Source organism: Rutidosis leptorrhynchoides, unplaced genomic scaffold (assembly GCF_046630445.1).
Source record: "Rutidosis leptorrhynchoides isolate AG116_Rl617_1_P2 unplaced genomic scaffold, CSIRO_AGI_Rlap_v1 contig78, whole genome shotgun sequence".
NCBI lineage: Eukaryota > Viridiplantae > Streptophyta > Magnoliopsida > Asterales > Asteraceae > Rutidosis > Rutidosis leptorrhynchoides.
In genome coordinates, this window is record NW_027266870.1 from 1 (window position 1) to 68,223 (window position 68,223).

The 68,223-nt window shown below is 34.5% G+C and overlaps 15 protein-coding genes and 3 pseudogenes across 15 annotated transcripts; 7 read left to right on the plus strand and 11 right to left on the minus strand.

Moving 5' to 3' along the window:
- Positions 1-272: 272 nt before the first annotated feature.
- LOC139885100 (sister chromatid cohesion protein PDS5 homolog A-like) lies at positions 273-2,209 on the minus strand (the record flags this gene model as incomplete). Its single annotated transcript, XM_071869050.1, has 6 exons — positions 2,117-2,209; positions 1,615-1,818; positions 1,322-1,502; positions 958-985; positions 626-752; positions 273-521 (listed from the first exon to the last, which is right to left on the minus strand). Coding segments are annotated over exons 1-6 (882 nt in total), but the record flags the coding sequence as incomplete, so codon positions are not given.
- A 738-nt stretch (positions 2,210-2,947) lies between these two features.
- LOC139885083 (nuclear transcription factor Y subunit B-6-like) lies at positions 2,948-3,442 on the minus strand. Its single transcript, XM_071869034.1, has one exon. The coding sequence runs from the start codon at positions 3,440-3,442 to the stop codon at positions 2,948-2,950; it is 495 nt and encodes a 164-aa protein (XP_071725135.1).
- Positions 3,443-6,166: 2,724 nt separating this feature from the next.
- LOC139885084 (nudix hydrolase 2-like) lies at positions 6,167-8,270 on the plus strand (annotated as a pseudogene).
- Positions 8,271-9,510: 1,240 nt separating this feature from the next.
- Positions 9,511-9,821, minus strand: LOC139885102 (histone H4-like; annotated as a pseudogene).
- A 1,347-nt stretch (positions 9,822-11,168) lies between these two features.
- On the minus strand, positions 11,169-11,725 carry LOC139885099 (nuclear transcription factor Y subunit B-3-like; annotated as a pseudogene).
- Positions 11,726-14,633: 2,908 nt separating this feature from the next.
- Positions 14,634-16,589, plus strand: LOC139885085 (uncharacterized). The gene is made up of 2 exons (XM_071869036.1): positions 14,634-14,787; positions 16,198-16,589. The coding sequence occupies exons 1-2, from the start codon at positions 14,634-14,636 to the stop codon at positions 16,587-16,589; spliced, it is 546 nt and encodes a 181-aa protein (XP_071725137.1).
- A 937-nt stretch (positions 16,590-17,526) lies between these two features.
- Positions 17,527-19,238, plus strand: LOC139885103 (SNF1-related protein kinase regulatory subunit beta-2-like). Its single transcript, XM_071869053.1, has 4 exons — positions 17,527-17,748; positions 18,385-18,563; positions 18,658-18,820; positions 18,912-19,238. Exons 1-4 carry the CDS (start codon positions 17,527-17,529, stop codon positions 19,236-19,238), a joined length of 891 nt encoding a protein of 296 aa, XP_071725154.1.
- Positions 19,239-20,481: 1,243 nt separating this feature from the next.
- On the minus strand, positions 20,482-23,685 carry LOC139885086 (oligopeptide transporter 3). The gene is made up of 6 exons (XM_071869037.1): positions 23,191-23,685; positions 22,752-22,849; positions 21,805-22,374; positions 21,466-21,721; positions 21,177-21,359; positions 20,482-21,096 (listed from the first exon to the last, which is right to left on the minus strand). The coding sequence occupies exons 1-6, from the start codon at positions 23,683-23,685 to the stop codon at positions 20,482-20,484; spliced, it is 2,217 nt and encodes a 738-aa protein (XP_071725138.1).
- Positions 23,686-30,682: 6,997 nt separating this feature from the next.
- On the minus strand, positions 30,683-32,486 carry LOC139885082 (heavy metal-associated isoprenylated plant protein 7-like). Its single transcript, XM_071869033.1, has 5 exons — positions 32,478-32,486; positions 32,265-32,400; positions 31,922-32,121; positions 31,316-31,406; positions 30,683-31,038 (listed from the first exon to the last, which is right to left on the minus strand). The coding sequence occupies exons 1-5, from the start codon at positions 32,484-32,486 to the stop codon at positions 30,683-30,685; spliced, it is 792 nt and encodes a 263-aa protein (XP_071725134.1).
- A 1,626-nt stretch (positions 32,487-34,112) lies between these two features.
- Positions 34,113-38,480, plus strand: LOC139885087 (uncharacterized). Its single transcript, XM_071869038.1, has 3 exons — positions 34,113-34,234; positions 37,526-37,598; positions 37,860-38,480. Exons 1-3 carry the CDS (start codon positions 34,113-34,115, stop codon positions 38,478-38,480), a joined length of 816 nt encoding a protein of 271 aa, XP_071725139.1.
- A 1,123-nt stretch (positions 38,481-39,603) lies between these two features.
- Positions 39,604-41,688, plus strand: LOC139885081 (pentatricopeptide repeat-containing protein At4g16390, chloroplastic). The gene has a single exon (XM_071869032.1). It carries the CDS (start codon positions 39,604-39,606, stop codon positions 41,686-41,688), a length of 2,085 nt encoding a protein of 694 aa, XP_071725133.1.
- A 198-nt stretch (positions 41,689-41,886) lies between these two features.
- On the minus strand, positions 41,887-44,601 carry LOC139885088 (microtubule-associated protein 70-5-like). Its single transcript, XM_071869039.1, has 11 exons — positions 44,520-44,601; positions 44,203-44,354; positions 43,946-44,116; positions 43,705-43,875; positions 43,465-43,620; positions 43,218-43,364; positions 43,040-43,111; positions 42,521-42,958; positions 42,383-42,448; positions 42,156-42,169; positions 41,887-42,070 (listed from the first exon to the last, which is right to left on the minus strand). Exons 1-11 carry the CDS (start codon positions 44,599-44,601, stop codon positions 41,887-41,889), a joined length of 1,653 nt encoding a protein of 550 aa, XP_071725140.1.
- A 1,982-nt stretch (positions 44,602-46,583) lies between these two features.
- On the plus strand, positions 46,584-47,381 carry LOC139885089 (RNA polymerase II C-terminal domain phosphatase-like 4). The gene has a single exon (XM_071869040.1). The coding sequence runs from the start codon at positions 46,584-46,586 to the stop codon at positions 47,379-47,381; it is 798 nt and encodes a 265-aa protein (XP_071725141.1).
- Positions 47,382-53,443: 6,062 nt separating this feature from the next.
- Positions 53,444-54,331, minus strand: LOC139885090 (F-box protein CPR1-like). Its single transcript, XM_071869041.1, has one exon. It carries the CDS (start codon positions 54,329-54,331, stop codon positions 53,444-53,446), a length of 888 nt encoding a protein of 295 aa, XP_071725142.1.
- A 589-nt stretch (positions 54,332-54,920) lies between these two features.
- On the minus strand, positions 54,921-56,043 carry LOC139885092 (putative F-box protein At3g10240). The gene is made up of 2 exons (XM_071869042.1): positions 55,957-56,043; positions 54,921-55,388 (listed from the first exon to the last, which is right to left on the minus strand). The coding sequence occupies exons 1-2, from the start codon at positions 56,041-56,043 to the stop codon at positions 54,921-54,923; spliced, it is 555 nt and encodes a 184-aa protein (XP_071725143.1).
- A 2,640-nt stretch (positions 56,044-58,683) lies between these two features.
- Positions 58,684-59,250, minus strand: LOC139885093 (uncharacterized). The gene has a single exon (XM_071869043.1). It carries the CDS (start codon positions 59,248-59,250, stop codon positions 58,684-58,686), a length of 567 nt encoding a protein of 188 aa, XP_071725144.1.
- Positions 59,251-60,807: 1,557 nt separating this feature from the next.
- LOC139885094 (uncharacterized) lies at positions 60,808-64,031 on the plus strand. The gene is made up of 6 exons (XM_071869044.1): positions 60,808-61,087; positions 62,032-62,090; positions 62,172-62,228; positions 62,373-63,155; positions 63,340-63,550; positions 63,646-64,031. Exons 1-6 carry the CDS (start codon positions 60,808-60,810, stop codon positions 64,029-64,031), a joined length of 1,776 nt encoding a protein of 591 aa, XP_071725145.1.
- Positions 64,032-64,931: 900 nt separating this feature from the next.
- Positions 64,932-68,111, minus strand: LOC139885095 (transcriptional adapter ADA2b). Its single transcript, XM_071869046.1, has 12 exons — positions 68,062-68,111; positions 67,674-67,729; positions 67,410-67,588; positions 67,184-67,249; positions 66,977-67,102; positions 66,817-66,892; positions 66,326-66,389; positions 66,192-66,250; positions 66,021-66,101; positions 65,723-65,945; positions 65,222-65,639; positions 64,932-65,126 (listed from the first exon to the last, which is right to left on the minus strand). Exons 1-12 carry the CDS (start codon positions 68,109-68,111, stop codon positions 64,932-64,934), a joined length of 1,593 nt encoding a protein of 530 aa, XP_071725147.1.
- Positions 68,112-68,223: the final 112 nt, after the last annotated feature.

A 68,223-nucleotide genomic window follows, 5' to 3' on the forward strand; every position in this document is an offset into this window, starting at 1 on the left:
TGATCAGACTGGAGAAGTTGAAATTCAAATGTTAGAACCATGCACAAAGTTCAAAGCATTCACAAACTCAAGTTATGGAATTTGCTAATAGATCTGCAGCGCATTTCGCAAACAACCATTCACCCGTAAACAATCAAGAAAGTCAGCAAGCAGAGCAGGTGGTATAGCTTCACAAAATGCATGAAATCAGGTCATATTATAAAGTAACGGAAAGGGTAATGAAATGCCTAAACCCAATATTAGAACAATCCTTCGATAAACAAAAAAGATACAGAAACATGAGCTATCAGATAAGAAAATACCGAAAGCTCTCCTGTGATGTATGGGACAACTCCTGTTAGGATATGAGGAGCACAACAATAAATATTGTAGATGACTTTGTGGTAATCGATGTCACTATTTGCCGACTTGCTCTCTCCTGACATCGATGTTATAAGGAACTGTTTTATTTCAGCTTTGAGGGTTTCAGCGCACTGCTCTATGACATTCATAGCAAGCTTCTCTGCGGCTTTGCTTAGATTCTGACCCATGAGTTATAAAAGTGAGTTATTTAATGAGATGATGAAGCTAATATATTCAATGAAATCCAGTAAATAATATACACCACGAACGAAGGAGCACTTACTGTTTTATCACGGCCTAGCATAGACAATATAATAAGCAAAAGATCCCCCTTAACTTCTTCACTCTCTTCCAAAAGAACCACCATGATTGTTTGCATTGATGATAGGACATTTTCTGGATGATCGTCGCTGCACGTGGAAGTTTCAGAGCAGTTTTGTCATGTCTGTTGCTAAGGTCCTTATTTAATGGGAAAATGGAATAACCATGCAAAAGAAAGTGCATAACTTAATGGTTTTCCATCAATGGAAGAGATTACAATAATACTAAGGGTTGAAAGTTCTCTAGCTCAACAAAAGAAGCTCATGTCAAAACCAACACCCATAACTACTCTACCTGATAACTACAAGTGAGCAGTACTCCCCTATTTTACATACACAGAACAAATAAGTAACTGATGTGAGGTAGCAACGAAAAAGGTTTGGTCAGTGGTCGGCTGGTCGCTGACTTTAGCATAGAAAGCATACAGAATAAGAATGCAAGAGTCTGACAGGAGTCTGCAAGTTCCACGTATATGTATTATTTATGCCAACGCAAACCATTAAAACATTCACAAATGCAACAGCCTACATATATTATTGAAGGGAAGAAACAAATAAAGAGAGCAAGTCGCCAACTCAAGGACTCAGTAAAGAACTATCTAGATACTTCTTTCGAACTTAAGTTAACATTGACCAAAAGATTGTCGAAAGAATCAAACCTGGCAACAGCAAAAATGAATGGAACATTTCATTCACCAAATCATCACATTCCAGATCCAACATAACAACGCATGACCTATATTTTGCAAGAGTGTCCAAAATGACAACTCTCCGGCCAAATGACGGATCATTGATGTCATTTAACCCACTAAAAGTGCTCACAATCAAGCAGAATATATCCTGGAAAAATATCACATATTTAGAAAAAAGTTGAGCTAAAATTGTACAAGAAAGAAACATGGACCAAGAAAACGAAATCACTATGGGGTTAAGCTTCACAAGAGAACCGTACCTTTAAAACTTCATCACTATAAGGAGCTTCAGGAGCCGTAATTCTGGTTATTTCACAAACACATCTTGCAACCAAAAGCTTAACATCCCCATCTTCATGCTTCAGCAACTCAGGCTTGACAATTGCTTCCATAAAAGGCTGCAATGACTCTAACAATGGAGCTGGAGGTGACTGGCCTACCTCAGCAAGAGAAGTTTCAGCTTGCTGCGTATTTAAAACATTATTGTCAGATGACTAAGCTTATTACACGACCACACCAAGAAATAGAGAATAAACTCACTATTCGTAATCAGCTCGGTGTTACGAGAATGACAAATTATACAATTTGAATTGAACGAGATTCAAATTTTTTAAAATTAAGACATAATATAGAAACAATAGAAAATAAATTCACAACTCGAAATCAGCTAGGTTCTACGATAATGACATATATTTTACAATTTGAATTGAACGAGATTGAAAAAAATTGAAAATTAGGACAAAATATAGAAACAATGCTTGCCTCCAAAAGCTGAAGGAGAGAATCTTTGGTTGAAGGAGGGTTCTGGAACTTGGATCCCACCTCTTTGAGCTGTTGACGAAGCATTTCCGCCATCAATTACTTCCTTTTTCTCTGTATGTAATTCAAATTCGACGTATAATAACTGAGAAAAAACAGCTCTTTTTCTAACCGTCGTCTGCGTTTGACATCTCACACACGCGACTCGACACTTTGAACAAACACTGATTAACTAAACAAATGAATTTCGAATTTGTCTTTTGAGTCTCTCACTCTCTCTCTCTCTCAAGTTAAGTATTTTGCTTCTTCGAAGAAGATGAGCTGCTGTTGAGTTGACTGTCGAGACTCGAGTCCAATTGATTTTGATTTCATACTGAAAATTAAAATTACGCTCACATCTTAAAAACCAGAAATTCTGTTCGTTTTTACCGTTTTACTTTTTACCCACCCCCGCGCCCTCACCTCAATTTTCCAGTTCAAATTTTTTTACCTTTCTCTTTCTTCGTAAAAGTGAATTTAAAAAGGTATAATCACACTATTCATCCTTCAACTATCCCACTTATCCCAGTTGGCCCCTATAACTACAGTAAGTCCTATCCGGATCCTTCAACTATGATTCTATGACAGCCGTCACTCCATACCGTTAGAAATTCATACGTGGCAGTTAACGGCCTGTTATCTCATTCATGGTTTACAAAGAGATTATAATTTGTAGTATAGGAAACATTATAGATTATATAAATTAAATAGCAAAAAAGTCTTTTACCATGCATATTATGAGTACATAAAAAGATAATTAATTAGACCAACGTCGAAAATTATATATATCTCCGATCATTTCGGCTGACCGGTGAACGATTGGTCACCATTGGCATGTGAAATGGACGGTCCAGATGCATTATTAATGTCGTTGTTGGACGATCCCGCAGCTCCCTTAAAATTATACCCTCCTCCTCCAAAGAATCCAGTTGGCACCGTATTGTGATAACCGGAGAAATTAGCCGACGATGACGACGTTGTTGCCCTGGGCCGCATGTCTCTGAGGTGGGACCCACCGGCACGGTCGCCTTCAAGTTCGCGGTAACGGTGTAAGTAGAGAGTGAGGGGCTCGACGTAGTCGTCGAAGCCTAACTTGCTCATGGCGTAGAGGACGTCTTCGGCTGTAATGGTCTTGCGCTGCTCGCGCTGGCAACGGTCGTTGGCTTCTCCGGTAATGAAGCTGATGTATTCGGAGACGCATTCTTGGATAGTTTCCTTAGCATCGTCTGATATCTTAGCGTGTGGTGGAAGTATCTTTCGCATGATCCTTATCACATTCGCAATTGGCATGAACCTGTCTTGTTCCCTGACCGTGCATTCGTTCTCGTTGTGGTTGTTGTTGTTGTTACCGTTATTATTATTAATACTATTGATATTGATGTTCGTCTGATCCATTTCAGGCAATCTCATGTTCATGTCTGACAGCTTCAGCCCTGAATCAGTGGAATTAATTAATTTCAAGAAACAAATGAACCACAACTCTAGTCGATAGATATTGTTTAAATTGACATTCTAGAACTACAAATATACTTATTAAATCGTTAGCTCCGCATAAAAACAATCGTACAAGAAGAATAACATAAATTTTGTTATAATTATATATACGTACATTCAATATACGAAGTGTTGGTGATAGTAAAATTAAAAATCGAAAGATTTTGTTAAAATTGTTCGATTGGAAATTTTCCGGAAAATTAATTATAGGTACTCTTCTTCTCTCACTCGGAATAATAGGGTAGGGTATAAAGATTAGTCTTAAAGGACTAATTAATGAAAATTTAGTTAATTTAATTAAAATTTATATGTAGGTGGGTGGGGTCCATGTGAAGTCAAAGCTAAGGTATGAAAGCACTTGTTTGTGTTGACGAGGGATTGAGTTGCATGCCTCATATTATCATACATGCCACTTGTGTAGACTATAGAATATCCAGTTTCTTTTACCAGTTTCAATCACTGTTTCATTCATCTGGTTAACTTTACTTTGACAACTGAGGAAAACTTATTCGACATAGCTAGATTGAAAAATCGACACAACCATATATATATTTATATATATAGAAGCAGAGATCATAAATAACATGTGTAATGCAGGTCAAGAACAGAGGAAAACAGAACTCTAAAGATTCTTACAGAAGAGTGAAAACTGAACATTGCAAGAGCATGCAAGAGAAAAACTCAAAAGAATTACTGTAGTCTAAAGTGAAAGTAATTATGAAAATACTTAGCAAGCTGTAAATATTATAATTTACCAGAGCCGCTGGTTGGGATCTTACGGTAGCCATGAAAGCCTCCTCCTCCTCCACCGTCCATTCTCTTTCTCTCTAAGAAGAAGAACTGTGTATCTCTCTTCTTTTTCTATCTTAACAAAATAGTCTAGCGCTATCTATGTATGCTTGTCGTCAATGCTTCATTAAAGGATAGAGAGAAACGATAAATGCAGTATACGGGGACAAGTGTCGAAATTCAAACTTTATATTCCACGTGGCAACCGGCGATCTCTACGAGAAGCAACAGAGATAAAGCCATTTCTTGATCAGACTGTACATGTCATCTATTTCCAAAACACCAATGGTTGGTTGGTTGCATATAAAGATTCATGAATCATGTTGACTAGACAGTAAATGCTACTCTTTAGAACATCTTCGATACAAGTTTATTATAAAATTTTATGTGACACGTAAGTTAATAAAAATAATTTATATATATTGGAGCAAGTTAGGGAAGGTTTTATAAAAATCTCACCTCTCTCATATTTATATATTATCTCTCATATTATTATTATTATTATTAATTTTTTTTATGATAAAATTTATATAATAAACTCTCTTGAATATTCATATATTAACATATATGATTTCTTAATTAATGAGTTATTTGATTATTTTCGTTAAACGAGAGATGATCGTGAAGAGACTCTGTACAAGAAACTTGCATCGTGTTAGTTCTCATATATAGAAGCAGAGGAAAATGTAAAATAAAAATTCCACCAATAGTAATTTTAGTCAAAAATATATTTTAATGTATATATGCTTATACTAATAGAATCAGGGAACATAGACAGTCTAGACTGAGCTTTTTAAATATTAAAGAAATTTAATATTTTATTGATAATTGTAAATGATGATTATGGTTTTGCTTTCAAATGATGATTATGTTTGAAGTCAAGATAATCTTTTTTTGAAAATTGCCGGGCCATGTTATATTAATTATGAGAAGTGTTAGGGATAGTGACTTAATGTATATATGCTTATATTAATAGAATCAGGGAACATAGACGGTCTAGACTGAGCTTTTTAAATATTAAAGAAATTTAATATTTTATTGATAATTGTAAATGATGATTATGGTTTTGCTTTCAAATGATGATTATGTTTGAAGTCAAGATAATCTTTTTTTTGAAAATTGCCGGGCCATGTTATATTAATTATGAGAAGTGTTAGGGATAGTGACTTAATGTAGTAATTAATGAGATGATGACACGTGTCACTAAATCTAATATTTTAATTATTTTTATTTTGAATTTAAAAAAATAAAATTACAATTCAAGACATTTTATGCTACATATCATCATCTTATTAATTTTTTATATTAATTATTACATTAAATCACTATTCCTAACATTATTGTCCGATTGTCGATGAAATATTACAAGGCAAAGAAACAAGAAAAACCACTACCACTTTACGAAACAACTAGCTAGGAAACAATTTACATTTGCATCCTCATACTTTTACTCTTTTTGAAATCATCACCACATCGGCACATCCACCTCCTTGCATTTCTTCTCAAATCCTTTCTCAGTCGTCAAATTGTACTAATGAGATTTAATTTGATGTAATCTGTGCAGTTTAAGAATCCACGTCATCATTTCTGTCACTCGAGTACAATTTTGAAGCTTTCGGCTTTTTTCTTCACAAGCAACTTTGCTGTTGACTTTCTTTTCATCTATGAAAAGGGTCGATTATGTATATTATTCTGAAGCAGATAACATTGATTTGAAATTTTTATACAAGTATGAATAAATCTCTGTATTTAACGAGCCGAAGATGCCTTTCGTGTTTATTTGCTTCTGCTAGCAGTACTCGTATTCTAAAGAGACCTCTTTTATTACCAGGTATGGAAAAGCTCACAATTTCAGGTTTATCATGTCCTGCAAGTTTTATTTTTGTTACAATGTTATTCATTGTATGTAAAAAGTTTGAGTCTTTATGTCATAAATGTTGTTGGGTACTGTATTTTGTAGGAATTGGTTTTAATGGTTTCAGAACAAGACCCTTGTTAGCTTCGTGGAACAATTCAAGGCCATCCTCGTCGCCACTAACACCTGTTACGAGGACTAAAGTAGAAGCAAATGATAATGAATTGCAACAAGTTAATAAAGTTAAACTGCTTTCTGGGAATGATGATGATTTTGGAGGTTTGACTGTTGAAATCAGTGAGCCCATGGATTCCATTGTATTTGCTTCTGCACTTGAAGCTTCGGTTCAGCAATGGAAGAAGCAGGTATTTATTAGGAATAACTTATTTTACGCCGTTCCAATTAGAAAAATGGTATGCTTCTGGTGTTTGTTTGAACTGATAGTTCAATTCTCAAATGTGCTTTGCAGGGAAAGAAGGGAGTGTGGATGAAGGTTCCTATCGAGCATTCTAATCTTGTTGACGCAGCTATAAAGGTGAGTTCTTTGTATCATCTTTCGGCACATTTTCCAGTGACTATGAACCAGTTTGTGAAAGAAAGTTGGGACTATACCAATAAGATTATTTAGGGTCCGTTCTTTTTTCGTTTCGTCCCAACTCGTCTCAATTGTGTTGAGTGTGTTTTTAGATGATTGAGTATGAGTTTGGTTGATTAGGCGAGTTAAGTGGTTGGTTGATGGTTAAATGTATATTATAATAATAATTATAATAAAGATTGTTGTGTAGTAGGCTAACAAATTTTGTTTTCTTTGTTATTTTTTGGGTAGCAAGGATTTTGGTATCATCATGCAGAACCAAAATATTTAATGCTAGTACACTGGCTTCCTGGAGGATCTCATACTCTTCCGGCAAATGCTTCACACATAGTGGGTATAGGAGCATTTGTCATGAATGAAAAAAGAGAGGTACCTTTTGTTTTCTTTCTTCTTTTTTCAATCTCTCACATTTTTGTCGATCCTTTTGCTATCCTACTTGTTCTTTTACCTCTCCACAGGGTCAGCATTTTCGTTATATATACGTCAACGTTATGGTTATGTTGTTATCAACATTGTGATTTGAAGTTTTTCAATGTCAGATCCTTGTAGTCCAGGAAAAAGTTGGAAAACTTAGGGGTATTTGGAAAATCCCAACTGGCGTTGTTGATGAGGTAAGTAAGTGTCTTATTCTAAGCTTTCTGGTTATAGATACAGAGATGGAAAGGATGCGAGTTTTCAACTTATCAGGATCTTTGCAGGGGGAAGATATCTGTAAAGCTGCTGTGAGAGAAGTTAAAGAAGAAACTGGAGTAAGTAGATATATTATATGTTCAATTGAAAATGTCATGTGAAATGTCAAGTCACTGAGAATAACTTGCTCATTTGGCTTATTTAGGTTGATGCAGAATTCGTCGAAGTATTAGCATTCAGGTATGAATTGCTTAAATCAAACGTAAAAACATAGATTTCATTTCACGCTTGATGGTTGAAACTAAGTTGCTCTTCTGGCATTTCAAAATTATTTCTTGATTTACAGACAAATCCACAATGCATTTTTGGGAAGTCAGATTTGTTCTTTCTATGCTTTTTGCGTCCCCTTTCATTTGATATACAGATACAAGAAACGGAGATAGAGGATGCCCAGGTATTTTTTTTTTCATAGTCTTCTCTTCTTCTTTTTTTTTTCTTTTTTTTTTTTCTTTTTTGTATCTTGATTCTTGAATAATACTAAATCACTAGATTATTTCTTGCAGTGGATGCCATGCGAAGAATATGCAGCCACACCTTTTGTCCAGAAACGCAAACTTTCAAAGTACATTGTTGAAATATCCTTGGCAAGGACACAAGGAAAGTATTCTGGGTTTTCTCCAATTCCCACCGCATCACCATTTGCAACTGAAGAGAGTTTCATGTACTTCAACAAGAATGCACTCAACAAGAAGTAACGACACTTGTGCTGCAAGCATCTCCAAAAAGAGTATCCACTTGAGTAAAGTTAAAAAGTGGAATTGTAAACTTGGAACAAGAGCTCCATTCATTCATCTCCGTTAGAACTGGAGTTCAAATACCAGTCGTCGCTAAGGATCTTGGGTTTTTGAACTTGAGGTTGTTGTGTTTATGATGTTAAATTCATATTGTATTTTTTAAAATTAAAGCATTATTTATTGAACAATTAGAGCTCAAGTTAATAAAAATTTATCCAAACTATGTACTCTGCAAAGATGCATGAATGATTCTGCAAGAAGTTCTAATGGATTTTTAGATACACAGGCTGATTTTTTATCATTACTACTATTTTCCAAATAAGTCCTTCGAAGATATACGGAAAAAATGCGTCCTTTAAGATAAACGGAAAAATAAAAAGGTAAATTCCAAACATCCCCTTAGTTTAAGCATATTCCACTTTACCCCCCTAAAATTTCAAAACTTATACAAAAAGACCCTTTACAAAAATTGAACATATTGAATGGCCGCGATCTTCGCGTGCACGGCGCTCTAACCAACTGAGCTTATAGGCCTTGATGATTGGTATAATCAAATAAACCTGATGATATAAAAAATTGGCAAAAATAACCATTTGGTCCCTATTTCAAATATTTTTGAATTATTTAGTCCCTCCAAACATAAATCGAATTCAATTGTCCCTCAAACGTTAATTTTTGAACTACTTAATCTCTCGTCCGTTAAATTTGGCTAAGGTGTCAATTTTAGCCAATCATAACTTGACACGTGTACATGATGTGTAAAAAAATTACAGCTAGACTTTGTTTTAAATCGAACCGGACCGAAATCGAACCGAAATTAAACCGAAATTGTAAAATCATTAGTCTTCTCTTCCAACAAGATCACAAGAGGTTGGGAGGTTGGTTACCGGAAGGACGCCATTTTCCGATGCCGCCCAGGCAGCTGGATGCATTGGGTGTACAGGAGGAAAGCTGGATGATGTTACTGTTATTGTATCAGTGCTTCACCGGAGAGAGTGAAGAAAGTCCGTTCATATATGCATTCTGGGAATTTTCTTTTGTGAATATTCAATCATTCGAGAATGTTGCATTTAGCCATATATTCCATAACAGAAAAATAACACCCATCAAGTTATAGATATAAATTATATATTCCATTCAAACTTTGAAATCGAATTACATTTCTTCAAAAACCCTAGATTACTTTACTTAGTAATTCTACTTAACCACCGAAGCCGTACAACGTCCTCCCCTGCCTCTTGAGAGCATAGACGACGTCCATGGCTGTGACAGTCTTGCGGCGGGCGTGCTCGGTGTAGGTGACGGCGTCGCGGATGACGTTCTCGAGGAAGATCTTGAGGACGCCGCGGGTCTCCTCGTAGATCAAGCCGCTGATCCTCTTGACGCCGCCTCTCCTGGCGAGACGGCGGATGGCAGGCTGGTGATTCCCTGGATGTTGTCGCGGAGGACCTTCCTGTGCCTCTTGGCTCCTCCCTTTCCCAATCCTTTGCCTCCCTTGCCACGTCCAGACATCTCTCGAACAAATCAAATCAAATTAGGGTTCTGAAATCTCGAAACAAGGCTGAGTATTTTATTTGGCCAAGTACAGAGAGCCTTTTATATGTAAGTGGTTGTGAATGGAGAATGACTGTGGATCGTTCGATTAGATTAAAATCGACGGTTTAATGTAAGTGGTTGCCAATAGTTTACAATTTCGGTTTAATTTCGGTTCGATTTCGGTCCGGTTCGATTTAAAACAAAGTCTAGCTGTAATTTTTTATACGTCATGTACACGTGTCAAGTTATGATTGGTTAAAATTGACATCTCGACCAAATTTAACGATCCTAACGGACGAGGGATTAAGTAGTTCAAAAATTAATGTTTGAGAAACAATTTAATTCGATTTATGTTTGGAATGACTAAATAGTTCAGAAATGTTTGAAACAGGGATCAAATAATTACTTTTTACCCTAAAAAATTGCAACTTCAAGCCTTGCTCTAATTATATGCATGGTTTGATTTGATATTAATTCTAGAGACTTTATCTCACAAACAAATTTTAGTCCCCTTGAGTTATATAGAACCAGAATTTCATTGGGCTTTTTTTAGTACATATTTGTCCAAAGACTAAAGACTGGATCGTGTAAAGTACATAAGAAAATGAGGCCAAGTTAGTAACTTGCTAGTTGCTTGCTATCACCAGAGCAGACGTAAAAAAAACATAATTTTTCAAGTCACCCAAAACCGGACTCATCTAACTCAAACCGTAAGCGATTCTAAGAAAACCGCTTACACTATGACAGGTTTTTCTTGATGAATGCGATGATTTCGATTTTGGGTGAATTCCTTTAGCAATTGATATCCAACATTACCATAAATCACCTAAAGGGAAATATAACAGAAATTGTCTGAGAAGAGAAAATAACAGAAAATAGTAAGAATATAACTGAAAGCCTTTGAGATTATGCAAGTACAACAAAATTTCCTGGAATAGGAAGTCTCTGCTGCTGAAACTGAATTTAAGCTTTCTATTTCTAGCTTAAATGACTGCACAAATTAACAAAAGTCAGTTTACACTTGTTTTGTTGGAGAAACATGTTGGAAGCCGGACAGAATAAAACTTGTAGGATGAAGTCTCGTAATGCATTGAGAATTGCAGACCATCTGTTTGTAAAATTTCCTCAATGAACACAATTTCTCAATGGACCATTGACTCTATGACCCCATCTGATAAGTTAGGTTAATCCTCAATTGACCTTAATAATCTGGTCTATGGCACCAATTTAGAAAATCTCCAGACCACAACAAAAGAAGATTGATCACCCAGACAATTACTAGTTAATTACAAATTGATCAAGTTTAGCATTAACTCGATCTGTTTACCTTGATCTCCCAGAAGACCCGCCGCCGGCGCCGCCACCAGATCCATACATATGATTCTGATGATGCCCCATCGACATCATAGTTGACCCAACTCCACCGTACATCCCAGCACCGCCGCTACCAAACCCAAACCACCCCCAGAATTGCCACTATTTTCAACACTGCCATCACCTTGTTGCGTTTTCCCTAAATTACCAGTCTTCTCTCCTTCCATCTCCCTAAACCTCTGCAAGTAAATCTTCAATGGCTCGACGTACTCCTCGAATCCCAAAGTCGTCATAGCCCACAACAGATCATCACCGTTGATTGTCTTTCTCTTCTCCCTCTGGCACTTATCGGACGCTTCTCCGGTGATAAAGCTTATGAACTCGGATACGCACTCTTGAACTGTCTCTTTGGCGTCTTTTGAGATCTTGGCGTTAGCTGGTAGAGCTTTTTTCATGATTCTGCTGACGTTAGCGATTGGTAAGAATCTGTCATGCTCTCTTGCTGATACCTCGCCGTTGTTGCCGTCGTTGTAATGTCCTCCTGAGTCGTTGTCCGAGTCCGCCATTGATACAGTTGTCAGCTCTCTACTCTTGTCTCAATTTAAAAAGTAAATAAAATGGTGGATTGAATTGTAAGATACAAAGTTGGAATCTCTGCAACTGTGTTTGGAATATGCTATGCTTTAACGCTAAACTTGCTTAAAGTAGTACTTTATCTTTTCTAAGTCTCCGATACTTTCAGCATACGAAACTCGAAACAATAAGCTTTACTACTATATCTTAATTGAATAAATAAATGTTAACTTTTTTTTCGAAGGTTACTTATAAGTCATAATATGTTGTTATCGTCAAAAAAAAAAAGTCATAATATGTTGTTATGATAACGATATTATTTATTATGGGGTAGATAATTGTGGACCGTTCATTTGGTGATAAGTTTGGAAACGTGGATGAATAGATGACCATAATTTTTCCATCCTAGTCTGATTTGCATACGGATATGTTTGAGCTCACGTTCTTATTATCTGGTAGCGAAAGGAAGAACTTCCCCTCCCCAATGAATGGTGAAATGTACATTTTGGTCCTTAGCTAATGAAAGCAGATCAAATCAACCCATACAAATTGTATTATCGAAACAACGGAAAACAGGCCCGATCTATAGCGTTGGGCCACTCAGATGAAATGGGCGAATGGCCTTTTCAAAAAGTGAGTCAGTTGCCGTTGAGCTTCTCCGTGATTAACTTGTAAATGAAGTAACAATATATTTTACCTGTAGAAATATATTTGTACGTCACTAAGTTTATAATGCCTCCGTCCTTAATGAACTGTTATTTTTTCCTATACAATTTACATAAAAAATGATAATTAATTAGGGATGGAAGGAGTATATTGTTGTTCACCCAATCCTGTGTTACTCATGTACTAGCTCTGAAAATGGCTCGATGCATTAACTGATTTCTATATCTACCTTTTTTTTGTGTGTAGATAATTAATGTCTAACTAAGCATAAAAATTAAGATGATACACTTTACGCTTGGATGATGACTTCATTTATTTATTTACTTACTTGTCAACAGGATGGAGATAGTTGGTTGGGGATAGGCTTGAAAATGGATTTCTAATCTTCCTTAAAGTAGTATAATACATATATTTTATGGTTGTTTCGTCCAACAAATGAGTATGTCTGAAGAACATGTAAGTTTGACATGACTCTTCGGAATGGAGAGGGGTTAAACGACCATTTAAGGGTCTACAACTTGAGATCAGTATATAAGGTTCGCCTCGTAATCATGGATCAATGGTGCATCGTTGGAGAAATACTTATATGCTCTCGTAGAGATCGGTATGTAAATGTGTGTATTATGAGTGTTTAGAGGCCATCAAGAGTGTTTATAGATATTAGACCGTGTCTAATATGACATGATTGCCTCTGAGTATTCCTAGTTGACTTCTGTTTCATGTTGTATGTGAGACGGTTTGTAACGTGTCGCTCGAGTTTCATTGGGTGGCATCCCATCGGACGTACTTGACTGGCCGATGGAAGAGTGGTCGGGCTACGTTCTTCCCGTTAGCCTATTTCCCTATCAATGGATTTGCTTTAAACACTTTCACTATAACTAGGTATAATTAAACAAATTTGACCGATTTAATTATGATTTAAGTTAAAGTTAGAGAAATCTTATCTGAGATCGAAAATGGTAACCAGTTTAGGTGTGATTTAAGTAGGCTACCAAACCAGATATAAACTTCTCAACGTCACACTCTTTCGTCTTTCTACTTATTTCACTCACCTGGGCTCTCTCTAATCAACTCCTCCTGGATCTCATGTACTTTGACTTTCATTTTGTATTATTAATTAATTTATTACTCCCTACATCACAAAATAGATACAAAATTTTTATATGTAATTTACATTAAAAAATTTACATTTATTTTGAGACGGAAATAGTATTATATACTCCCTCCGTATATAAATAGAAGACACTTTCACTTTTTAAATTTATTGCAAATTTGATGTATCTAGACAATAATGATGACTAGATACATCAAATTTACAATGAATCTAAAAAGTGAAAACATTTTCTATTTATAGGGAATATTACTCTATGTACTACTTGGGGCGTCTGTAAATTCCCGCTAATTTTTAGTCCATTCACACCTATTTCAAATGTTTGGTTATGAAGACAGTTTTACCCTATTAATCTTTTCAAAATGTTATCAATTATACGGATTTGTCTATTTGGGCATAATATTTTAAAACTATTAGCTTGAGTAATTTTCAAGTAATATAGAAATGTCGCATGGTTATTTTAATTTTACCCAGTATAAGTTTAATTTACTTGTTCTTTCTTTTAAATCTCCAAATAATTTGATTTTGTTGGAGAAGAATAAGTTTCAGAGACAGACAGAGAGGAAGAACCTTGAGCAGGGTTGTTAATTTGTTATGCTATGAAGATATGGGCAATTTCATTTTTTTTAAATTGTTTGGGACTAAAATGATACTTTGGCTAGCCTGTGAGTTGTGACACCGTATTTATAGAAAGGGTAAAACTCTCCGAATTTGACACTAGCGTGAATTGACCGAAAATAAGCGTCCGATACCCACTTGTTGTATTTGGTTCCATCAAAAAAAAATTGTTGTATTTGGTGACCAAAACAATAGTCCTCCTCGATCGTGTCATATCTAAGCTAAGCCTAATAAATAACGAATTATATATACACGTCACATATATTGTTCGATAGATTATATTATTTTTTAAAGTTACGTGAATTGTTCCCATTTGTTTATACATATATATAGTTTTTTTAAGTTACATATATATGGTGCTTATATATATATAAAGATTATAAGTTAGATTAGAGAGACATTTTATAACTTACTTTAAGCCAAGAAAAACAAAGAAGATGAGCTGCTTTTGTGGCTATCACCGTCTAATAATTCTCTCCACCTTGTTCTTCTTGGTGGAATCGTCAATGGCTCGGAATCCATTAATATCGAACAGAGAAGATATGGTGGAAATGGCTGGTTATGGAGAAGAGAAGCTTTCAACTGTCACAATCTCTGGCTCGGTTCTTTGTGATGCTCGTCTCCACCAAGGTGAACCTCGTCATGAATTGCCCGTACAAGGTTTGTGTGAATTACATCTATTCATTTTCCATTATTGTTCTTTATTAATTCTTGATCATCTTGGCTTCGCCAGTTTTACATCTATTCATTTTCCATTATACTACTATCTCCGTCCGAAAACATATAGAAAAAGAGACAAGTATATCCGTAATAATTAAGAGTTCATGAATATGTAGATTATTGAGTATCCGTACTTTTTTCTACTCGATCCCTCTATTCCACAACAATCGTCTAAAAGCACTTTTTACATTCATTCATATATATAAAGCCATTCATTTGTAGCAATTAACGCGCAGAACGAATTGCGTATTCCTTTTTACTTCATTCACAATATATAATCATGTCCTTATTTAACTGGATGTTGGATCTAGAACTTCCATTACACTTACATTGTGAAGTCGTATTTTTTTCTTTAGCCAAAATATTTACAAGATATCAAATTTGCATTCCTTCAATTATGATCATATAAGGGATCCTTTTGCTTTCAGAGGTGGTTAATATTTCGTTGATGCTTGTTAACCAAGAAAATTAATAGTTAGATAAGCCCTCCTTACAAGATAAAAGAATGGAATATGGGATGAGAAAGAAGGAATTGCGAAGGGAAGAAGTTCAATCAGAAGGGGGAGGGAGAAGAAGATAGCCGTGAGACTGGTTAAGGAGAAACTAGAATTGTATTATTAATTTGATCAAAAGATAATTCTGTAAAACAACTAGTAATTAAATATTACCTAGCTAATTGATGATACCTAAACTTAAAAAGATTAAAAGACATAAATCTATCTAAATCTAAAAGGACTCGAATTAACCGAAACTTAAACCTAAAAGGATAAAAGACATAAAACTATCTAAACCTAAAAGGACTCGAATTAACCAGAACCAGCCAGTTCACTAATAAAAATTTAGCATGCACGGATCATACGTCTAGCTAGCTTTAAGATAGGGTGAAAAGTCCATTTTTCTTCCGAGCTTTGATAGCTAGCTATGTCAGATCATTATTCATGTAATTTATATCGATTTCCTCAGAAATATATTCTTGGATTAATAATGGGGAGAGAGTACTTTTGAGCCGGAGAATACTCTATATTAATCGCAAGAAGATTAAGGATATTACTCTATACGTAAATCGATCACTTTAGTAACTCACTTCCAACGTATTCGCATAGGTGAATTATGTACGAGTTTCTAATAATTCCAACAATTTACCTAGTTTGGAGATCGAAATAGAATTTTATTCAGGATTATCAATTGCTGACACGATTCATTTCGACCACCCTTATCAATACTTGTATTTATGTATTTGTAATATATACTTACATGGAGATTTGTAAGGTAGACAATCATGATCAAATTAATTAATCTCCAAAATAAGTAATTAATCAATCATTGACTGTATTCCACGTAACTTGGCAGGTGCTTTGGTGGGAGTTCATTGTCAAAGTAGAGGCAAAGGCAAATCAATTAGTTGTTCAGAAGCTGAAACAGACGAGGTTGGAGATTTCCTTATCGATCTTCCTTCCCACCTTCATGCAACTCCCAACTTAGAAGACATATGTTCCGTCAAAGTTCTTCGATTACCGAAAACGTCACCATGTCGTCGACGATCGGCTAAAAACGTCGTCGGAATGAGGAAACCAGAAGTATACGGACTGAAACTTGCATCACTTGGCAATGGTATTCGGACATATAAAGCAGGAAAGCTAAAGTTGCATCATCATTCAACGTCGTCGTCGTCTAATCCTTCAACTATCGGCAATATTAGGAAAAATATTATAAAGAAATGGAAATTAATTAAACATATTTAATCAATGTGGTATATTTATACATACTTTTTATTTTTGGAGATAATATGATGTTCAGCTCATATTGGATGGCGCTCTATAGTCACATATGATTGAGTTATCCGGTGTTTTAATTAATTCCGCTGCTTAATATGTTGTAAATAGTAAAATTACAATGGGAAAGAAATGGATTTCGGATCATGGGACATACATATCGTGTGGGGAAATTCCACTCGTTTAGAGCAAACATTTAACGAGTCGGACCGAATAGTTTACTAACTTCTGAGTATTTTAATAATTTAATATTACTACTAGCAATGCTTTATGTTAAATAATTTAGTATTTGAAAATTAAAATTATATAAAAATATAAATTAATGTTTAATGTTAACTGAAAAAAATATTAGTAAAACAGTTATTTTAGTCATTTAATAATTATTTAATATATTTAGAAAATTAATTGAACTGTAGGCTCATTAAGAGTAGAAAACAAATCTAAATTTATTTTTATTGGATTCGTTTATAAACAAAAGCTCATTAATCGGGTTGAATCAAACCGAACGATTCGATTGCTGAGCCCACTGATACCCAACCTCTCTCCCGATAGCATCATATATTCCCATTCACGATTCACAAAAATGGGCCGATATTCGGTCTTCCAAACACATCGGGATTTTTTATTTTTACTTTTTCATTTTAATTAATTTACTTTTAATGAATTCTCTTCCTTATTAACGATTAAAGAAAAATCCAAAAGCTTTTATATTCTTCCAAACTCCTTGAATCTACAAACAAAGCTCTCTCTTTTATTATATTTTTATTATATATGCACTTCTTCTGTAAAGGTTCGTTTTTTCGGTTTCTTTTTCTCTATAATAGTGTAGAAAGAAAGCCATGATCTAAAAATAAACTCAAACACCCAATAAACAATTTGTTATCATTCGATTGGAAAATTTTTACAAATGGGGAATGTCAATGCACGAGAAGATGGGGTGGATGAAGAAGGAGGCAACAACAACAACGGGATTGGCGGTTATGTGCAAGAGGAGGAAGACGACGGAGTTGTTGGTGGTGGCATGCCTCCGCCGTTACCACTTCCGCCGCCGCCTGAATTGATGACCGGTGGTCAGTCTCCTCCTCATAGCCCTAGAGCCACCCACTCTCCTTTGATGTTCACTCCTCAGGTAATTCTCACACTCAATTTCTCATTTTTTGTGTGGATTTAATAACAATTGTAAAGATGCAATCTTTGATTAATATTATAGGAGTATTTGTTATGGAAACATGGTTTCATAAAGAGGGTGCTTAGTTAATGTTATGGTATAATTTAGATTTGATTTGTTTTGGTTGTATATTCTTTTGATTCGCATATCATACGCTGGTATCTTTTCGTGTTTGGAGATTAATGCTTACGATTGGACATTGCCTTTGATTTTGTGGTTTCTTTGATGCTTCTTGTTGTTTTTTTTTTCATGTGAAAACTGATAGTAGTGGTTTTTCCCTGTTGCTAGAACTTAATTTGGAACGAAAGCAAACTTCTATTCACTGGCATCTTTGTGTTAGTGGCTTGAAGGGTTAATTGTGAGTGAAGACTTCCCTGGTCGCTTTAATGTGAATTTGGATTCTGTGTGATAAGAACCAAGGATCTTACGGTTCACTTTTAAGCATAGCCTGTTGATAACTTTCCTGTTTGTCTGCTTTAATAACATTTAATAAAAGTGTATGAATATCCCTGTTGTTTTATTGTGAGCATATGCTGGCTGAAGTAGATTTCTGTAGATTCTATTTAAATCATCTTTCTAAATTTTCCCACTTTCCAGGTTCCAGTGCTTCCCCTACAAAAACCAGATGAAATGATTATCCCGAGCCATTCATGGATGAACGCAAACTCAGGGCATGAAGACTTATCCAACGAGCAAGGAATTCCAACAATGATAACCTGGAGCTACGGTGGTAAGGAAGTGTCTGTGGAAGGATCATGGGATGACTGGAAGTCAAGGTACCCACCACCGCCTATCACTTTCTGTGCGACATTGATTTTAATCAAATCTAATCAGCTATACTCACAATTACCTGCTGTTTCAATTGATCAGAGTTCCCTTGCAGAGATCTGGGAAGGACTTCTCTCTTATGAAAGTTTTGCCATCAGGTGTGTACCAATACAGGTTTATTGTTGATGGGCAGGGGAGGTATGCCTCCGACATTCCCTGGGCCCAAGATGACGTGGGCAATGTATACAACATCTTAGACCTCCAGGTAATTCCTGTCATCTTTTCGTTCATCTCAGGAATTTGTGACTACCCAATTGGAAATATTGACTGAGTTTGTGTTACTTGTTGTCGGACAGGAATATGTTCCAGAAGACTTGGAGAGCATATCTGGGTTCGAGCCTCCTCAGTCACCTGATTCAAGTTACAGCAACTTGCAACCCGGATCCGAGGATTTTGCGAAGGAGCCGCCACTGGTTCCGCCTCATCTACAGATGACACTACTGAATGTGCCTGCTTCCTACATGGAGATTCCGCCACCTTTCTCGAGACCGCCACACGTGGTGCTTAATCATCTCTACATGCAAAAGGGAAAGAGCAGTCCATCTGTGGTGGCTCTCGGTTCGACTTCTCGATTTCGGGCTAAATACGTGACGGTTGTTCTTTTCAAGTCCATGCAGAGGTAATAAATAATAACACAAGTCAAAGTAGTAAGTCTAGCTGGACTTTAGAGCTCTAGGTCCTTATCTGTAGTAATAGTACATATCATATCACCGAGGAGTAACAAGATTCCAGTGGTTTAAGCTTAAGAAGGAGAGTGTGTCATGTCATCAAGTGGAAAGCTTAAGATATTATCATCATATTCTTATAATGCTGGGATCACTTTTGTCACGCGGAGAATTTGATGTGACTATCCTTTATAAGCCAATAAAAGTAGGGAGAAGATAGAGAATCGGAAGAAGTCGTCGTTTTTTTTCTTTCTTGGGGACAGATGCTCTAGTCATGGATTAATATTCTCCATTTGGTCAGTTTGCATCTGAGTGAATGGTGGGCATCATTTGTGTGGTCAAATCTTGAAGAGGACATCTGTGGCAGGTTGCTTAGATATAACAAGTTGCTTCGTGAAAGGTTCAATTTTATTTATTTTATTCTATTTTTCTATTGTAAGTTAAAGCTTCTACTACTACCAAACAGATGATTATATCGAGCTTTAACACCCACTCCAGCCATTGAAGGACCCCATTTCGCCATAACAAAACTTTACTCTCTGTCTCTGCATTCATTCACCATCTCCTGAGTTAAAGAAGCCTTGAAAGGCCTTTTGTAGTTAAATTGCACTTATTTATGTACATTATTACGTGTTGTTTCAGCCTCTTTTCATGACAATGGGAAAACCCTCGACAAAAACGTGTCGAAATAGTTGTATATTGTTAGGTTAGAACAAACATAAAAAGATTGGCTAAACTACACTTTTATACCGAGTTGATGCAAATTTGATCTCGACTCGAGAAAATCTTTTGCCTGGACGGAATGGTTTTTTTTAAAATTTCCGATCTGTACCACCCCATTGTCATCCTTACAAATAACAGGACATGTCGAGAGTGTTTGGAGCGAGGCATAAACCCTTAATCTTATTACTTGTTGATGAAGAAACTAGGTGAAGATTGTCAAGCTAAGAAACGAATAACATTCTTTTTGCCATTTCATGACAACAAGTTGATTAAATTAACAATATATTCATCATAAAACAGTTGTTCTTGCTGCTAAACATCGAACTAGAAAACACTTATTCCTATTCTAATAAAGATATAAGGAAAAAGAAAAAAAAGACATCTTTAAAGCTACGACAGAATTTGGTCTCTAACATAAATAGACTGCGAATTTCCGAGCGGACTTTTCGTTCTTTCTTTGAGCAACTCCTCCGGTCTACTAGAAAACAGGACAACCTTTGACCACAATACCAGGTGCAGTTGGACATTTAGCTAAAGGACAGTGATCAACGTCCGATCCCCACCACTTCACGTCAACATGATTGCTTTGAAGAGCAAAGAAGAGCAAAACACCCATAAAAGCTGTTCCAGCATCCAATGCTGCTGAAAGGACATAGTTATACTTCTGCCACCAGCGCTTGTGTGATCGGAACACAAAGTAGTTGAATATGGTTCCTGTCAGAATCCAGCTTGCTATGTTGGTGGGAGTTGCAGGTGGCATTCCGGCAAAACCGTACGATATAACGGGAATGTTGATCAATGGAATCCACTTCTTGTCAGGGTACATTCTGCTCAAAATCCATACTGGAACCGGCAACACGGCGCCGATTAGGAATAGCCATACTAAGTTCCTGTAAAGTCCACCGGGTCCGAAAAGACGTCTGGGACCGACAAGTCCCCATATGACAGAAGCATCAAAAGTGACTCTGTATTTAGGACATGTCCACGGGCTGTTTGGGTCGAGTCCTTCAATGTCGCAAATGTTCTCAATGTTTTCCAACATCCACCATGCCACAGCAAGGTTCACTACACCAGCAACCAATGTTCCCACCAGCTGGAAAAAACAATTGTCAGTATTTCTACTTCATATTCCCAATAACAAAAAAATGGAAAATTAAGTTGAAAAAGAAAGACCTGAGCAGTATACATGCAACGAGGTGGAATTTTCATGTAGTGGCCAAGTTTAAGGTCGGATAAGAAGGAGAGAGCATGGACTGTGCTGATTCTTCCATAGATCTTGAAAAGCAAGTTTGCAATAGGTTTTCCAGGTACAATATACCCGAACATAAACTGTGCTATTATGTCATATCCAGGTTGCTGCAAAACAAACCATAACAATACAATGTGATTACATACATACAAACATTATAATTAAATATTAAAGTCTATTATTCTTCATATTTGAAGTCAATATTAATAATACCTGGTTGGTAGTGGCTTGAATAACACCAATGGGAAGTGTAACTACAAAAGCCAAGAGAAATGCAAGGAGCATCCCCCACCATGATAGTTGTACCTGGTCTTTCCATACAAATGACATCATGAGGGAAAAAACCATACTCCCAACTAACAAGATAAGGAACCACCATTCGGGAACTGATTTGTATTTCTTCATCAACTTTCCGTGGATATCTAATTTAGCATTCTTCATGGCTGATCTGCTCTGCTGCACGATATCCCTAAAACAATCGAACAAACAAATAAATCCCAAAAGAATAATTTTGTCAGAAAATAATGCAAGGGAAGTTGGATAGAAGTCTACCATCCGTTAAATAAAGCGACATGAGTCAGGGTTGCTGTAAATCTTGCAAATCCAGAACCAATGGAGAGAGCAAACAAGGGACTAAGGTAAAGCTTCCCATAACTATCATAAGCAGAAATGTCAAGAGCAAAGTCCTTGGTCAAGATTTTGGTCGTATCATATTCTGTCCCTCTTGTAGTGAAAAGTTTATTAGAAAATATTGGGAACTTGCGAGCATCAAAGGTGTCATACTTCCAGTAACAAATAGGGACAATAATGTAGATGAACATGACAAAGCCAACAGCAACATTGAGAATGGAAGAGAATGGAGCCACCAGAGGACTTCCATGATAAGCCGAAATCCCGGCCCAATCAAGGGTTAATGAGCCGACTCCAAGTCCTTTGTAACCTGAACCGATTTGCTGAGCTGTGATACTTTTAGGCCATACCCAGCACACCCATGAGAAGAATGTCAAGATTGTGAAAAGATAACCAGGAAATATATAATATATAAAACTTGCTGTAAAAACCACAAGGAAAAATTTCATCCGTGTCATCCCTTCACTTTTATGCTCCTTCTCATGCAATGCCCTGCCAGAAAACAAAAACAAATTGTAAGCAAAAAGTAAAGAAAGTATTTATCTTTATTATGGGAGTCAATTTTTTATCCATGGAAGGAATATTTTTCATAAGGCCAATCGCCCATAAGGCCATAACACAGATTCTCAAAGGGACATTGCACAAAATGGATTTAGAGATTTGAAACAAAAGTAGGCATCACATTCAGTTCACTTAAGCTAAGAAAAATTTCTACTTTATCACGTCTCTTCGGTGCAAATTCTTTATCTCTGATCTATAAAAATTGGTACTTTACAATCAGAATTTTTACGAGAACTCAAATCTAATCGAAAACATTCAAATTGTCTCAACCATTTTAATTAACTAATGTATAAAAACCAAATACATACCTAAAAAGAGAAACTTGGGCAACATTTGCAGGCCACCACATCTGAACAGGATCGACAAGGTACCTCCTAAGTATTCCAGCCCATCCATAGCCAATCAACTGCATGTCAAGAAAAATTACAACTTGATTAGTAAAGATAAAGATATAATCAAGTATCAGTGTGACAATTGTAGAACAGAAAACTCACAAGTAAGAAAAACCCAGAAGGGAAAAAATGAACTTTTTGCAACCAAACTATAATTCAACTGTGGATTACAAAAAAGTTTTCTTTTTTTCTTATACCATATAATTAAAAGCAGAAAATAGTTATTAAAATATTTTTAAAATTGAATTATTAACAAAGATATAAACTTTTTTGTCATCAGCATCAGCGGCCATTAAAGCAAAACAAACTAATGTAAAAAAGACAAATAAAAAGAGAAACTGATTTTGGTTCTAACCTGAGTTGTCAAGACAATAAAGATGGCACAAACAAAACTCAAGCTTTGTTTGTAATAAGCTTTCATAACAGTAATGGCACCGATGGAGTAAGCGTCACCACCACCGTATGAAACGCCGGAGTTTGCAAAAATGGTGATGATGACGTGCTCCTTGATGTTAAACGGACCTGGATTCAAACTAAAACTCTTGCCAAACAGAGTGCAATCTCTAGTAGGCAGAGTCTTAGCCATAAATTTTCCGATGGGTAAAACAGCGATTTGCATGAGAATAGCAGAGATTGTGAGTGGCTGTGTACGATAAGTGAAGAATGTGTTGAGGAAGATCAAGATTGTACAAGAAGTTAAACCCAGAAACCATGCACGGAATGTCATCACCGGCATAGTTACGTCATCAGTCTCCGGCACCACTAAAGCAACTTCTTCCACCGGGCATCGTTCAGTCACTTCTTCTTCTCCGACAACGGAGTTCTTCTGTTTCTCTGTATCTGTCACCATCGGAGGACAGTCTCTCTCTCTCTATCTCTCTGTTTTCTGTTTAGAGAGAGAAAATGTATGTGTGTATGTATATGAATTACAGAGTTATAAGCCTTAAAAAACTCTTTTGTTTGCTTGACTGGAGTATGAAAAAATCATTTGAGGCGTTTTTATAGAATAAGATTCTATGGATATTATATGACTATTATACCCTCGTGAATACTATTATTTGACTACTATACTGTCACACACTAACTCCATTTTGACTTATTTGTTTGACAATAATACCCTTGTTTTCTGGGCACACTTTTCAATTCAAGTCCCACATAGAGACAAATAGTTGACATAAATTCAGTTTCTTGCACAAGGAAAACCAGGGGCGAAATGTCTGTTCTTGGAATAATTTTTTGTTGAGGGTTATTAAGGTCAATTTAAGTCATAGGAGTAGTAATTAATTTTATTTTTTTGAAGTAATTGAAATTGGCCTGAATTAAAGAGGCAATTAATGTTTACTTATTGAACAAAAAAAGGAAAAAAAATGATTTTCTATGAATATTTTCTGCCAATGATAGTGGGAAATCAAAACTTTGGAGTCTTTATTTTCCACGCGTGTGAGTCACACGTGCTTTAGGACTCTGACACACTTCTGTATTGGTCTCAGTTAAGTCCATTCTGGCACTCCATGTGCCTTTCTCCTTGTCCGAACTCAAAAAGTTTGCCATGTAGGATTTCGTGGGGCCGACGTTGCCACGTAGGATTGTCACTGATAAATATAGTAAGGACACGTCTCGCCCTTGCGTGGTAATCTTGTGAGGACACGAGTGTCTTTTTTTTACACAAACAATGTTTTGTTGCCAAATTATGGAAACGCACGACTAGCCATTGCTAATTACCTTTCCGTAAAAGTGATTACGTTTAAGTACCTTTTTTTCCCGCTTATATTATTTTTTAGTAGCTTGGGAATTTATTAAATCGTGCTTAAATTAATAAAAACAGTATGGAACATCCTCTAGATGTTTGTATCTAATATAACACTTTTTTTTATGTTGTACTCCCTCCATTCTAATATTTTTTAATACATGTTGTTTTATTTAATTTGGAGAAGTTTGAGCTTTTTTTTTTTTATAAAAATATTTTTCATATATTTAATTAATTATACATGCCATCAAAATTTAAAATATCAACTATTTTAAAATGGAGATAGTGTCAAATATAAATATAACAATTTTTTTAAAAAAAAACATATATCAAATATAACACTTAAAAAAATAATATTATATATTAAAAATTGGTAAATTACAAAATTTGACTTGATAATTTTTTTTTGGTCAATTTCTTATTTTTATGTATAAAATTAATATGTATGTATAATTTATCTTATACTGATTATTAAAGAAATTTTAGAAGAAAAAACTTCAAGTAAAGGTTTTTGTTTTTGACAACTCAAATACTTTATTTTTATTTTGATAATCGGTAATGCCGGGAAATTGATTAAATAACAACTTCAAAAAAAATCTCGCATGAAGAAAAACTAACCGAATTACTAAAGATCAGAGATGGGATAGTTCAAATACTTCATTAATAAGCTAGTTTCTTTGGTTTTCAAAACTCTACGTCTCCATCTCTATGAAAAGGTGGATAATTGGTAGAAGAAATGTCATTTTCACTTTGGTGGGCCTGTGGAAAGACTTTAAATTGCAAAACTAGAAGTGAACCATACGATGTGGAAATCATATCATGAATATGAACCGATCAATTTTCCAAGTCGGGGGACAAAAGATCGAGTGATTTTATAGTATTGACCTAAATTTATACATGATAATAATGCAAACATGTGAAAGTACTGTAATTATTTTGCTTGAGCAATAACCGGACTGTGATAGCGCGATATTTACCCATCTGCACGAAGTTGATCTAGGAATCATTATCCGTGTTACGGAAATCTTGTTTGTTGTCAATCCATTTTCTACTCGAGACCTAATGATGTGTTGCTTTCTGAAGCTAGAGCTTTGTCTATGGGGATGAAAGTACCAATTGAATGTGATATTCAGTTTGTTATTTTCGAGTCAGACTACAAAACTCTTATCGACATTATTCATGATCCGGACATCCGTTTTTTGTCATCCCATACATTGTTTACCATTATTAGAGAGGATATAATTTTATTTTCATATTGAAATTTTTCTTTTGGATGAGGCAATAAAATAGTCTCACTCATTCATTAACAAACCTAAAATTAAATGACGAAAACTATTTACCTTTCTCCCTCCATACCATTATAAACTTTGATATGCGGAATGAAATCCTAAAAACAAAACCTATCCAAACATGTAATTGTAATCGAGATGTTAAGATTTTCGTAGAGTCTTTGTCGATTTTCTTAGATTCAGAATATTCGAACTACTAAAATACATTAAACTGTTTTTTCATACACAAACGACAAATTAAGGCATGGTTAGGGTTGACCGTTTCCACTATATATAGCACCTACTATGATAGCTAGTCAAGTAAGTACTCCAGTATATATAAACAAAGAAACAGATTAAACTGGTTTGCATGCACTTGCTACTTAGGGTTAAAGCAAGATCATGATTAATTCTCTCGCACTTTGGAGCTTTTGGATATCAGAAAAAAGTGCACCGGACGCGTGGAAGTACACGATTCCAATCTTCCCTTTTATATTACGGGTCAACCCAAGTCATCATTGGAAAATATTGGATCGATATATACATATATACATAGTTGCAAAATCGCAAGCCATTGATCAGTTCGATCGTGCCATGCATTATTTTAGAGCATCCATTTTGGAGCTGTTTCAATTCGCCAATACTTAGCTTTACTTTCACGATTTATACGTGCCGATCGATAGAGATAATAAGCCTATAATTCCCTAGCTATCACACTTTTGGAATAATTAATGGTTCGAACGACTTACTAATTAAGACCATTCAAATGATGGGCGGTACTTGTGTGATCATGTGTATACATTTCATCTCGTATTTTGATCCGTGTTGCTTTAAACATCCTAAAATTTTTTTTTTTTTTTATCATTTTAATAAAAAATTAGGTATTTTGAAAAAATTTATAACAAAATTAAACTTGGCCTAAACACAAAACGAATAAGATCTACGAAAGAACATGACAATCCGATTACATACGAATTTTAAAGGCAATCGAAAACTGTTTTCTTAGGAATACATATACAATTCTTTTTCATATTATAATAGTATCTTTTTAAATATTTTTAAATGTTTGTTTGTAGTTGATAAATGGAAACATTGTCATTCTTAAAACTTAAATGATGGAAACCTTTTTTCACTTCGGAGCTAATAATAATAGCTTAATTAATTAAGAATCTATTGATTATTTTGTATACTTCTTTTAGTGTATATATACGTCTCCATGGCCATCCGTAGGCCATAACTCCATGTTGCCTAATAAGGACAGTCGGACGAAACTGTCCCTTTCACTTTATGAACATGATTTATTTTTTTGCAGTTTCCAAGCAAGTTCATCGAGTCAATTATTCAAGATAACAGTTCATTTCATCTAATCATACATTAATAAAAGAAAAAAGAAAATTATTTAATTTGATCTGAGGTTGCTGTTCAGTATTCTCAATCAAATGTTCGAGAAATCTTTTTAGACTATGAGTTTATTTCGCGTTTTTAATTGTACTGTCATCTGTATCTTGAAGGATTTATTTATCTATCGACCTAGCTAGCGGCTCTATTTTAGCTCAAGCCTATTATATTAGCTAGTTCATCTATATTCATAATTGTAATTTTATGTATTATATATATAATTTTTGGGAAAAACTTGTTTTCTGTGCTAGCAAGAGCCTTTAAAACAAATAACAAATAAAAAAAGATATGTGACAAATATGATTATATTTGAATTTTTAAATTTATTTATTTTAAGCATGTGTTTGGTTCATGTTATTTAAAAGTTTGAAGTATTCTATTTTTTTATACACAAATTTTATTATATCTTATAATGAATTTGTGAATCCTGAAAAGTAATTATCAAAAACGATTTTAATGTAACGATTTTTATCAAAACCAAACAACTCTTATATAAAAAATATCAGATATTATCATATGATTCATATCTACTACATGTCAGTTTTTGATTTATTGTTGGTTTTAAAGTCTCCTATTAAGGCATGTATCAAATTTTTGTCATAAATTTTTATCAAATAAAATGAATGTTGCCCATTAAAAAAAAAAGATAAAATATTAAAACCCTCCCTTAAATATATTATAGGATTACACCTCTCTTTCAATTAAAATTATTTAAACCTTTCCTTCAACAATGCAACTTATTATTACACCCATCAACTCAAAAAACATAAAATATCTTTATTAATAATATTAAGATATCAAAAATACCTTTCTTATAATAATATAAAATTTTAAAACTGTTTCAGGTCAGTTCTGGTTCGTAACCTTGATTTGAATAACAACTTAAATCAATAAAAAATTAAAAGTATTAAGTATAAATCTGAACCGATCTTGAACTGATATTGAATCAGCTTTAATCTGGATTTGAACCGCATATCACTGGTTAATGTAAGGTTCAAAATTTTTACGAACTAAAACCGGCCTAAAACATTCTTAAAATCCACTTTATTAAAACGGTCTGTAACTGCTTAAAAACCGACCTATACTTGGATCATTGAAAATATAACTTTAAATCGTCGGTTTATGGTCGGTTCTTTGAAAACATAAAAAAATCATATTATATATTATAAAAATATATTTTTAATATTTTAATATTATTAATAAAAATATTTTAAAATTATTTAAATTAAGAGATATAATACTATTTTCGTCTCAAAATAAAATATAAATTTCTCAAAATATAATTTATATTAAAAAATTTATATTTTATTTTGAGACGAAAATAATTATACATCATCGAATGAGGTGGGAATTTTGATTGAAAAAGAGAAATAATCCTATAAAGGAATTTTAATATTTTCCTCATAAAAAAATTAATTTGATCACAGGACTAGACTAGGCATCTACCAGCAGAGGTGACCAAAAAATGTGTAGGGCTGGTTGTCATATGTAATCGCATTCCGAATTATCCACTTGGTAGGTAGAAAACAAAAACATATTTTGGAGTACTATATAATTAATGCTTATATGTGTGGTTTCGTTTTTCTTATCGATGTGGTCCCAATTGCCTCTTGAAGTTATATTATATATGTTCTTGGAAGTCCTTTTTTTCCTTCATTTTTATTCAAATGATTATGTAAGTATTAATTGTTTAGTAATATTGAACTTGATGAGCATCAATTAAACGAGTTTCTAAATTAAATTACAATAAAAACCATGGCATGCAATGACCGCACGACTTAACAGAAACTTGTTTTTCTGTACTTAGTAGAAGATTGTTTGTTTCGTCCGAGAATCGAATAAATGTAAGAAACATACAAGCTTGATCGGAATCAGGAATGGAGGGGGATCCGACGACGGTTTAAATATCCACGACTTGAGATTCTTGTTTGCAATGTAGGGCTCGCTCTCGACTGGTGATCAGGCGCCTATGCTATGTGCTCTTAGCTTGAAGAGAAATGAGTTTTGTATAGTGTGTATGTGTTAGGATCTAGAGCTATGCGACATACAAGTCTATGGAAGATATTGTGTAAGATCTTAGTGAAGGAAATGCAACCAAATATTTAAGGGTCCCCTCCCTTCCCCCACAACGGGCTTAACAGACAGGAATATATCTAGCTATACTTAGAAAAAAAAAAAGACCCAAATGTTCAATCTACACTACTTTTGCCCACTCATGGCCTGATCAAATCCAATATCGGGCACAAACCCACTAACGGCGTTGTGCTTGTTTTATATGACTAGGACCTAACAAGTCGGTTTCAAGTTAATTTCGTGTTCTTAATTGGCCCACTCTTATTCTTTTCTCAGGGGTCAATGGCCTTGTGGTCCAGATTCCGAAACTGAATAGTATCATATTGTTCTTACAATCCCGCCTATTATATGTGTGGCAAATATTTAGCTCCATAAACATTCGACTTGGATAGGCGTGCCTGCCGGCCGGAACATCCGAAAGCCGACCAAGGCCCGTTTTTAACCACCAAGTCGGTTTAAGGTCCAAATATATGATCCATATTCTGAGTTCTCTTTAACACAAACGAATAGCAAGCATCTTTTGAATTCAACGGCACGCTAACGTACTGAGAGCGAGCCTTGTTGGTCACGTGCAGAACATAGACGTTTATATCGTCTCCTGATCTACCTTTGTCCACAATTACGGCGAGTTCAAATTCACTTGCGTGTTCCTCACAATTTTTTTTTATCGATTCTTTTGACCGAAAAGATTTTAATGTACGTATCTTCGAATATTGTATACATGCGCTCTACCGAACATTCGAGTAGTACCGTACACACATGGATTCTATTTCAATCAATACTCAATAGTATGATGATTGAGAGGAGTTGAAATCAGTACTTCAAACAAGTTCTTAAGACCTTGGATAACTTAAATGTGAATTGGGCCTCAAGCCCAATATCAAAGAAATCGATGACATGGAAGATGATTTAACTTGGAACATACTAATCTGACATGGGAAGATGATTCCTAGCTAAATCTAGCTAGGAAGAGAATTCGTTAAGGTAGTTAAGAGTAGAAATCCTAGCTGGCAGGTTGTTAGATTAGTAAACTATAATCAATATTGGTCTTTCTCCCTCTCTCTGTTTTCTCTGTTAAACTGAAAAAATTCGGTTCTCGTCTACACCTTACGAGTTTTTTCCGGCGGATCGGGATGTAGAGAAATTATTAACAACATAAAAGTTATTACATTACGCTTTTGCGAAATGTTTTACCCTCATAGCTACATTCTTCAGACCTCGAAAAAAAACACAAAAACTAAGTAACACCTACGAACACAATTACACATTACAACAATTATTCCTTGCATAATAAAACTAGATAAAAATTTGCTTAATTGACTAATTAGTTAAGCTAATGATATAAAATAAAAGGGTAATTACTACATAAGACAACAAGCATGAGGGTTCTCATCACTGAACATTTGAGGAGGAGGGTAAGAATGAGCATACTCCATATAATACTTTGATGGCCAGTATTCACTATTCTTTATGTCAACGTTGTTGGTATCGTCGGCGCCGGCTTCCCCTTCTTTTTTGTCTCCGTTATCTTTGACGGCGTCGTCTGATTTCTTGTCTTCCTCTGCTTTCTTTGTCTCTTCCTTCTTTTCCTCTTCTTTGACAATGGAGACGTGCTTTCCGGTTCTCTTCTTTACGTAATCTTCTAGCTTTGCCGGATCAATCACGCCTTTAACCACTACTTGGCCGTTGGCTAAGTCTGTTTCAACTGACTCCACACCTACAATATATAAAACATTTGATTACTTGATTAAAACCTTGATCACGAATTAATTCATGAAATTCATGTGAATGTAAATACATTTTACTCCCTCCGTCTCAAAAAATATATGATATTTTCTAATATTATGTTTATCTAAATTGACATGTTCAAAATATTTTAACTAAGTATATACATATTAATTTGTCTAAATTTAAAAAATATTACTACCTTCTTTTCAAAATAAATGCAAATTTTTACGGAGGGAATATATATTTTGAGACGGGATTAATAATACCTTTCATTTTTCTAATACGCTTCTGTAAAACGTGAGCACATGCATCACAATGCATTCGAACCTTCAACACCACTGTCACCACAGGAGGAGGCTGCCATAATTAAACATTAGTTCAAATGGGTTAATTAATTAATTGAAAACAAGTATTAAATAATTAATTAGCTTAATTAGCTAAGAATAAATTATGTATATGTACTCTAATTGGGTCGACCCCCCAACCCGTGAATTCTGTGCAATCCAGATCAGCAACTTGTTGTGCTGAGTGTATAATGTATATAAATGGGGTAAATTAAAAGGCTAAAGACATGTAAAATTTATCTTCTTGTAAAATGTGCCCATATTTTTTTCTTCCTTTGTTTTGTTATTTTCATGTCAGGATAGTATATAGTATCATATCATATTATAAAACGGAACAATATATAAAAATACAGCACTATAGTACTAGTGTAGTCCCAAGTTTCACTGTCAAATGGCAAAAGTAATGATAGTGTGGGTCGACTCCAAAAACCAAGAACAACAACTACTACAACAACAAAGCCTATCCTATTTAAACAAACTAAACATGCTTAGGATCCCTTAATCATGATTAGTAGATTATTAAATTACCTCATCTTTTTTGTCTTGTGGTTTTTCTTCTTTCTTCTCTTCTTTGGGTGTTTCTTCGGGAGGTTTAGGCAATGGAGAAATAATCTCGACTTTCTTCCCACTCTTCTTCTGAAGCCTTTCACAGACCTTCAATGGATCCGCTGACTTCCCTTTGACCACCACTTTACTTGCCTTACAATCCGTACTTACTTCCTCAACCCCTGTAATAGCATTAATCGAAAGTTTAGGGGGTTAAAAGTAGAATTTGCTAAATTATAGGGATAAAACTATAATTAAGTCATAATTAATGAAAGTTACCGTTACAGACAAGACAAAACAAGGAACAGAGGAAAGGATAACAGACCTTCAAATCCTTTCAAGGCTCGAGCAACTTTCCGAGCACAAGCTTCACAGTGCATGTCAACTTTGAGAACGATTTCAGCTGGAGGCTGTTCTTCTTCTTTCTTCACTTCTTCCTTCTTCTCTGAATCTTTCTTCTCCTGAATTACTATTTTATCAATTTGCAGGAATATATATAAAAATATTTGAAAAAAATGAAAAGTAATTTGAAACTTACTTCACCCATTGTTGAAGAAGTACTAGCTAGCTAGCTAGATCTGTATCGGCAAATGTAACTACTTAGTTTAAAAACGAACACTTTGTTCTAATTCTTCTTCTCTCTTGCTTTTGAGGCCTTGTAGAAGCACTAACAACACTCTGTTTTCTCTCTGTAAGTTTCTCTGAGAGAGAGAAAGAGAGAGGGCATTTATGTGAGGTTGGGATTCTGTAGAGCTGACGTGGATTCTGTACTGAGAAAAATTATTTATTATTATTGTTTAAATGGGCCTTAGCAGAGTAGACAAAATAAATGTCATTCCAGTACCTAACGAAATGCCATTCTTATATAATTTTTCTGACTATTTTGACTTGGAAATTTGGTACAACATGTCATTTAAGACTAGGACAATTTGGTCATTTTGTGCGCTATTTACTCTCATAACATTGGCAAAATATTCAAATTTCATGCATTGCAGTGCCATGTTTAATCATGGCTTTTCCTTTGCGCTATTATCAAAATATATTATTACATATGGTTTATATATATTATAAAAAAATTAAAATCAAAATATATGTATTTTGATATATTCTTACATTCATCAATATATAAAATGAATATTATTAATTAAATACATATTTATATAAATTAAATTTAAAAATTAAATATTATGTAATATATTTTGATATGAAGAGAGAAAATATTTTAATCTATAATATAATTATATCCCAATATTCGTTCTTTAAAAATAGAACACCAATCTTCTGAAGAAATAATTCACTGTCGTAGTTGGCAACTTGACTTCGTGGCTTTTCCTTTTGATCAAAAGATAAAATTAAAATCCATCGATGTAATTCAAGGGAAAAACAAAAAAGTGTTTGATAAAATGATTACTTGTTGAATGAAGACCTCATAATTCAATTCTAACATCAAAATAATTTTATGATTAATAACAATATAATAGAGTTGTTTTTCAAAAAGCAAAATAATTAGTCTAAAAGAAAAAAAGATGCAAAATAGACCCCACAATTTAGTAAGTAGTATCTCTTTATTTCTTCCTTATGAGAAAATGAGTATCATCTTTATTTCATGCACAAAAAGGAAAACTGAATATCTTCTTATTCTTTTGAGATGTGAACTTTTTTCGAATATCCTTTCGCCTTTACGTTTTGCTATTCTTAATATCCAATAATCTGTCAGATTTTGAGTAAAAAAAATCCAGACCAGTTTGGATTCTGCATTGAGATTTTATTTTATGGAAAATAAATCATTTCATTCATTTTATAAGTAATATTTTCAAAAAATCGAACTAATACAACTAATTTGAACTAAGAAGTAACTGTTAAATTGATAAAAAAAATCCAACGCAATTAAAAATGTCGATCACTAAAATATCGTAAAACTCCAACCATATCGAATTGTTCACTGAATTATATAAATTTGGTATGACTCATCCATTCGAAAACTACGTACGATTTTCTTCAAAGTATTAATCGCTTCATGGGTGTTATGCTTAAAACGAGTGTATATATAAGTGACAATAAATACAAATTAGTTCATCAAAAAAATAAAGTTCATCAAAAAAAAAATACAAATTATAATTTCAGAAAAAAATAATATACAAATTATACAATAGACGCACAAACAAACATATTTATGGAGCCCACTAATTTGTATCCAAGCCCAAGAAAATCATTCACTGAAAACTCAATTTCTCTGGCCGGCCTGGTAAGCCTATCAGAATCCAGTGAAAAGAAGTTAAAGCTATGGGGAATCAGGTGGGTCCGGTTTCTGTATCAACCATTCACCGACTGCCACGTGTATGATAAGCATTACCATCTTGTAGTCTAGTTTTTCCAATATAAGCTCAAAGTGGGCATGAGAAAGTAATAGAGGAAAAAAGGAAAGGTGATTCATATCCTGTCTTTACTCTATCTAGTTGAACCTCAAGCAAAGAATCTCTCTCAATGAAATAGTTGTGTATTTTTTTTTGATAAATATTCAATGGATTAGAAATTATAAGGGAAAAAAAAAAGGTATTTTCCCAGTTGCAATTTTTTTTGATCTTATGTGGATTGCTTGTTCATTCCTCATTGTAACCTCAAATAATGCATATAAAGAGAAAGTTCAATGATTCGAAATAGAATAATAGATGGTATAGTCGCATTCAATCTTCCACATTTTGTAGTCCAACGATCATATTAATTTTAAGAGCAAGATATATAAAGTTCAATGATTAATCATTTGTTTACGATGTTTAACAATCAATCGTGGATTTTAATGGAATTGGCTAGATATTTTTTCGAACAAATTCTTTGGGAAATTCAAAATAAGAATTGATTAATTAATGAAATCTGTTAGGCTGCACAAATCGGTGGGTGAATCCGTTGGATGGAAAGTATGTGTCTTTTTTTAATATAATTTAAATCAATGTCAATGATTTTCTGGAAAGATATATAACAAGCATGATAACTGATAAGTTACTTAAATATGTAATGAGATATTTAAATGGGATATGTGAAAAAGCTGGTTGAAGGTATAAACGGAAAGATGCAAAGGAATTAAGGATGAGATGTTGCTCTTTCATTTGGATCAAAAGGGCGATTCTGAAAAATTTGAATGTTAGAATCTTGAAAGCAAAAGCTATGGAATTGCATGGAATATGCACAATACATATAATCTAATTTATACCCAAGTGGTCCTTCATGGTAGGAACCACATAAGGCAATGTTCATTTACAAAGCAATTACTACTATACATCTTTCTTGGCGCGCGCGCGCACACACATATATATAGTTGCATACCATTTCTTATAATACGAAAATTATTTGATATGTATCATATTTATACTCTTTTTTTACGCATTTATCGGCTTTAGCTACTAGGAGATTCATATTGGATTAAGTCTCACATCGATCAAAAATAATATCAATAATTTAGCGGTTGTAATTTTACTGATATATAATTAAGTAGCTAGGTATTAACAATATGAAATTAGTTATGAAGAAAGACAACAGTTAAGTGCGACAAGCATTTAAAGGAAATCGAACCAATATAACACATATGATATGAGCAAAGAAGAAACCGTTAAACTGATAAATTATAGTGTGAAATAGATTTAATGCATGAAAAGATTTATAAAACGTCATAAAATCAAACGTTTGATTTGATGGAGAAAATATCGTCTAAATTTGAAGGTAGGAATTTCTTAGCTAATGAAATATTTTATACTATTAATCCATGGACTATGATATATTTTATACTTTTCGTGGATTATGATGAAAAAAAGAGACTAGAATACTTTTTTTTTTAGTGTTTTTTTCGCTCATTCTTGATGCTCCGATATTTAATATAATTAAAAAAAAATTAATGGATTATGTTTCCATGCAATTTATGTGGACATTTTTACTATACCATAATTGAAATAAAGCTAAAAAAGTACCACATACTGTAGTTATATTATATATGTTTCAATTCATTTCATATAAAGCATGGAGTTATTATCAAAAATAAAATAAAAAATAAGGCATGGAGTTAATGCGACTTCCTTCGTCGACCTAACTGCGTGGACTTTTAGATGGGAAACAAGAGCCATCCACGACCTTGTATATTTTCTGAATAGTTTGGTAGCTAGCTAGCTTAATTATGTTTTACTGTATATTTGTGTCGGAAATCCATTTTTATCTTTTAGTTCAATTTAACCCTAATTAATAAACAATTAATTAAAACATAAAAACAATTAATTTCATTAATTGACATAAAAGGACTCAGGGACTAAACTATGAAGATTATTTAGTCCTTATGTAGTTAGGACTTCTATCATTTATGCATTTAGTCCTTACATTTCTATCTAGTTCTATGATGTCCCTTATCTAATACTACGTATTAACATTTGAAGGACGGATACGAGTGAATGAGTGAGCCACTCTCCCTAGGCCTCCTTCCTAACAAAACAAACTTCAAAAATCTTTAATATGGGCCTAAACATCATAAATGTATAAACCACTTGTAGAAAACGAATCATGGATATCCCAAACAAGAGTGGGCCAGATATATGGGCCTGAACACAACCAACCCACACAAAATCTGCGATCTCTGTTTTAACCAAAAAGTCTCATCCTAGTCATTGTGGAATGTGGATCTAATTCAATGGCCAATTTTTCATTCTCGTCATTAAACTTCTTCTCTAAACTAGTATTTCTCATCTCTCAATAAATTTTTTTTTTTTAAATATCAATACACAGAAAAAGATGAAATAAAATATATATACTTTTATTAAAATTATGTATAAAAATATTTTATTTTGAAATAAAATGAACAGTCTGAATCGAGAGGGAGTACTTAGAAGGATGAAAAACATTGAATTTTTTTATGGAGTTGGGTAAAAACCATCAAAAACAGTTGAACAGGAAATATAGGGTGTTGGTCATCTTTGATTGATTTTCATATACTCATGTATGGTTGGTGAGGCCCCACGCCAAGCATTAAAAATTACTACATATATAGGTTTTGCTATAAAATAAAAATAATATTAATAAGAACAAAGAAAAAAAAAACCATTTTACACTTTGCATAGTGTCTTATTTTCACAATTTATGTGAGCAGACTCATAAAAAATGATTAAATTTTCCTTTTTATCCTCGATAATTATGAGATTAATTTCTCGTTTCAATTATCAACACATGATAAAAAATTGATCATCGAATTTTTTGTGATCGGAGATCATGATCAAATTTCCAAGTTTGGATTAGCATGAAAAGTATTTTATTTTATATGATACTAATAGAATGTCAATAGAAAGTCGTCATGACAAGTTAGCCCACAACAACATATATTGCCGCTAACTAACCGATAAAGACTATAGTGAAGAACCGTAAATATTGAAACCTGCTTTCCTAACAGCAACAACAAAATCTTTTATGATCCACGTCTTTGCATGTATATTCAAACTTCATTAACATAACACGTGTCACCATCATGTCGACTAATAAATTATATATGTAGCTTTTATATATATATAAAAGGCATCAACTTATACAATCTCTTTTTCATTTCACATGCTCTTCTAGATTTCATCTCAAAGTTTTGTTTCAGCTCGATCTTCAGAAAAAGATCTGCGATCGAATTATGGGGGATCCAAAGGTTTGTGTTTCTTTCATTTATAAATTAATTATATGTATTTTTGTTAATCTCTCTATCTTAGCCTTAACAAATATGTTGTATATATTAATCAATGTATACAGGTTACTACTATGTGATAAAAGTTGATCTTGAATGTTATAAGTGTTACAGGAAGATCAAGAAAATATTGTGTAAAATCCCTCGTGAGTTTCTTTCTTGTCTTGATTTATGTATTGATTTTGATTTAATTATCACTAAACATCGATAAAAAAAAAAACTTAGATTTTTTTTCTTACACGAGAAATTCGAGACCAGATATTTGATGAGAAGAAGAACACGGTGACAATCACGGTGGTCTGTTGCAGCCCTGAGAAAATAAAGCAGAAGATATGTTGTAAAGGAGGAGAGACAGTCAAGGACATTCAAATTGTCGAACCAACTAAGCCCAAGCCACCAGAAAAGCCCAAGAAAAAACAAGACAAGCCCAAGGAACCCGATTTAATACCCGAAATGCCCATAAAACCCCAGAAAGAGCCCGAAGAACCCGCGGAAAAGCCTGAAAAGCCCAAAAGGCCTAAAGAACCTCCGGCTCCTGAACCAGCTCCGACTCCATTGCCCATACCCATACTTGTACCGGTGCCTGCTCCGAAATCGAAATCGGTTCCAGTTTCGGAGCCGGCACCGGCGCATTACCCGCCTCCACCCCCAGCAACATGTTGCAATGAGTGTTGGGAAGGGATCCCTGGGGGACCATGTTATTATGGTGGTGGGCCTGAACAGCCCTACTATGACCCATGCTCTATTTATGGAAAGCCGGTGTATGAGAATTGGAGTGGTGGTTATTATACTAATCGGTGCGATTACATCAATGAAGGAAATCCATCAGCTTGTACCATTGTTTGAATTTTTTTGTTAATAATGATTGCTTATAGATCATTGGTTGTATTTTAATTAGTTTGGTCAATTTTCGGCTATGGAGATATTTATGCTAGCTACAGTAGAGTTTTGACATTAAAACATTAGTAGATGCTCTAGCTTTTCTGGGACAATATATATATATATATATAAATTTTCTGATTAGTATTTGTGGGGCAATATTTGGAGGATAATAGGATATATTACTCTTATCATTCATTTTGAATTTTTCTTTCTTGCGATACAATCTTCTTTTGATTTCATGTTCTAGTCATTGATTTAAACTCTTGAAATATTTTGTAGATGAAACAAGCTAGATAACTCCCAATCTCCCATTTCCCAAACCCTAACCCTTGCCTTGCCCGATAATAATTGTATGGATCGATCTGAATATTGTGAAAGAAGTTATGCACAGAAAAGAATGATTATTTATTTAGTTATATACTTCTATTGTCTTATTACTTTCGGGTGGTTATATTCAATCAAAACTGCAATTTCTATGATTATATTGACGAACTTTTTATCTATAATTCGTCACAATGATTTGGTTGTGGATGATTTTTTTGATAACATCTACAATTTTTATCTAATTTGAAGGATTATGAAATTATCGTCAATTTACACAACCAAACTCGGGCAATAAAAATTTCTAATAATATTTTTTTTCCTATTTTGTATTCCTCCGTATTTAAATAAATAGTTTTGACTTTTTAAATTCATTCAAAAATTAATATATCTAATAATTATTAATATCTAGATACATCATTTTTTAAATAAATTTAAAAAATAAAAGTGTAAACTATTTATATTATTTATATATTTTTTTTAAAAGAAAAAACGTTACAGTTATAAACATTATAACGTGTTTGAGATGTGCTCCATTTTGGGGCCAACATACTGATGGGCTATGGCAAATTATGAAAAGATTTCGCACTTCCAGGACCACCCTTGGCTTTTAAATTGCAAGATACTTTTAAACAAGGGTAATATCGACATTATTGTCCAAGTCAAGTGTTTTATTTGTGTAGAATGTAGATAAGGCAAGGCCATATAGCAAGATAGAAGCTTTACACATTAGAGTTCAGACGCAGTGAGGAAGAAGAAGGAGGAAATGGCGTATAATTTATGTTATTCACCACCAGCCTCTCTATTCCACGACCACCGTCAACCTCTCTGCAACAATAATCTCTCTTCTCTTAAGCCATCAACGAGAAACCTCTTCACTTACTCTCCTCTAAAACCGAACTCTGTCTCATTTCACTCGAAAGCTAAAATCAGCCATGTTTCCTTACACGAAGCAACGACGGAAGAATCTCAGGGGTCGGACTCTCAAAACCCAGATGGGAAACCCAAAACGTATATCTGGGTCAATCCGAAGAGCCCCAGAGCTTCACTTTTTAGAAAGAAATCGTATGATTCAAGGTATGCTTCCCTTGTTAAAGCAGCTGAGTCTTTGAATTCGTGTGAATCAAATGAAAAGGATGTTTTTGATGTCCTGATTGGGTTAGGAAGTAATATGATTATGCAAGATGCTGTTGTTGTTATTAATAACATGATGAATCGTGAAAATGCGCTCCTTGTGCTTAAATACTTTGAGGAGACTATGAAACTCACCGGTGAGGTCATTCTCTATAATGTGACGCTGAAAGTCTTTAGGAAGAATAAAGATTTGGAGGGAGCTGAGAAACTGTTTGATCAAATGCTTCAGAGAGGGATTAAGCCCGACAATGTTACATTTTCGACTATAATTAGTGCTGCTAGGATGAGCGGATTGCCCGGTAAGGCTGTTGAGTGGTTTGAGAAGATGCCTAGCTTTGGATGTGATCCTGATGACGTTACCTACTCAGCCATTATCGATGCTTATGGAAGATCCGGTAACGTTGATAAGGCTATGAGCTTTTATGACCGTGCAAGAGCAGAAAAATGGCGCCTCGATCCTGTGACATTCTCCACCGTGATTAGGATTTACGGTATGTCGGGGAATTATGATGGCTGCTTGAATGTTCATGAAGAGATGAAGGCTCTTGGCGTAAAGCCAACCTTGGTTACTTACAACACTTTGTTAGATGCTATGGGGAGAGCCAAAAGGCCTTGGCAGGCAAAGAGTATCTACAAGGAGATGATTGATAATGGGTTGACCCCAAGTTGGGTTACGTATGTGGCTCTATTGCGGGCTTATTGTAAAGCAAGATATGGTGAGGATGCATTGAGTTTATATAAGGAGATGAAGGAGAAGGGGTTGGAATTAAATGCAATTCTTTATAACACTGTGTTGTCCATGTGTGCCGATGTCGGCTTCACCGATGAAGCTTTGGAGATTTATGAAGACATGAAGAATTCTGAATCTTGCAAACCAGACAGTTTTACTTTTTCATCCTTAATTACCATATATTCCTGTTGCGGAAAAGTATCTGAGGCAGAAGGCATGTTGAATGCGATGATGGAAGCAGGCTTCGAGCCTAATATCTTCGTGTTGACATCACTTATCCAATGCTATGGAAAAGCACAGCGTACAGATGATGTGGTGAGGACTGTCAATCAGCTCCTAGATTTGGGCATAACTCCAGATGAACGATTTTGTGGTTGTCTTCTGAATGTGATGACCCAAACACCAAAAGAAGAGCTCCACAAGCTTACTGAATGTGTCGAGAAGGCCGATTCGAAGCTCGGCAATGTGGTAAAATTCCTAATGGGAAACCTTGAGGGAGATTTCAAAGAGGAAGCTTCACAACTTTTAAGCTCCATCGGTAGAGATGTTAAGAAGGCATACTGTAATTGCCTGATCGATCTTTGCGTCAATCTCAATCAATTGGAAAGAGCTTGTGAGCTGCTTGACCTAGGACTTAAACTGGATATTTATATTGATTTACAGTCTAGATCAGCAACTCAGTGGTCCTTATATTTGAAGAGTCTTTCTCTTGGTGCTGCTTTGACTGCTTTACATGTTTGGATAAATGACTTAACTAAGGCATTGGAATCTGAGGAAGAGCTTCCTCCTGTGCTTGGAATAAACACTGGACACGGAAAGCACAAGTTTTCCGATAAAGGGTTGGCTGGTGTGTTTGAATCACATTTGAAGGAACTAAATGCACCATTCCACGAGGCTCCTGATAAGGTTGGCTGGTTCTTGACTACAAGTGATGCTGCCAAGTCATGGTTGGAATCAAGAAGTACTGCTGAAGTAGCCGTTGTTTAGATATTCAAGGAGCTTCTCTTGACATGAACATGTAATGTCTATAAACAAACAGAATGTGCTTCTCTATATTTCCAATGATGTTGTCGGCATTTCATTACATCTCTCTACATAGATGAGAAAGTTTTGTATTGTATTAGGGAACTATGAATTTTATACCTTTATATATTCATACAACTGATAAATTTAAGAATTGAATTTCTAAAGTTTTCCAATTGAAACAGAGTACTCTGTTCTTTCTATGTTATGTGATTTCAGAACATCCACCGTCAGCTTGCTTACACAAACTTGTAACGTCTGTTGCAAGAAATCCTCGATGTCAATAGTTGAAGGAAGCAAACCATGAAAATCGTATCGTATTTCATCCGTACAACTCCCAAAACAGCTTACATAATTCAATTACAATGTCAGACACCAAAACCTCCTTATCTGGTCCATTTACCTTGAACCAAAAACACTATTTCACTCGCCCATCATCAGGAAACTGAAATATAACATTATATTTACATTGAAAAATCTAACACGCCAGTAAAACAATGAATTATACTATCTATCTATGTTCAATAAATGACTCGAGCTGTCCAAATCCGCAGCAAGCATAAAGAAAATTTTCCTGATGGATGTCACCGTTTTTTTATAGGAGTTTGTCTTCTGATCTTCCTGTTTTCGTCAGCAGTGTGGCTTCATTTGCTCTTGCCGTTGCTTCTCTCTTTACTTTCTTGGACACTATTTTCGTCAGCGTTTCGACCTTCTTCACGAGCACCTGGAAAATAATTTATCTTAATATCTTTATGGAAAAAATAATTTCACCTCAAGAGAGTTTTCTAATGCTTACCATTATTTCTTCATCTTTGCAATTCAAAATACCATCTTTGACCTGGCATAACTTTCTTAAGGAAATGACTTCCTTTTGAAGTCTGTCATACAGAAAACCTGAAACTATATCTTCTTCACTGTGAGAATTCAGACTGCCTTCGTTTTGCCGTTCTTCATCGCTGACGTCATGTTTTGATTTGATTTCCCTGGTGACCGTTGCTGCATCGTCCTTGCAAAGTGTGTCTGTGTTTTTATCCGCCTCAGCATTTTCCTTTCCCCAGCTCTGATCAATAACTTTGTTTTTTGTCGGCAAAATACCTTTCTTCTGTGAGAGAGAGTGTTTCTTCAGTCCGGTGTTGTTTTTCAGGTAACCTAGAATGTTATGGCCTTTTCCTGTCTTGGGGGCACTGTTTAATAAGACTTCTTCCAATGTCATTACCCTCATCTTCAATTTTTCCTGGAAAAAAAATTAATAATTACAAGAGGCCGATAATTTATGTGGAAATTAACTTATTGGTAAATGGGAAATCAAATTCACCTTCAGTTGTGCTTCTGTCTTTGCTGTTCTCTCCAACACGGTTAGCTTGTCTCTCAAGCGTTCCATTCCAGCCTACATGAGCAATGTTTTGATAAGTTTTATTTATAATATATAGTCATGTTAATTGTTAGCATCTTTCAGGTTTTGTAATTCTTGTTTGTATTCTGAGAAAAGATGCCTGCATCAGCCTTCTTTCTTCCAGCCATTGTTTGACAGGCATGACTTTGTCATTTTCATCCTTCCATTCATTGGCAGCCACACTTGCTACTCGATTTGCCGAAACTTTTATTCTCGCTAGCTCCCTCTCAAGTGCTCTCTTCTCTTCCTGAAATCATCATCAAAGAAAATGTCATTGACTTTAACCATGGACTTGATTCTAAAATACCATTATCATCTAAAGCTTCTAGAATTTCCAATTTTTTTACTTGTAATTCAGAAATTCTGCGCTGATAGTCTCGGATAGTATTGGTCATAGCTCCAGCTGCTAGAATGGCCTCCTCAAGCTCTTGAATTCTTTGGCTGAGCATTTCAATCTCTGAGACTTTTTGCTGATTTGTCTTCTCCAAGATTTTGTTCTCCTCCTGCAAAAGGTATATATAACACAAAATCACTTGTTAGACACTGTAGAAACAAAGTTCAACCCAGATTTTGTCCAGAAATCTTGCCTGACAGATCTCAATTTGTCTTTTTAATTCAAAGTTTTGGTTTTGGACTTTTTCCACGCTAAGAGCCCTTTCTAAAGCACTTTTCAGGAGTCTCTCTGCTTCAAGGAGAGCTGATTCTTTCGACTTGGTCAGACGTTCCATAGCCTTCTTATCATCCTGTAGAGCTGTAATCTGGAAAAAAAATAACATTTGAAAAAATGTATATATTCATAGTAGCAGGAATTTCAAAATTTTGATATACCTCACTTCTACACATTTTAATTTCTGCTTGGAGAGGAGCAATGATCAACTCGATAGGGACATTATCGTCATCCATTTGACTCGCATGTACCCGTCTTAGTGTTGCTTCTGCAACATACTGAGCTGACAATGCTTCCTTCTTCTCATTTGTCAATTTCTTGATTTCAAGATTCTACATTCAATCAAATTCAAATTTAAGTTTTTTCAAAGTCTGACAAGTTTTGTAAGATAATTGGGATATTAAAATATTTATGATACCTTGTGCTCAAGGACATTTCTAGTGACACCAAGTTTCAGGTCCAATTTATTGACTTCCTTTCTGAGATTTTTTATAGCTTTATCCTTAGACACATCAGTAGTTCTCAATGCCTTGATTTCATTCTGAGCAACACCCAGCTCCCTTTCCTTTTCTGTAACCAAAATTTTTAAACCTATTTGTCACATGACAATAACTTGCAATTCACTCAACCAGACTAAAACAAGACTCATGCAACAAAGAAACCATTTTTACATGTCACGGCTTTGAAAGAACAAAAACCAATTCTGAAAATTGGGAAATTAAGAAAAATTAAAACCTTTAAGCTGATTCTGCAAGCGGTTGAGCTCAAACACAAAAGGGTCATTTCCTCCTTTAAGCATTTTCTCAAAACCAACCATATTTTCTTCTGGTTAATTATATGTTAAGTGTATATCTTCCGAGAAGAAAATGGTACAAAGACAAAGTTAAGAAGCTAGTGTTGTGTTTGGTTTAATGTAAGAACAAAGTTTTTGGGTTCAGATAATTTATAGCAATGGAGATCCATGGAGGAATTGACCGCCAAGATAGGATTTGGAATGGAAATTGACATTTTTTTATTTCACTTTACCATGAAGCAAGGAAACTTTGATGTTCCAGTTATTATCATTCGTCGGCCAATCAAGCTGGCTTCTTCTAATCCTTGGAAAAAGAAAATAACATTAACCAGTCTAAGTGTCAAACGCGTAAAATAAAATGTTCATGAGGTGTTACCTATCCAGTCCAAAACTTGCTGTTGATATGATAAATAAAATGTTAGTAATAATTTAGGTGTTATATTATTTTCATACTGTATAAATTTGGGCTTAAATTGACTAAATCAGTGTTAAAGAAGTATTCGCTTTAATACGTCCGATTCGGTCCTATTCTAATTTAAAATCCACAGATGGTTCTTAAATTTATAAAATCCAATCAATTCTATATAATTTTATCAAAAGTAAGAATCCGAATTGAGTCATAAAATTTTCGATTTCGATTCGATTTGATTTTGATCCGGTTCGGTTCTTAACACCGTGGCCATGTCTCTCCTTATCTATCAGCGAATGAAATTCATTTGGCCAAAGGTCAAAACTCAAAAGATTGTATCAAGAATGAAAATTTCCATCTACTATAAACCCTTTTTCTGATATGGAGTAGAATTTTGTAAGTAAAAGAGGTTGCATTTTTGGAAGGTTTTTTTTTTCCCGTTCTCAACGAGATTACATCAATGTTCCACCACGTTAAGAACAAAATATATATTTTAAAATAATTGATGTTTTGGATTTTGATGGCATGCGTAATTGATTAAATGTATCAAAGTTATTTTTTTAAAGAAAAAAATAGTTCAAGATTTTCCAAATTAAACAAAACAACATATATAGCTTAATACGGAATATATGTTTTGTTTTAGAAAATACCCTAATTATATGTAGTAATTACACATGCAACTAAAACTCAAAACATCAATTATTATAAAATATAGAGAGTACACTTTTGAAGTTTTTATGGAAGATATTTGGGCATACAAAATTCGTCATTTAATATATACTTAATTGCTTGAGCGTAAAATGTTGCTTAGACAATATTAATATGATCGAATTTAAATTTAGTGAAAGTCTTAGGATGGATCTTGACTCAATAATAGTTGCTTCAAAACAAAGTACAGCTCATTTAACCTGCCATAAGGTTAGTAGTATTTTGGAGGACAAAGGGAAGAATCCACCAACTTAATGTTTTTTTTTTTTTTTTTTTAATTACAAAGTTAGTGTGTAGACTGTACGACTCGAAACCCTGACCTCACTATTTGAGGTGGGAGCACACCACCACTGAACTATTCCCATAGAGTTAACTTAATGTTTTTCTAATAAACATATTCAAGTCTTAATTGTGGGGATTTGATTAAGATGTTAATTAATTATATTTTGCCTAGTTGATTGAATTCTTGACTGACCTTGTTTTATCTTTTGAAAGTTGAAAGTGATGTGTAAAAAGGAAACAATGAGATTAATAGATCAATCAACAAGTAATAATGACGTAACAACGAGGGTATGCCTTGTCATCTCCTTAACAGCTCTGTTAATGCCACGTGGGCATTAACTAACGCTTTAATCATCAATGTTAGACGGAGACCTATATGTGATGTATGTTAGTTTCAGGACCCTAACGTGAATTTAGTTATAGTATAAGGACCTATCAAGCAACTATCCTCTTTCTTTCTTTTTTTATATATATTTGTTCGCCAAGTAACACAATTCCTTGTGAAGTACGGATTAATTCCCCTATAAATTGAAATCAAAACCTAGATTTTTCATAACGCTGCAAAATTTCATATTGAAACCAAAACAAAGAGCAGAAAAATTATCTAATGGCTAAAATCACCGATCGACCACAGATCAATACTAAGACTTTACTAAAAGAGATCATTACCAAGAACTTACTAAAGCAAAGCAAGCTTCACTTGGTTTTGGATATCGACCAAACGTTGCTCCATGCCGTTTGTTTCAATGATCTGCAACCGGAAGATTTCGATTTCTTGAAGCAGAACTGCGAGGATTTCCGGGAAAGTTTGTGCATGTTCGAATTAGAATCTGTCCATTATTTGGTGAAATTAAGACCGTATGTTCGTGCATTCTTGGAGCAAGCCAACTCCTTGTTCGAACTGTCTTTATACACGAAGGGGACAAAGATGTATGCAAGGTGCATAGCCAAGTTACTCGACCCGGAAGGCAAGTACTTTGGACAGTACAGGAGGATCATCGGCAGGGAAGACACTCCGACCGAGTTCAAGACTCTTGACCTTGTACGAGTGGAAGAGCGTGCCATCCTCATCATCGACGACACGGAAATATGGCCGTACGATAGCGAGAATCTGTTGGTGATCGAGAGGTACAATTATTTCGGCACAAAGAGAGAAGGGGATGGATACTTGAAGCGCAGGAGCGACGAATGCGAATTCGGGGGATCGTTAATGAACATCCTAGAGATTGCTAAAGGAGTACACAAAAGATTCTTCCAATTGGGAAACAACAACGTGGTTGATGAAGATGATCGTAGGGACGTCAGGATAATTCTAGGTCGACAAGCCGAAGAAAAACGAAGAATGATTAGCATGATTGAGGTTGAAGTTGATCGCGAAGCCCCAAGAAAAACGAAGAAAGATTAACATGATAGACGTTGAACGATATAATAATAAAGGAAATTATGGAATTCTAGTTTGATTACTAATTAACTCGTTAATAATAGTAGAGATCATCTGATGCAACAAACAACAAAATCTCTGTATATATTCTTCGTAACATATTCTTTGTAACAAAATCTCTGTAGGGTTGATGTTAGTCTCATACGATACAAATTTATTGTCAAAACCTAATAATTAATTGCTTAATTCTAATTTGTTTGCTTAATATATATTCGTTAGAAGATGTATGAATTAATATATACTAATAATCAATAAATGTTAAAGGGCAAAATGTTGTGTTTGGTACCTCTTTTCAACGTGTCTGACCCACATCGTCCATTATTTTTCAAAATATCACGTCCCTGTTTTTGTTATTCCGTTAGAGTATTTCGTACCTTGACACTAACGTCCGTTAAAAATTGTCTAGGTATCATCATTAACCAATCGTAGCTCGACACGTATATAATATGTGTCAAAATAATCTACCTCATCTTATCTGAGAACAATTATAACCGAACCGAAACTCGATTCGTACAGCAGGGAGATGCATGGTCATCTTAGCTTTCGATGTTAACTGATCATGCTAACAATTTGTACTACTTAACAGTCTGATCCTTAATTACATTCCGAATTTGATACACTTAATTAGACGATGCCAGCAATTATATTACTTTCATGAATTCGATCAATTTCAACAGCTAGCTAGCTACATGGTCATCTAACTTGAGAATTAGAGCGGATCTCATCGAAATTAAACATCCACAGCGAAAACATGATATATTTCCAATAAAAAATTACCATTAACATAGAAGACAAAAAGATGAAAACTGGAACAGATATATATAATAAAATGACGAATGACTGAATTCTTCATGAGAACAAAATGAATGAATTGTTCATTACAGCAGTTGTTTATCAAATGTTGGAGAAGGAGAGGGGACTTACAAAACTATAAATAACAAAGGTGGCTGCATAGATATATAATGACAAAGGGTGTGGAAATAATCGAGTTAGCTACCAACAAGTTCAGTAACTTTAGTAGAATTAAATTGACACTTTTTAGTGCTAAAAAGTTCAGCATATATTTATGAAAAAATATATATATACTATTTCCGTCTCGAAATAGATACAATTTTTTATATATAAATTTTTTTATTTGGGTATATTTTAGTAATCATTAGACTCTCTGTGGGGAATTGAGCAGCGACTTTTTCTCAGTTTGATTAGGAAATTGCATTTATAGATCAATTGAATAGGTCAATTTGTCCTTCTACCGTAGATTCAAAACCAATTTATGCTAAATGGCCAGCGAAAACTACAAACATTATGATGCATTCGGTGGGTTTACAGGCCTTGTGAATCTGGTTTAACTGACAATTTGTCAAAATGCTTAATTTGTTCTTCTAAACATTCCACTAAACGAATGCCTAAGTTTGCATTGTGATTACAAACAAAGTGTGCTAAAAACGATACATCTCATACTAACCCATATGATCACTAAGCTATTTCATGTAAAAATGATAAAATAATGATATTATCATTATCATTAGAATTAGAATTAATCAACAATTTAACATGGTTCCCAGGAAGTTTTGAAGGGAAACAAAGAAAGAAAAGAAAAAAAAAAAAAGTGGTGACGAAAATAGGATGAAATGGGCCCATGAGATGTAAAATAGCCCAAAAAGGTCACACGTCCAGGCTTATAGCCCAATAGAATTTGGATGCTTTATCAATGACCGAGCTAGGTACTACGATGTAAAGGCCCAATGAAATTGATTGCCTTCACCGAGCTCTTACCTTTTACAGTATGTACCAAAAAAAAAAAAAAAAAAACCCTCGTCATGTTTTTTCTTTTTTTTTTTCGGACGATCTCGTCTTATTCTCCTTCTCCGTCTTCTTATTATAATCATCAGTTATCGTTTCGATTAATAAAAAAAATAAAATATGCATTCAATTAATTGGTGTGAACTTCTTTTTTGCAGGTAATTGGTGTGAACTTATAATAATTACGTCCTGATTAATATTTCCATATTGATATCAAATCATGATGAACATTTTAGGAGCAAAACTAGACGAAGCATATAATTTGCATATACTATTTCCGTCTCAAATTAAATGTAAATTTTTATATAAAAATTTATATTTAATTTGGGACGAAAGTAGTAGTGGATATATTCTGACTGCAAATTATACTACTATTTGATACCAAAATTACAAGACCAAATCTAGGGAGACCAAAACATATTATCATGCTTAATTAAACAATATCCTACATACCATAAATATATTTACATACATGATTATATTTATATCTATCGAAGGATACATAAATAGAGAGCAAAATTATGGCATAGAGAGATGATCATTATAGTAATTTATTTTCTAATTTTGATGATTAATTAATAGAGTGGAATGACTGAATTAATGAATTAATACTGATCAGGCCACAGAAAGCCCCCATTGCAAAATCTCTCTTATCATGGACGGTACCGTTACAGGTAAGTCCATATTCCGTCAGAAGCAAATCGACCTTCCATTCTTCCATCTTCTCATAATCCGCTTTCTTGTAACGTGGATAATGGAGCGGCATCTGGAAAGAATATTCCGTCATCTTCTTGTTGACGTCGTTAGAGGATAACAACAACGTCGTCTCTCCATTAACAACATCCATATTCTTCTTTGAGCTCTTCTTCACATTAACGTTAACGGCGCATGTTTCATCATCGTGGTGTATAGTTTCATTTTGGTGCCCTAACACGTGGCATGCTGAGTGAAGAAGCCACCTCAAAGCCATTGTTGATCTCTAATATTTTCAAGAGAGAGAGAGAGGAGAAGAAGAAGATGTTTATATGTTTTTGGTTTAAAGCAAGAGACTTGTGACTTGTATCGGTATCTATAGCTGGCTGTTACCGACTTTTATTAATTTTACAATAGGAAACGACTACTAATTTAATGCTTAAGGTTGATTTATTTTAAAAATATATTAAATTCAAAATAAATGTATTGGATGTATTAAAAAATCAAAATAACGTATATTTCAAGTTTAATATAATATTATTTAAACACCATTATTTATATATGCATGAGTACTTGTCCATTTTTATCATATTTTAATGTCAATTTAATATTATATTTTTATCATATGTCAATTTAATAGTGATTAAAAAGAGAAGGGTTAGATGCTTATATTGTTTTAATTAATATTTTTGTCGATCAATGATTAATTTAATTTTAAATTTAGATTGCTTATTTAAGATACTTATAAATATCGGTCATCGATCTTAGTATTAATTGTTGCGGACTTACAGCGGTTGCAAGTCTCTTTTTCGTATAGGACAAAACAAAGTTGCATAAAATGAGTATCGTGTTGATACAAGAAAAGGCCTCGTGGCTGGCCATATTAATTCTCGATTTCTCATAGTCAACGTCATGCTCAATTATTAGGTGTAACTTATTGCCCACGGTTTCTAGAATTCGTAACAGTACAGCAAATTAGGCAAAATGTTTAAAATAAAATCTCTCTTCAACTTAAATTTATTTTTATACATGATTTTTCCCAAATTCTAATGCAGTATTTGGATTTTTCTTTCTAACGAAATTTTTTTATCAATTAAATTTATAAGTAGAGTGGTTGAAAAATAAAAATTATGAATATTATTTGATTATCGAGAGAAACTATAAAATGATCATATATAAAGTGACGATGGGGAGACACCATGAAGACTTTCATGCCGCTAAACCGCAATATAAATGAGATAAATTAGAATAAAATAAAGTTAGTGAAAACAATACACATTACTAATTCGTGGGTTGTTGTAAGAAGAAAGCGTGTCACACAATGTTTTACAAAAGAAAAATAAGGCTTAAAAAACAGGTTTTTATCATTTACGAAACCAAAACATTATTGGATAGGAACTTTTCATTATGAAATTTATTTTTTATCACGTGTTAAAATTTCATCTTTTAATGATTGATTAATTTTTTAAAATATATATATATCAATTAATAGTATATATAAATAATAATGTGTTAGAAAGTTCTCATCCAAAAATTATTCGAAATGAAATCATTTTAAAGAAACAGTTTTTTACCATCGATGAATCCGTTGACGCATCCGTCTGTATTTTCTATATAAGGTTTACATGTGTGATAAATGTGTCCCTAAGATAAGAAACGTAGATGTACCAAAATAAATAAAGTCAAAAGATATTCCGTAAAATCTTGAGTGCAAAAGAATTTTAGAGTACCGCTGAATTTAAAAATAACATAGGATATTTTTCTGTGGTTATAAAATGAAAGATGAATAAGGAAAAAAATAATAATCATATTTTCTGTAAGGAATACATATATTGATTTTTATATGCTTATATTAATGAAATAAATTTCGAATTTTCATTCTAACTATTATGACTATGAGATTGAACTTTTGTTGGGTTCGAAAATGCTCACAGAAGTTCTTGTTCACATTACAACAGCTCAGCTGTATGTAGTTTGTAACGCAACAAAGTCAATCTTTGACTTTTGAGACACATACATAGCTAGATTTAAAATTCCACCTTTAACCCCATGAAATTCACTGAAATTGAGACTTTGGGCTTAAGGCCTTTTTTTAATATTGACGTTGGGCTTAAAGCTGGTCAAGGCCTAAGCAATAAGGCCTTCCACTCCTAAATGAGATGTTTTTTAATCTGAGGTTGATATTCTTATTGGATTATTAAGTGAACGAAGCCCATTCAAGTGATAATCAAGCCTCTTTGTTATCACAATTAGTAATGGAAAACGAGCGCACAGTTCGACAACGAACCGACTCGAACATGCATTTGAAGTTCGTTTAGTAAACGAGTTGAGCTAGGCTCGGTTCGTTTATTTTGATCATTTAGTGAATAGATCTCGAACAGAATCGAACAATTCGTGCCGAGGGCATTTTGGTAATTTAATATTAATATTTATAAAATGATTTTTTATGTTAAATTACTTAATTATTATACTAAAAAATAATATTTAATATTAATTTTTTAATTATAATACTAATGATCATAAAAAATAAATATTAATATTAATAAATTAATATTTTTTGTTTTATTTTAGTCATTTAATAAATATTTTATTTTATTTAATATATTTTAAAAATTAAACATATTGTTCTCGAAGGCTCACGAACAGTAGCGAACATAACCGTATCTAGCTTTCTTGAGCTCGTTTATTTACGAACATAGTTCGGCTCGATTCGTTTATAAACAAACACTCATTCAACGAGCCGAACAGATCCGAATTGTTCGTTTGCCCATCACTAATCACAATACAGTCGATTTTAACGGTAATAATATCTCGATAAATAAATAATCTTGATTAATTAATGAATTTTAACGATTCCGAGTTATTGTTTAGCTTATTTCACGATTTCTTCAATCCCCTTGTTTGGCTTTCGAATAATCAAACTGAGACAAATAGGTCGTAAAGCCATTGTTTTTTAATCACCATCCATTTACATAATATTCTTTTCGTCTGCTAATGTATGTTTTTTTAGCTATTTTTTAAACATTAAAAAAAAATATTTAATCAATATTAATGAATATATAATTTTTTTAATATATTTCGAAAAACTAAAAAATATTTATTTACGGACGGAGATATACTAAATAGCTCGAGCGTAAATTAAATAGATTATGGAATATCAATTTTAGCTCTAGATAAAAGCAAATAGAAGAAAAATAAAACACAAACACCATCTATGAAATCCGACAAAACTGAGAGCAATATTCTGACAATAACAAAGTTCAAAAATAAAACAACTTTTTGTCTCCTCTTTTCAGCCCTTTAAAAGTAAATTCATCCGCTTGAATCACATACTAGTTCCCGTCAATCAAACAAACCAGTTAAGCCCTCCCAAGTCTCGGAGTCATCATTGTCAACCACCACCGATGCATTTGACTTCTTTTTAGTTCTTCTCTTCTCCCACGACTCGAAGTCATCACTAGACACGGCATTAACATTGTATAGTAAGAGAAAGCTCTTTCCCATATATCTAATACGCTCGTGGCTGGAAATCATTTCAGCCAAAACATTATCATGGTACGGAATATAAGAATCAAGTTCCACTTCATCATCACCAAAACCAATGGAGAATATCCTATTCGACGACGCTGCTGCACACCATGCTTCCCCGTTGTTTCGAAATCCCAAACAAAGTATCTTATCATGCATTCCGATGCCGTATCATATCTGCAAACAATCTCCCATGACTCCATATTATTACAGTCTTTCATCACCCACACTTCTAGAAACCGTCCTTTATGACGCACAAAAGAACAACAAATCCCTATGTTTGACTCCTGGTAGATGTTTGATTCCAGAATATCCCTTTCGTCAAAAAGTTGAGACAATTTACTCTTTTGAAATGCCTCAGCATTTACGTCGAAACCTAAAATTAGGCAACTTTTGCTCGTATCATCATAAACCAAACTATAAATACAATGTATAGCTTCATAAAAGAATGAAAAGAAATGTGCTTGGAGCCACTGATAACCGCAAGCAATTTCAGAAATACCTTTCCATGAATTCTTATTTAGGGAAAAAATCTCAACTTGAGGAGGCTTCGTATCATCCAAGAAGCTAAGAACCTTAAGAACCTTGTAATCATTGCTCAAGGAGTTGAAGGCAAACCCAAGAAGAAAACAAGCGTACCCAGAATTATAAGAAGGGGGGAAAATCGGTTTAGGAAGGGTAAGCATTTTCTTTATAGTGGGATTCCACAATATAATATCATGACTAGATTCAACAACAGTCGTAAGGCATAGCACGCCATTACATATAGCGAGGGGCTTTGTGGTATTTTTATCCTTGTAAGGCTTGAATAAAATACTAAACGTGTTGTGATAATCCAAATCGTCATTCTTAAGTAGAAGCAGTTGCAAATGTACTTTACGATATTTCATCCTATATTTCATCTAAAAACCAAGTACTGGCCATTTTTATAGTTGGTCTTCCTAATGTAGGAGACTAGGAGTACGAGAATAAAGTACTTTTGATAAGAGAGCGGCATTGTTTCTTCACACACATACAATGGCCAAGACTAGTCGGTGGTAGTTTATGAAACATTTTGAGAAGAAGATCTTCTGCCAAGTTCTGCATTTGTTTTTTCACTTCACAATTCGTAGCATTAGCATTGTCAATAAAAAACGAGCTCTCCTCGAAATGTAGCATAGTCCTATAAAGCTTGATCTTGTGGTTTTTTGCTTAAAATACTGGCTCGTACTGTATTGTACTATTCCTAAGAGATATGGAGATTAGCCTGCGATCATCATTTTTTGACCATGATGCAGCACACCGCACTTCACCATTATTTCGTAATCGCAACCAATCTACACTACTCGGCATACCAAAGGAAATTCGTCCACAATCAAAATTCCATATGTTCACCGCCGACTTTGTATTACCATATTCTTTCATCACCCATATTTCTAGAAACCAATTTTTACCAGCCTCAGTAGAACAACTGCAACAAATCGCCAAGTAAGAGTCCATCTACGATTCCGATTTCTTATTTCGCCTTTCAAATAATAACTCAGGTAATTCAATCTCTTCGAACACTTCGGCATTTAAATCAAATTCTAAAATTGCACAATATTTGTGACGATGTTGATGAACCAAACAATATAGAGCCCCATACAAAATCTGAAGGATATCTATCCACCAATGATAAAATGGAGTAATATCCGAGATGTCTTTCCACGAATTATTAGCGAGTGAAAATATCTCAACTCGATATCCATCTTGGTTAAAAATCTTAAAAACCTTGTAATCGTTTCTCAAGGATTCAAAACCAAAATCGAGACATAAATTATGAAGGAGATTGATAAACTCACAGTTGTAAATAGGTTGAGGGAGGATAAGCAATTTTTGTATGATTGGATTCCACAACATAATCTCCATACCATATTCATCAGCGATGCATAAAACACCATTACAAATAGCAATTGGAGTTGGCCTCTCCTGACAGAAGGGCTTGAATGGAATAAACAATTCCTTGTAAGGATCGACACTTTAATTGTCGAGATACAACTGCAGATGATCATCGGGTACACACTTTTTCCGGAAAATCAAGTCCTTACGTGTTTTGCAATTGATCTTGTGGTTCTTGATGAGAGAATGCCATTCTTTGTTGAGACACATGCAGGTGTTAAGAGTTTTGAGAGGTAATTTCTCTAATACATTCTGAAGAATATCATCAGTCAAATTTTCCATTCTAGCTTTCATAATTGTCTGTGCGACTGAGAGAGATGCACAGAAAATCAACAAGTAGCAATTTTTGGGTGGAAGTTTCCTAACACGTCATCACTTATGCATGAATATCATTAATTGATAAATATATAATTTTTAAAAATTAGCCAATCATTATAAGAAATGAATTTTAACATGCACGTGGCAAAAGGTGATTCGCATGCCTAATTTAGGAAGTTCCTATCCAAAAATTTTCCAACCCGTAATGTAGAAATTTTGAAGCATAGGAAATTGTTTAATAAGGTAAACCTAGAGCTAAAGGTAAACCTAAAGGACTTACTGTTTGGATTCCTGTCGTGGGCCATACTAGCCTACTTATTGATAAGCCTTTGATCAGCTCATATAATTTTTTCAAAAAGGTAGTCATTTTGATCCATATTTTAACATTTTCGACACACATCGTTTGTCCCCATGTTTCCTATACCGTTGCATTATTTGGACGGTAATAATTATCTATCTGTTCATTAAAATCAATCAAACCACGACACATGTACATATTACGAGTAAAAAAACCAATGTTGACATTATTAGCAGGATTAAGATATCCCAACGAACAAACATATCCTTATGCCAAAAACATACCAAATTCTTTGCCCCTTTAATGAATTTTTGCTAAAATCTTGAGTGCAAAAGAATTTTTTAGGAATAACCCTGAGGGGTAATTGAAAACAACGTAGGTTATTTTTCTATGGTTATAAAATAAAAGATGAATACGGAAAAAAAAAATCATTTTTTCTGTAAGGAACACATATTGATTTTGATATGCTTATTAACGAAATGGATTTCGAATTTTCATTCTAACTACAGTATATAGTTATCAGTTAAGCCTCTTTGTTATGACAATAGTAGTTTTTTTTTTTTAATTTGATTAATTATTTTTCTTTGAAGTTTAGGATTTGATTAACTGATTATGGCATTCAGAAAAAATAGGAATTATTTATGGGTGAATCATAAAACTGCTAGTGCTATGAAAGAGAAAATTTGCAGATAATAGGAAAAAAGATTAATAATATGCATATGATATTGTAGCTGTAGTTTACGAAATTGGAAGGAAAAAAACCTGTGAACAACACATACTATCATATTAGTATATTATTTCTGTCCCTAATTAACTGTCGATTTTCCTATATAATATAGTTAATTAAAGACGGAAGGAGTATGTATACTACTAGTTTGGTGTTTATCTCAGTTAACATGCATGATGCAGAAAGTTAGATCAGTCTTCTTCTTTTCCAGCGGTCACCTCTCCTCTCCAGGCTCAGGCTTCCATATAGCACTCTTCAATTTATCCCATACAGTAACAACTGGCCCCCTGCAAATCAATTTCAACTTAACCTTTAATTCATATTCTCAAATCAATTCATGATCACCACCATCTTAAATGCAAACCAATTTCAACCGGATAGTATAAGGGGAAAATATTATCTCCCTTACACCCGGATAGTATAAGGGTAAGCTATATAGCGAATGATATGATCGATGCATTACAACGAGAGTTGAAGAAAGAGAGTTTTTTTACAGGGATTCAATTGGGAGGTCTTGGTTGTCGACAACGCGTCTATTGACAGTGTTTTCTGATGATGAGATTGATACTATACTGGGGCATGAGGTTAAATTTCTTATTAGTGCTTCCTTGTTTTGGATAATGATATGTATAATGTATACTCCTATATATATTTTGGCTGAAATGTGTTTATGACTTTTGCTTGTAGATTGGGCACGCTATTGCACGACATGGTGTCGAAGTGCTAACTACGTATTTATGGGTGTTCATCCTACTAATTATTCTCTTACGATTTTTTCGGATGGACTTGTCTCTCGTTATCTCATTTTTTTTGTTGAGGCGTCATTTCTCAAGAGAGTATGCTCCTTGCTCGATCAATTTTCTTTTTAAGTTGTTTGTGTTTATCTTCAATTTTTAATTTTTTTGGTGGAAGGTTCTTGTGATGGTATAATGTTTCCAACCTATGTTGGCGGTTTCTCCTATTGATTTCATATGAGTGGTAGGAATTCGGATAGTTGATAAGTTACATATGTTGGTGGTTTCCTTGTAATTGACTAACATGATGGAGCTCGAAGCAGATTACATTGGTGTACGCTTAATGGCGTCTGCTGGATATGATCCTCGCGTAGCCCCTTGTGTATACGACACACTGGGAAAGCTTCGTGGCGAATCGAAATTGAAAGGCATGCTGAGAAAGCTTTTAGGTGAATCGAAATCGGAAAATCTAGGATATCTGTCCGCCTCTCCGACCTCACAGAAAAGAGTCGAGTCGTTGGCCCATACCATGGAAGAAGCAATCTCCATATACAAAGATTCTAAGGCATCTCCTGGCTTCTGAGATTAAAATCGACTATTGGAGACTTTTTTTTCATCCTTTTTGGATTCCCAAAGCCTGCTTATTATTGATAAGCCTTTGATCAGCTCATATAATTTTTTCAAAAGGCAGTCATTCTCAAATTTGAATGGACAAAAATAATAGTTTTACCTTTATTTTTAACGTTTTTTTAAACACGTTCATTCTTTTCAAAAACATACTATTTCATCAATAAATTTGTTATTCCGTTATACTATTTGATCATTCGATATTAATGGGCGTTAAAAATTGCCTATCTGTTAATCGAAACCAATCAAAACACGACACATGTATAAAAAAATCAGCGTAGACTTTATTATTCCGGACTAAAATATCACAACGAACAAACATATCCTGATGCCCAAATCATACCCAATTCTTTTGCCCCTTTAACGTATTTTTGCTAAAAATTAGGATTTGATTAATTGATTATGGTATTTCACTCAGCAAAAAAATAAATAAATTTATGGATGAATCGTCAAATGCTATGAATGAGAAATTTGCAGAGAGATAATACAAAAAAGTATTAATAATAAGCATACGATATATTTGTTGCTGTAATTTGCAAAATTGGAAAGAAAGATAAGGAGATAATAAGATGACAATACTTGTGAATAAATTATGAAAAGAAAATGAATCTATCTATTCTGCTAATATCCATATTGATAATCAAATTCAGATACACCAACCATAGCTGAAAGAACTTGAGAGATGATAAAGAAACCACCAACAAAGATAACCAAAACGAGAATAGCAGAGATAGGATTCTTCAATAGCTCATAAATCGGCTGGAATATTGCATAGAGTGCACCAGTACTCACTGTAAGTGCATACAAACCATATCTCCTTACATTATCCCAAAACTCTTCCATTAAAGGTCCTTCTGGTCCAAAAGCCATTGCCTTGTAACTATCTCCATCGTCAAAACCCATCAAGAATAACATAAACCCTACTGAAACAGCACTTATTATCACCTTCCTTGAGCAAAAATAGTCATTGTTGGAGGAAAAGAGAGAATTTTGGTTTCTGGGTTTCAATTCTAATAATCCCTTAATGGGTTTTTGCTTATTATTGTTAAGCTGATTGGAAGAAGTTTTGCTGATGGTTATGAGTTTTGAATGTGTTTTGGGGATGAGGGATGGAGATTTAGGGATTAGGCGGGTGAGATTAGTGGGGTTTTGGAGATAGAATCGGAGATTCAATGGAGATGATTTCATTTTTATGTTTTGGGTGAGTGAAAGAAAAAAGTTTCTTGTTAACAAAGTGCCTTATGATTGAAGTATGTGGTGACTCTGAGTTTCTCTTTTATTTGTCATCACCTTATCTTTGTAGTAGTACTAGTACTTACTAGAGTAAAATCAGAAATTAGATTTAACTGAGATGAATCTCATAATTTAAACCAAAAACCTTTTTCATAATATTTTTTTTACAATATTGGGTGAATGATCTAGAATCAGAAATTTTGATAAAAATGCTTTTTTATTTCTTGGAAGGACAATATTATTAATAAAATATAATAATACTTTCGTTCTAAAATAAATATTAATTTTTACATATAATTTATATTAAAAAATTTACATCTATTTTAATCAAATTATCTTAATTAATTAATAATTTTGAAATGAAATTCTTACCTCTAAATTAAATAAAAATGAGAGATATTAACAAAACTATCACATAATATTTGTCTATAAATTACAACGGGTGAAAAGGCTTTGACTTTATTTTTAAGTCAAAAAATGAAAAATCTCAAAAAGAGAAGACAATTGCCACAAAATTCGTATGGTAGTCAATCAATTTTTAAATCATTAATAATTAATCACTTTTTAAAACTATCCAAAACCATTTTTACGCCAAAAAAAAATACACTTTTTATGTGTTAAGTAATTTGTTTAGCACCAACAAAAAAAAGGAAAGAAGGACAGATGAAAAACATTGACCCAATACTGACTTGATCAACATTCTTAACTTGACACACGTGGACTAATTAATTTGACTTAATTTCTCAGTAATTTTTATAAGGCAGCACACAAAAGAATATCCCTTTTGTAGACAAAATATAAAGTATAAATAAATAAAAAACGATTTTCCCTTTGTGCCCTTTGGCTTCGTCTTCCTCTCCTTTTTCACACAACCAAGAGTCATAAGGCAGCTTTTTGTCACACCAAACCCTGCAAATCCTCAACTCCTGTCCACTGCGCTGCCACCGTCTCTCATTCTCAGGCTGATTTCATTAAGTGGCATCGTGTTTCTCAGGTGGAAGAGGCCAAAAAAGGAAGAAAAATCCAATCTTCTCTTAAAAAAAAAAAAACACATCTTTTTTGCACCTCTTCTCTATCTCTGGCCTGTTCTCTTTTTTGTTAAACTTTCAAGGAAGCTCTAGGGTTTCTAGGGCTTGTGGGTTTGTCGCAAAAACACTTCGTTCTCTTTCTGATCAGCCATCTTTGTCTTTTAAGCTAGAAGAGATGCCGCTGTGACGTTTATTGTGTTTTTGTGTATTTGTTTGGCTGCCGACTTTTTCCCTCTTTGTCACGGCTCATAATCTAGCCAGGGTAAGTTATATGATAGCTCACTTGGTTTTATTGAATTTCTAAATCAGTATTTTTTTTCTTCCTTTAATGGTTTCGAGTTTGGTTTAGAATACATTTTCCTATTAGGGTGTTGTTACTGGAATGTGTTTGATTTCTGTTACTGGCCTGACTTTGATTTGCTTGAGCAGCTGATGTGAATAATTCGTGCTTTAGACTCTCCATCTGCTCCCCTCATTAACAAATATGTCTGTCGACGATCCTACTTTTGTGGCTTGGGAAGAGCACATTGTATGCAATGAGAGGGGTAACCGTGTGGTACACTATTACTTGAAGGAGGCAGATGGGAATTCCGTGCTTGCGGTGTTAGGGACTGAGAGGAGTATAAGACACATGATCTATGTGATTGCGGAGGAGTTTGTCAAGGAATATGAATCAAAAAATTTCATTAATCCTAGCACAAAATGGCGGGCTAGGCGTGAAGTTGTGGAGTGGTTAACATCAATGACTTCGAAGAATCATTCAGGTATTATTTGCAAACTTTTAGATTCTTCGTTTTGAGGTTTGTTTGGCATGGAAGTAAGCATTAATCAAAAGTTGTTGTGGTTATGATTACTGATTAGTACATTGTAGATGAATTATTTTAGATTTTTCTAGTTCTATGTGCTTTGATGTTTTTCTTATGGAAAGGGCCAAATACTACCTATGTGTTTCACCATTTCCGAAGTTAGCGTCTTAGGAAATTGAATGGACTTCCTTTTGGCAATTATCAAATAGCAATTACTAATTCAGGAGGATGCTTGCCACAGAGCACGTTCATTTCTTTACAACTTATACTAGGAATTTTTATGTGTAATTTATGAAAAGTAGATAGAGTTTTTACCGAGGCGTTTTCTTCCATCTTCTTGTGGTTATTAGCGAACAAAGTTAACTTGTGTTACATTTTCTGACAACAACCAATTGTGTTTCACCATTTCTCCTTAATAGAGTGCATGGTCTTACTATTTTCGTGTCGGCTTGTGGTGATGATTCCAAAGGTTGTATTAAATATTTTGTAATTTGCACCAAAAAAAAAAAATTGTAATTTTGTTTTGGTATATATTGATTCTTTTCTTCTTTCTCTATATTTGTGAACCTCCTTGTTAAAAAGTTCACGAGTGAGAGCTCAGAACTGTGTTCTTGTTAGCGGCTTCTAATAAGACTCTAATTATGAGCTCCGATGAGGAAATAGCAACTATGAAATTTGGTGAGAACATAGGAATTTCGGTCTCCGATCAGGAATCGAGAGTAGACTCCAACGACGGTAGTTTATTAAAATCAAAAAGTCGCTTTCAGCATTTTCTATCTTGCTTCTTTCTTTGTTCTGTTATTTATCTACTCGATAAATATTTGTTTCAGTAGAATTCTCTCTCTCTCTCCACCTTTTGCTTTTAATTTAAATCAAAAACTTGATTTTGCTCTTACTTGCAGATTCACAGATGGATAGCTTGACGCAAAGTTTGGGATCTCTTGAAGTATCAGAGCCGATGGTATAATTATTTATATATTCTTAATCAGTAGCCTTTTAGATATTGATTGGATCTTATTTTGAACATATATCGAAATTCCAGATTGAAAGGAAATTCAAAGCTCGAAATTCAGACATTGCCTGGTCTGGTGTCCCGTGGGTCTGTGCTAAACAACTGATACACTACCCATCCTTTTACCGAAATAAAACTACCATACCTGTAAGAATCATTTTGGGTTTCAGATTAACATGCAATGGAAAACTAGTCGCCATTCTGATCCAAACTTTTTCCCTTGATGTTCAGGTTCATTCCTTTGTATTTATCATGGATGTGGGGCAATCTAACTACCTTGGGTACTTGGAAGATATGTATGAAGATAAAAAGGGTTTGAAGAAGGTAAAAGTGAGATGGTTTCACCGTGACCAGGAAGTCAAGCATGTGATGTCTCAGCTAAATCCTCATCCAAGAGAAGTTTTTATGACTACACATGTTCAAGTTATCAGCGCAGAAAGTGTCGATGGCCTGGCAACTGTCTTAACTCCAAAGCATTTTGAGAAATTTGTTAATGCTGTTCCAGATAGCTCTCGCTTTATGTGCTCTAGGCAGTTAAAAAATAACAGGATTAAGCCATTCACGATTACTAAGCTGAAAGGTTACCACAGTCAAGCAATTTTCTCTGCATCTGATGGCTTGCTCGAATCGGAGAAGTACGGCAAGAGCCAGGAAGAAGGGGAAGAGTTAACCCTTAATGGACCTGCAAGCTTCTTAGGCACTAAGCGAAAGAGAAGCAGCAAGGGCGTCGAAAGTAGTATTGGGAAGATAGGGACTCCTCCTTGTAACCAGAGAGCCACAAGATTCCCAAAGGTGAAATTTCGATTTTCAAAAAAACCATTGGGCATCAAATCTGAAGAACCTCGGGCCCAAAATACTGTTTCTTCAAAAGTGGGCGAGAAGGTCGAGTTTCTATCCCAAGATAGTGGCATCAATGGGTGCTGGTTTAGGTGTAAAGTCTTGCAGGCAAATCAGAAGCGTGTGAAAGTTCAGTATGATGACTTGCTGGATGCAGACGACTCTGGAAAACTCGAGGTATGTCTTTTACATAGTTGAAATAAATTAACATTTTTGAGATGCAAATAGGGCAAACATCAAGCTTCATTACATCTTAAGTTGGCTCTGTCACAGATAAGGCACCAGTTCTTAGTCTATTGTTTTTTATCTTTGTGACTCTAACTGGAGGGTTTCGCTTTTGTTTTCTGTTTAACTATTATAGGAATGGATCCCTGCATGCAGAGTAGTGGCTCCTGACAAATTGGGCATGAGATGCACAGGTCGCCTTACAATTCGTCCACGTCCTGAAGATTTGGCCAATCCTATGTTTGAGGTTGGAGCAGCCGTGGATGCATGGTGGTGTGATGGGTGGTGGGAAGGTGTTGTTACTAAAGTGGATGGCCCCGGAAATTGTATTCAGGTTTATCTCCCTGGTATGTTCCAACTTCTTTAGGCAATAACCTCTTTTCTTATATGCCAATCTTGTTCTATAGTGAATGATGCATTTATTATCATTATTATTTGTCAGGGGAAAGCAAATTTCTGAATGTTGACAAGAAAACGTTAAGGACTTCGAGAGATTGGCTCGGCGACGAATGGGTTGAAATTAAGGCGATGCCTGATATACTTGGTTATATATCTGCAAATGCAACTCCTAGGACGAAACCGCCTCCATACCCTGTGGCTACCATAGAAGTATCTGGAGGTGGTTCGTTAAACACAATTCCCGAACTAGTAGCTGTTAAAGAACTACCTCAGGCAAATGCTAAAACAGAAATTAAAAATGGTAATGGTGATGAGATTGAAGCTGGTGTAAGCGGCAAGGAAGGAATGGCTATGGAGGAAGATGTTGAATCTGCCAACCCAAAATGTGAAGTGGCAGAAGTCCCTAAAGTTCTCAGCTCAGTCGTGTAAATGGATAGTGTAAGAACTGTGCAGTATAGTTCAGGTTAAGGAAAATTGTGTAGGTAATATATGAGTTTAGAGGTTTGGTAAGTTGGTGATAGTCAGTAGCGTCGTTCAAATGTTAGTTTATTTCCCCCCCAAAATCTACCGGGGTTTCCTTTTGTTGGCGCAGTCTTATTATATCTATAGTATTGGGTTGTCATTTACAGCTAATTTGGAGGTTAACTGTAAAGGCTAAAATGATTGTAATTTTGTTTTGGCAAAGGACCAAATGACTCCCGTTTTGCTGGTTTGTGTATTTTCTGTTAATTTACATAACACCAACATTTTCTTCCGTTCATCAAATTAGATCTTGCCGTTAGTTTGTGCTGATCTGACAAGCTTAACCAATCAAATGTATTTTCTGACCGGTGAGCCTGTCCTCTTCATCTTATTTTATCTTCTTCTCTGCCGCAAAACTGAGAATTATGTTGCATAAATCATTTTTCGAACCAGTTCTCCCCTATCCACATCAAATTCATTCCACTAAGGATGTTTTATCAACTAGCTTGCCAAGTCAGACAAAACTAACGGCAGGGTCTAATTCGATTCGACGATGGAAGAAAATCGTTGAGGTCAATTGAGATAAGGGAAAACGATAGGATTTAGAGTCAAAATATTGAAACCTTGGGGGTTTTATTTTTAAGGAAAAAGTAACTTTAAATACATGGAAGTAAAACTGTAAAAACATAACTAACACGCACATTGGTTTAGCAGAAACATGAAAGTTATACAATGTACCTACCTTTTGACCTCTTTTACAAGAAATGTTACACAACAAGGCAAATATCAGTGGATACATATCGTTTTCTTCACATAACAGAAGTGTTGAGAAGTGAAACTTAAAGGTCGATAAAAACAGGTTCATATTCATGATGGTTGAGCAAGGCCCTTTTTCACAAGCATGTCGTAGACTTTATCGATTTTGGTTGATTCGATCTTGAACAAATGATGTGCATCAGATTTCTTGGAGACATTGCCATTGATAATCTCCACTGACATCACTTCTTGCATTTTAAGGTAGATGGTTGGCGGTAACCGAATCTCAGAGCACATCCGTTTCTCCTGCCAAGACAAGACAAGAATCTTCAGTTCAGTTGGAAGGAAAACCAAACAAATACAAAACAACTGTCTTGTCTGATGAAAAATGAAAAACTTACAGCTTCAGAAAGCAAATGAGTTTCATATAGTCCCATTATATCTAGATCATTAACATTGCTTGAAGAAGCCTGTCCAGCTGTTGGTTCCTGATTGGTTGCTCCCCCTTGTTTTGCTCTTTGGAAATTCTCTTCAGCCTCTCGTTTCCTCTTTTGATGCACAAATCTCTCAGCCTCAGCTGATGTACGACACCCAGCTGCTTGGGCTTCTTTAAGTTCTTGGATTCTTCTCAGAGTTCGGTGTTCCGATATTATTGTCTGAAGCAAATCTACATGTTCTTCCTTGGAATGGAAACGCATGAAGGCGTCGTAACGCCGACACAAAGCCTTCTCTTCAGGAGATAAGTCTTTTTCAAAGCCATTGGAATACAGCAAGTCTCTTTCCAATATGAAATCCTTTCTGCGCCTTCTCTCATCAAGCCTTTTATTTTAGACAAGGAAAACGAAAATCATAAGTCATAATCAGGAGTGCGAGAAAATACAGACTCTAGTTCTGTAGAATACCTATTTGAAAAGATACGAAGTACTCTCAACTTCAGCTCATGCTCATCCTCGGTATCTGTGTCTTTGAACTCCAAATCAGCCAGTAGCTGCTCGGCGTCGTTATCGTATTCAGGATCGAACTCCCGCCTTTTTGCGTTATAACCACTCAGAGTAACTAAAGACGAGTCCTCATTCCCTGAAGAGTTATGTGTCTTCACACCATAAGAGCTATCTGTTATTGGATCTGCCAGAAAGACAAAACCATTAGCAGCCCAGCACACTTTGCATCATAAACAAAGTTTTTAAAAAATATATAAACCTTCCATTTTGACGTTATTGGGCGGCCTATCTTTAACCTGAGACATACCCTTCTTAAGAGCTGGTTTTCCAGATTCTACATCTGAAAGGTTTGATAAGGTTGTTCCGATTCAACATAATAAACCACAACTGAACAATCTATTAGTATAAGCTATAATATAATGATTTTCACCTGAATTTAAGCCAGCTAGTAAACGGCCAGAGGGGCCACACTTATGCATATCTTCAGCTCTGAACAAATTTAGAGTGACAGCATAAGAAATAAAACCTCTTTTGAGAGAGAAACTAGAAGAATGTTGAACTTACTTGACTCGTGAAGGAGAAAATGGAGATTCTTCCTGCAAATTGTGTTCCCCTAACAGAGAAGACCCTGTGTCAATCGTACAGATTTAAAACCACCACATACTCAAAGATATAATGAATTATTCTGGTTTCTGCTTAACATGTCACTCAGCAAGCCGTGGAGAAAGCAAAAGAAAAGAAGAAGGTAAATATTTATTAGGGTAATTTATAAATAACCAGGAGGCTAGTGACATGATATATAGAATTTTTTGCCTGAGATCTAGCTATACAACAGATTGAGGCAAAATAATCTTGGAAGCAGAAAATGGTAATAAGGATTCTAATTAGGAATAATCTAAACAGATGTGTTCAGACTTAATTCTCATCAGGAAAAAGGTTTTAGACATATAGTAGGAAACAAATTGAATAGGAAAGAAGACAGCTAGTCCTAATCAAATTCTAGGAAAAAATAAAGCTAATGATAGAAAATAAATCTGCTGTAAATATTTACGAACCTTTCTTGTCATCACCAAGTCCTTTAGCCATAGCAAGAAGCTCCTTTCTATTTTTCCCAACTACATGCGACATGTCCTGAACAGAGAAAATCCGGAACTTGATTACTTGTAAGACACATCACAAGTAAAAAGAGAAAGCCGAGTGTTCAAATCATCATACCGGAAGAGGGAAATATGGAGAGTTCATATATACACTTGTGTAATGTTCAATACACTGTTCTTTATTCTTTGTCCCTACATGCTCAGCAACTTCAGCTCCGCTCCCCAGACCATACATTTCAATTCCCTAAAATTGGGATAATTTTGTCACACGAAAGCAAGAAATATGCCAATTAAGAACACAATCACAAAATAAGAAAATAAGAACCTCAAGAAGCAATATTTCCTCATCTGCATTCCAGTCCGGGCATATAAGAGGGAAAGATAAATTGTCCTGTCAAAAAGAAAATTCGCAAACACATAAGCACAACTCATCTCTGTAAACTGAATATTACACCATTACCAAAATACTAAAACAATACGGGGCACCTTAAAGTGCAAAAAACAGATATACTGGAAAACCAAATTTTCGAAAACTGTCTATTACTACTAACCATGACCCTGTAAGGATGGCAACTCTTATGAGGTTGAACCTCTGCTCCAACAGAAAAGCATTCTATACATAAATCAAAATCGGGGCACATAGCACACTTTATGCGTATCTTTCCGGTGATGTCTTTGTTGCAATAATTGCAATGGTATAAAGCCTTCTTCCCATCTCCAGTTCCTTGACCTGTCTCCGACGACAAGAAAAAGTAGTTTAATGAAACCTTGATGATAGTAAACATATTCAAAACTTTATAGCAGTGTGAGTATACCTGCTGATGCGGATTCAAAGTTATCTCCATTTGAGGAATTCTTTTTGCGCCTTGATCTGCACACAACAAAATAACAAAGTCTATGAAGTGGCAAAATGCACAATTCCGAATCGAGCAATGCAAGCAACGAGCTAAATCATTACAATACCCAGAATGATTGCTCACTAAAGTATCATTCTACAAGTGTTATCGAACTTTTGAACTATCAGCTAACCAAAATGTAGCTTATCGAACTTTTGAGAGACCCATAAAAATCGAATAGTAAGTGAATTTCAATTAAAGGAATCGAATTTCTTGAACGAGCTCTCTTGAGCTTCAAATTAAACTGCAAAAGCAACTATAGTCTCCAAAATCAGAGATTTAGAAGAACAGAACTGAAAATTCAAACCTTTGAGAGGGGTCCCCATCGGATTGAAAATTCCCACGGGAGCGACCCATGTATGGATAATTGAAGCTGAACCTCTGTCTGCTTTCTCCAAAACTAAAAAAATAGTAGCAGAAAGCGGGAAACTGGCAATGACAGAGACAAAAGTAAGCAAACCCCAGACGA

What these genes read in the sequence shown, in the direction of transcription:
- LOC139885089 (XM_071869040.1), top strand. Translation starts at nt 46,584, where the DNA reads ATGGCTAAAATCACCGATCGACCACAGATCAATACTAAGACTTTACTA.
- LOC139885081 (XM_071869032.1), top strand. Translation starts at nt 39,604, where the DNA reads ATGGCGTATAATTTATGTTATTCACCACCAGCCTCTCTATTCCACGAC.
- LOC139885088 (XM_071869039.1), bottom strand. Translation starts at nt 44,601, where the DNA reads ATGGTTGGTTTTGAGAAAATGCTTAAAGGAGGAAATGACCCTTTTGTG. An exon ending in GCAGAATTTCTGAATTACAA is followed by an intron (nt 43,365 to 43,464) that starts GTAAAAAAATTG and finishes TGATGATTTCAG; the next exon opens with GAAGAGAAGAGAGCACTTGA. An exon ending in AGACAGAAGCACAACTGAAG is followed by an intron (nt 42,959 to 43,039) that starts GTGAATTTGATT and finishes TTTTTTTTCCAG; the next exon opens with GAAAAATTGAAGATGAGGGT.
- LOC139885093 (XM_071869043.1), bottom strand. Translation starts at nt 59,250, where the DNA reads ATGAAATCATCTCCATTGAATCTCCGATTCTATCTCCAAAACCCCACT.
- LOC139885086 (XM_071869037.1), bottom strand. Translation starts at nt 23,685, where the DNA reads ATGGTGACAGATACAGAGAAACAGAAGAACTCCGTTGTCGGAGAAGAA. An exon ending in TTCAAGCCACTACCAACCAG is followed by an intron (nt 21,360 to 21,465) that starts GTATTATTAATA and finishes TTTGTTTTGCAG; the next exon opens with CAACCTGGATATGACATAAT. An exon ending in GTTGCATGTATACTGCTCAG is followed by an intron (nt 21,097 to 21,176) that starts GTCTTTCTTTTT and finishes TGTTTTTTCCAG; the next exon opens with CTGGTGGGAACATTGGTTGC.
- LOC139885095 (XM_071869046.1), bottom strand. Translation starts at nt 68,111, where the DNA reads ATGGGTCGCTCCCGTGGGAATTTTCAATCCGATGGGGACCCCTCTCAA. An exon ending in ACTTGGTGATGACAAGAAAG is followed by an intron (nt 66,390 to 66,816) that starts GTTCGTAAATAT and finishes CGATTGACACAG; the next exon opens with GGTCTTCTCTGTTAGGGGAA. An exon ending in CTTCGTATCTTTTCAAATAG is followed by an intron (nt 65,640 to 65,722) that starts GTATTCTACAGA and finishes CTAAAATAAAAG; the next exon opens with GCTTGATGAGAGAAGGCGCA.
- LOC139885085 (XM_071869036.1), top strand. Translation starts at nt 14,634, where the DNA reads ATGGCTCGGAATCCATTAATATCGAACAGAGAAGATATGGTGGAAATG. An exon ending in TCATGAATTGCCCGTACAAG is followed by an intron (nt 14,788 to 16,197) that starts GTTTGTGTGAAT and finishes GTAACTTGGCAG; the next exon opens with GTGCTTTGGTGGGAGTTCAT.
- LOC139885103 (XM_071869053.1), top strand. Translation starts at nt 17,527, where the DNA reads ATGGGGAATGTCAATGCACGAGAAGATGGGGTGGATGAAGAAGGAGGC. An exon ending in CTTTGATGTTCACTCCTCAG is followed by an intron (nt 17,749 to 18,384) that starts GTAATTCTCACA and finishes CCCACTTTCCAG; the next exon opens with GTTCCAGTGCTTCCCCTACA. An exon ending in ACAACATCTTAGACCTCCAG is followed by an intron (nt 18,821 to 18,911) that starts GTAATTCCTGTC and finishes GTTGTCGGACAG; the next exon opens with GAATATGTTCCAGAAGACTT.
- LOC139885094 (XM_071869044.1), top strand. Translation starts at nt 60,808, where the DNA reads ATGTCTGTCGACGATCCTACTTTTGTGGCTTGGGAAGAGCACATTGTA. An exon ending in GACTTCGAAGAATCATTCAG is followed by an intron (nt 61,088 to 62,031) that starts GTATTATTTGCA and finishes TCTTACTTGCAG; the next exon opens with ATTCACAGATGGATAGCTTG. An exon ending in ACGACTCTGGAAAACTCGAG is followed by an intron (nt 63,156 to 63,339) that starts GTATGTCTTTTA and finishes TAACTATTATAG; the next exon opens with GAATGGATCCCTGCATGCAG.
- LOC139885083 (XM_071869034.1), bottom strand. Translation starts at nt 3,442, where the DNA reads ATGCCAATTGCGAATGTGATAAGGATCATGCGAAAGATACTTCCACCA.
- LOC139885082 (XM_071869033.1), bottom strand. An exon ending in AGCCTTGAAAGGATTTGAAG is followed by an intron (nt 32,122 to 32,264) that starts GTCTGTTATCCT and finishes ATGCTATTACAG; the next exon opens with GGGTTGAGGAAGTAAGTACG. An exon ending in GCGTATTAGAAAAATGAAAG is followed by an intron (nt 31,039 to 31,315) that starts GTATTATTAATC and finishes TATATATTGTAG; the next exon opens with GTGTGGAGTCAGTTGAAACA.
- LOC139885092 (XM_071869042.1), bottom strand. Translation starts at nt 56,043, where the DNA reads ATGACTACCTTTTTGAAAAAATTATATGAGCTGATCAAAGGCTTATCA. An exon ending in CCACGACAGGAATCCAAACA is followed by an intron (nt 55,389 to 55,956) that starts GTAAGTCCTTTA and finishes CCCTTCTGTCAG; the next exon opens with GAGAGGCCAACTCCAATTGC.
- LOC139885087 (XM_071869038.1), top strand. Translation starts at nt 34,113, where the DNA reads ATGGAGCCCACTAATTTGTATCCAAGCCCAAGAAAATCATTCACTGAA. An exon ending in TTAAAGCTATGGGGAATCAG is followed by an intron (nt 34,235 to 37,525) that starts GTGGGTCCGGTT and finishes ATGCTCTTCTAG; the next exon opens with ATTTCATCTCAAAGTTTTGT. An exon ending in GAATTATGGGGGATCCAAAG is followed by an intron (nt 37,599 to 37,859) that starts GTTTGTGTTTCT and finishes AAAAAAACTTAG; the next exon opens with ATTTTTTTTCTTACACGAGA.
- LOC139885090 (XM_071869041.1), bottom strand. Translation starts at nt 54,331, where the DNA reads ATGAAATATCGTAAAGTACATTTGCAACTGCTTCTACTTAAGAATGAC.